Below are 72,089 nucleotides of genomic sequence, written 5' to 3' on the forward strand. Positions count from 1 at the left end.
ATGCACCTTTGCATTCACGTCAGCATTTACCAGACTAAGCAAAGTAATATCCTTAAAAATGTTTATATCAACAAACACATTAAGAAAGACACCGGATGGATTTGAGTGTGCTCCACACCAAGTTCTGTTTTCACGACCTGAAAAAATATTGCAAAATCATATATGACGAAATATTGTCAACGAATTTTGTTATCGTTAATGACCATAACACCACACATTATAATATACCATTCCAATATATTGGACTTAATACTTCAAACATACGTTTACCTCCCAAGGATCCATATAAGTCCACAAGTGTATTGGTGCGTAACAAATGTACGCGCACATTTTTTCCGAACATTTCGAACTCAAAGTGCAGTGCACCAGTTGCAGTACTGTGTGCCCCAAAGTGCCATTCCTCTACGAATACACTCTTAAGAAGCTTTAATACAGAGATAATTAAGATTGACGGAGCATAAATTATGTAAAAACAAATCATGGTTGGAAAAACATATAATCTTTATTAATTGTATAACACAAAACAGTGAGCGTCGATGGAAGAACACATAACACATACAATTTTATTATAAGATAAAGAATCACAAAGAACGTTACATTATTGGTATACTTTATGTTGTATGTAACTGTAACAGGTCTTACATTTTTGATGGATGAAATTGAAATAAATGCGGCAGCTTGCCCTTCTATTCGTAATGGGCCATATTCCATACTTGCAGCACCCTTTATCCAAAAATTTGCTGATGCATTCACCCTGTAAACAATCATTTGTTTCATATTCTCTCATTTACAAATTGCCTTTATTATGAGCATATCGTTTATATTTTGCCAAATTAGGTCCATAATGAACAAAAACGCATATATTGTACTTACAGATATTTGAAAAATGTGTCTTCTCCCCGCCATACTGTAAAATCTGATGTGTCCACATTATTGCGTTTAGTGAGCGAGAAACCTAAACCAATTGGGCGAATTTTTATCCCGTACTGGGCTAAATATTGAAACATCGTAACGTCATCCAAAATGTCCCTTGATTCTTCAGGTAAAATCAAGAAAACAGTATTGCCAAAGTCTTGGCAAATGTCAAGTATAATGCAGTATTTTCGACCTTGCAAGTGCTCGGGCACCGATGTGATTTGGCCGTACAAAGAAATTTGGAATCCTTTACCAATTTTAAACACCGTGTATAACTTTGCGTCATCCAAAGGTGCTCCTTTGCACTCCCCTTTATTTATTTCGCTTCCGTCTTCGATATCTACGTGAAGATCATTTAGTCCCAGCAAAAAACGACCAGATTGACTGAAGGATAACCATTTGGGCAAAATATCTTCAATATTGTTCAGGTTTTGGTAAACGAATTTTCTTGCAGAATGTCATGAATATCGCGTGGAGTAATATCAAATGACCAGCATTCGTGTCTTCGTGTTTCCTCTTCTTTAATTCCGTCATGTTCCGAAAACTGAAGAGAGCCGGAGATAAGTTTGTATGTGCTGATATCAACTTGTAAACCCGATACTGACAACGGCATTGCTAGTGCGTTGATCTCCACAAAAGCAATGCCAAACGTACTTAATTTTGTTGTTAGTTTTCAGTTTATACCACGGAGATGTTGACGAAAGAATTATGTTCAGAGTATTCCCATGGCCGCATTGAGACATTAAAATGGTCGAGCATCCTCTTGGTAATAAGTGTCGAACCAATCCATATCGAGAACATGCTTGATGAGAGGTTGTCTGAACCTATTCAAAATACAAAAAAAACTTTACACTATTAACCAACCAAAACAATGTTTCGTAACAAAAACAAAAAACTATTGTTTCGCGCTGTCTTGTTTTTGTGTAAATTTTTGAAAGAATATTACCAGAGCATATATATCCATTGCTTTGCAGAGTGGGATTTCCGCTACATGCACAATGGAATGAGCCTTCAGTGTTTACACAAATGTCTTCGCACCCACCATTTAAATATCCTTCGCATTCGTTTATATCTAGAACAAGAGAAATATATGTATCATGACCAGACTGAAAATAAGGCCAAATGTTTTAGTATTTGCAAAATTTATTATGGTCACTTAATGCTAATTCACATAATGTAGATTGTTTACGTCCGGTTTAGGGTGAGAAAACCCTGCGTCTTATCATTGAAAGCATTATATGATCATGCAGATATGTGTAAAACGAGATTTCTTCCAATCGTGAACTATTATACAAAAACAACGCTTCTTGACAATGTAATTTTCATTTTGTAAACTTGTCAAAGACTATTTTATGCACAAAATCTTTTCTGAACGAGCAATGTATATAACACAGTCGGCTATAAATTAATATTGATATGTTGTTTTCCTTTACATAAGTAAAATACTGCTAGGCAACTTCTCGGATCCGTTACGTTCCCGCTAAAGGTAACATACTCTCTATGTTTCAAACAACTAATCTACCTTCAGTTCTAGATAAACTAAATCAGTATTAATGGTAAGTGGATAACCGACCAAATACCACATCATTATTTCTCAGCTGGTGACTTAAATAATAATAATAATAATAATAATAATAATAATAATAATAATAATAATAATAATAATAATAATAATAATACCACATTTATATAGCGCCAATTCATACAGTATTGTGCGTTCAAAGGCGCTTTACAAAAGAATCAATTGGCAATGGCTTGAGTAAAAGAACATTAATTAAAGCCAATACTTAAAACAAATATACAAATGTGTGTGATCCACTTAGATTCATGTTTTGCCCGAAAACGAAATTAGCAAACCGTAGATTCTAAGAAATTCACAAAAACTTTCATTGACTATGCAATGACTCAAATAAAGGAAGAATAATTATAGTCAATATTTAAAACAAATATGCAAATATATGTGATCCACTTAGATTCCTGCTTTGCTCGAAACCGAAATAAGCAAAATACGAACAATGGATTTTAAGAAGTAAATAAAACTGACATTGACTATCCTATATGCAATAAGCGTTTCTTTGTACAAAAGTGGTAAAACAAGTTGATGTTAAAAATAATATGTTTAAGACAACAATGTTAACCGTGTCCAGTATCCGTACCTGAAAATGAATCATGACTGCAGTCGGTACAGTGATTGGTTTAATTCTTACCTATCTGCTCCCAGAGCCCGGCACTATCCGCTTAAGGCCGATAGCCCATGCCGACGTTTCACACATAAAACTGTCAGTTTCACTTCATTAGGATTATTGTTAAGTCGGCTTAAGGCAGACAGTCCATGCCGACGGTTTAACAACCTGAAACCCGAAACCCTAATGTGGACCCATGGACATTATCGTAACCTTCCCGTAATAGCACTCTACATTTTAAAATCGATATCAACCCGTTTATGGCAGATAATCAAATAGTATAGCAAGTGAATCGATTAACATTTATTGCGCAATTGGTAGTCTTTTTTTTCTGTTTTATTGTCACAAGAAATATTCGTAAACAGTGATCGTAGTCAGCTACGCTGAACACGTCTTCGCGGTGTTAATAGGAATTGCAATTACTTTATTTATATGTAATTTAAATCCCGTTTGTTTTCGCATAATTGAATGCTATTGGAATAATAAAACAGGCCATACATTCTTGTAAATAGCAGCTCATTTTTTTAAGACAAGTGATAAATCAATATACAATACAATACATAAAACACAACATTTAACATGAAAAAAAGATTAAACCAGAATCTTTGCCTTCAACAGTCGATTTCAAACATCGGTGTTATTACCTTTTTCGCAATGTCGACCGTTATATCCTGTTGCACAAGAACACAAATACGAATTCACATTATCATCGCATCGCCCGCCATGTTGACAAACCACACCAACGCAGTCATCGACATCTGTGGTGCACACAAGCATGTATAATAATGTATAAGTGTTCATATTGAGTAAGTGCACGGAAAAATACTAGTTGTAGCTTCATTGAATTGTCGTTTTTGTTATACAAACATAAGGTGATCTTACCTGTGCAAGAAACATTATCTTTGTATAGGGCTAAGCCATCACCACAATTACACTTGTAACTTCCGGCAGTATTAATGCACTTTTGTGAACAACGGGAATTCCCTGTCTGACATTCATCCATATCTACAAACACATTTCATTGTACCTTGATTTTTTTCAGTTAATATTATGTTTTTAATATTTCAAGCTTGGGGAATGTTAGTTAACAATGCGATTATACAGTCCCATATCATTTATTATGATAAAAAAATTAATCTGTGTGTGAACTTATTTATATTAATAAAACAACCGTTAACAAAACTATTTTATTACTCATACCTCTACAAGAGTACTCATTCGTATCAAGCATATAACCACTGCGACACGAGCACTTGGGAACACCTCTCTCTGTAAGACAGGTATGATCACACATCCCGTTCCTAGCATTGCAAGGTAAACGAACTGAAATATATCAAAAGGGCTTTAATCACCAATTCATTCTTGAATATTAAAATAACCGTTCTATTCAATGTATAAATGTTGTTTGTGTAAAAATATATACAATGTCTTACTCTAAATCAGCGAAGAAAATGAATGCTTTTGTGTTACACTAAATTTAAGAAACAGGTCTTAGCATACAACATTTTCAAGAAGATACTAATTTTGATGGTGAAGAAGAGTTTTTCTGTTATAAATAACGATATGTCAGTAGATAATGAAGCGCATTATTGTATGTTTGCAAATGTTTATTAATGAAACACAATTTTAGTTTTAGTATTCTGGTCAAGTTCCCCACGGATACTACTTCCGCGTACCCTGGGTACTTTGAAGTATACTTTACCGTACACCAATTTTCAAATGATACTTTTGGGAACCCCGGTATACTAACAGGTATTCCATCTTTCCTAATGAAAAAATGTGTACCCAAAATTGTTGGTTCCCAATTGTGTGTGCCCAAATTGTGTTCGTTCCCATCTTTTTTCGAGGAAATTTACTTTCAATAAAAGATTTTATGGCGTAAACAACTTTACAGATTTTCTTAGCGCCAATAGTTTTGATGAGTATTTTGGAAAGATAGTTCAAAGAAAATGGTTTCATGCTTTTTTATAGGCAAATTAATATAAATTATATTTTTGAAACAACATTCAATTGTAATTGTGTTTTTACAAATAATTGATAGACATCTGTAGGTTCCAAGCATTAATGTAAAAAAAATGTATTACAAGTAAAGCAGTGATTTGCCTATTCTCTAAATCAACCAATAATTGAAAGCTACACGACCCGGCATATACTGGTATATAGGATTCATTGATCACGATTGCGACCGTATGCTACACTAACCGAGGCCCCCGGTGTACTTGCCTTATCAGAAATAAAAATGTTACCAGTCAAGGACTATACATGTACATATTTTCCGCTTAACACTGAGGCCGCGTCGGTGGCCTCTGCTGGTACTAACCTATTTAACATTATTATTATATGAATAATTCACCATTTAACGTACATATTGATTAAAAACGATCGAACCTTCGGTATAACTTGCAAATCATGACTTACCACAACCCTTGTTGTAACCTGCTTTGCGGTAATTGAGATTACACTGTGTACACTGTCCCGTCTGGACTGCCACCACATTCTTGTTGTCCTTGCACACAGTGCTGGATTGAAATATGCTGGCAAGCTAAAAATGAAAAAATAATAGGCCAGTCCGACATCCTGCGCATATAAACCTTGATACATTTACATTTTGGTTTTGAAAAAACATTCCATATCACAGTATCAGATGTATGCACATTTCCTTTAGTGTCTTTCCATTTTGCGTGTTTGCCTGTCATATACAAATTGAATTATAATCAAACGTAATTAGGTATATTAACATTTACCACTTACATGCAAAACAGACTTGATAGGAACTTGACTTTTAATTAGCTTGAGTCACCTTGTTTTCGAAACTTAATTTAGAACATGAAAACATCAATTTGCAGTTATGTCCTTTTTACATAAATATATTTTTAATGGAAAAATGATGAAACACGTTCATTTATGCATTGATTGGCGAAACATTGTGTTGTTAATAAGGTTCGCATAAATGTACATTTATACATTTATATGAAAACTTCCCATAATTGAGAAAAACTAGCATTCGCCTATGACAGATTTGTCAACGGTTGCAACATATAATAAATCGATACAAGAGAAATTTACCAATATATGTTTGCTTTACTGCGCATTAACGATTACGATCGCGTTATGAAATAAGCATGAACACCATGCGAGGCACCAACACGAGTTGTAAGATATTACATATTGAGTAGATACAACTGGAGCGTTCACTGACAGTTATGAATATCCCCACATACCGCTTTGATATAGATGTAAAGTTGCTACAGTGAGAAAAAAAATGGAACAGGTGATTCTTAAATAATCCAATGCCTTACTGCTTGTTATTGGGTATAACAAAACAAAAAAAAAATAAAATAAATAAACAACCGAATCACTGTTGACATGGCGCTGCCAAATGCAAAAATAACTCATAATTTATACATATATAATGTACACAATGCGTCGAATGCATAGGAAATAATCATCTTAAATATTATTACAAATGTGCATATTTACTGCTGACTGTACTAAGTATTAAGAAAAGTTTTGATAATATAAAAAACAATAAGTTTATTTCTGTGCTTATAAAACTTTAAAGTGTGTGCACATAGAGAAATTTAACTTCATATGTCATCATAAATTTATCCCTGTGTAATCGTAGGACTGTCTGTCGAAAGAATATACTAACCTGTTGATTGGCAACTTGTTTTTGGCTTAATTCTAACTGATAGGAAAAATCACTGGGATTGAAATTGATTTTTTTTTCAAATTAATACTTTATTGATCGACGATAGTCGTTTAATCGCTAAACAGTCGTTCAGAAAACCATCGCGGCAGCCATTTTTGTTATTTCGAATGAATGCGTAATTCTACTAATCACGCCATCATGTCAATTGGGCTGCAAAACATCTACGGACAATCTTTCATAGATCGATGCGGCAATTAAAATTTGCTGAGAACTACAAACGTGCTTAAATAAAAAAGCTAAAATGAAATATTTCGAATCTCTAAGAGAAAGTCATACAAAAAACAAATAAAAATAGTAAGTATGTTCTATCGTTTTTTTATTCAAAATATCGATTGTAATTTTGAAAAAAAAAAAGAAAAATAAGAACAACATTTAATTCTGCTTCCGTTAGCGTTTTTGATTAATAATTTTGTTTTAAGTGTTCTCAGGTTTAGAGCTTCTTTACACGGTAAAACACTTATAGTATTAGCTTTCTTTTTACTAATAACATCATCTTTATTTATTGGTATACAGTATAATATTGTTTCATCAAAAGCGCTCTTCTGCGGGTGTTATGGTTTGCATAATTATGTGATGATTATATCATTTTATGCATGCACGACATCAAAACGTTCCCATTCATTAGTTTATTCTGACCACTACATTTTGTTCAAAACAAAACGTAGGGGTACATTTGTTTCAGTGAACATGCATCGTGAAAAAATAAACAAAAATGATTACAATTTGCATAGATTTATACATGTGTGGATATTTAATTTAAAATTATATAATAAGATTACCTTCACAGCACTTTCCAGTCCTCCAGATGGGACAAGAACAACTCGATTTGTAAATCCCGCCATTGTAGCAAAACTCGTTGCAAAAAGCATAGTGTATCTCAGCTCATAAAGTACCAAACGAGCACGTCATTCCTTTCACACCACCACCGCAGCTGTGCGAACTACTGCTCCAGCTTACACAGGCACATTCTAAGAATTATACACCAGCATGAGTTAACGAACACGAGTATAACGATGCTAATGCTTGTTGTTTTTATCCTTTTAGGCCTTATCATGCATGTTTAATGTGTTTTAGATGGGATCACGCAGGTTATGTAAGTGTAAACATACATTGGTATATATACATATTAGGCAATTAGGATCCTTCCCTCTGACCATTACCTTTTAAGACAGGAACAAAGTTAGAATGTGGTGTGGGGAATCGTTTAATAAACACGTATTACATTACCCCATTTTAAAAGCCAAATGGTCCTTTCTAACAATATTTTTTCTTTAATTTATACTACATTCAAAGACGTAATTATGTCCAACAACACAGCTATTGTACTCACAGAATGTCAGTAAAAGTATTTATTTAAAATCCAACAGTTCGGGCCACTAAGGTATGGAAAACCAAAAGTACATGTTTATGAAATCATGTAGAAACGCAACAAGTGCTTCCTTAAAAGGAAATATTGTATATAGTACGCTCATCCTTTCATTTTAAATCCGTTTTTTTTCCGGTATAAAAACAAAATATTTGTTAATTGTTTAACATGAATGGGATATGATTGCAACTATGTTAATACCATTAATGTGAATCTTTACTATATTGTGAATCTTTAATCTTCTAAGTATATTCAGGTTTTGTTCTTTTCATTTTTTTTCTTATTTGAAACATGTGTTGTATATGAATCTTGGATTTCTACTTCTATGTCTATACACACCCTATATGTATGTGTTTATGATTTGCTATTTATGTGGCACGAATTTTACACGATTGTTATATGAATGTATGCCTTACTATATGGAAAAAATAAAATGTATGCACACTTATAAAAATGGCTAATATGCAATTTGAATTTATATTATTTTGACTTGAATAAGACTGGACTGAGGCATATTTAACATGTTTATATGAGTCGCGTTCTAATAAAACTGAGCTTAATACATGTGCGTAAAGTGTCGTCCCAGATTAGCCTGTGCAGTCTACACAGGCTAATCAGGGACAACACTTTCCGCTTATATGGTATTTTTAGTTTCAAGGAAGTCCCTCCTTACAGACAATTCCAGTTTAGACGGAAAGAGTTGTCCCTGATTAGCATGTGCGGACTGCAAAGGCTAAGCTGGGATGACACTTTGCGCACATGTATTAAGCCCAGTTTTCTCAGAACAAGGCTCATATATGTTTAAGTTATAATTGAGATACACCAACTTTTCATGCAAAATGGAATACGCGTTCTAATAATATTGAATGGAAAAAAAAGCATACACTTGTTTTAATTATAATATGAGATACATACAATCAGTGTATATTAATATACGTATCATAGAACTGTTAAAGTATATATATTTATAATTATATAAGTATTGTTGTAAGAGAAAGAATGTATTGCGTTAAATAAGAAGGCTGATGAATAAATGTTGTCTAGCATAGACCATTTAAGCTCATACACAATTTCAAGGAAAGAAAATACTCAAGCGATGAATTGTTAAACTATTTTAAGACCAATAGCAAAATCGTTATATTGTAAATTGTTAGATTCCTGGCATTGAGCCCGTTGCAGAGATGTATGTTAAAGCACGAACGACAACTCTGCTAAGAGAATGGATGTATATGGAAAGCCTTGACTGTCTTATACTTACAAAATTAACATTGTTGTGTCCAAATAGAAATATATTTAGTCACTTTGTCAATATATTAAGTCAATATTAAATTATACTGGGTGCTTGTGTCAATAAATTATGTCAAGCCACCCTTATATTGAGTCAACGAATCCATATATCATGTCGTTGTATGTCGTTACCCTATAATTGGAGCCTGTATGCGCATTTATCAGACCGAGTATGCGTCCGAGAGCGACGAAACTTGGCAGACTTGTGTGGCCCGTTGGGGGCCACGCATGCGCCAAGTTCGAGCGCCCGTCTGGGTGCGGTAGTTTCTGGTGAAAGCGTCGCCGATGGTACGCTAACGGGCCCGTATTGGCTCCGTTACCCTATAATTGGAGCCTGTATGCGCAATTATCAGACCGTGTATGTGTCCGAGAGCGACGAAACTTGACAGACTTCTTTTGCCCGCTGGGTCACGCATGCGCCAAGTTCGAGCGCCCGTTTGGGCGCGGTAGTTTCCGGTAAGAGTCGCCAAAGGTACGCTAGAGGGCCCGTATTGGCTCCGTTACCCTATAATTGGAGACTGTATGCGCACTTATCAGACCGAGACTGTTTCATGTAAAAGTATAATTGGTAAGAGATCATGATGAAAAAAAACCACCAGGTATTGAATAAAATCTATGTTTTTCTTAAGACTTAGATGCACATTTATTTGCCTTGTAACTCAGGGCTTTTTTCAGCTGATTTTAAAGCCATTATTCAGTCATATTCCAAATGGCAAAACATATCTTTTTTCCCAATTCCAGTTAAAAAATTCAATAAGGATATCATAGTTTTAATTTTTAAAATTTAGAAAACTCATAGTATTTCCTCAATTTTGGTTGAATTGACGCTTGAATTCCCTATTTCAAGAGTAAAAACAGCAGTTAATTTAGTTTTCTTATGGTATATTTTGTGGATATTTTCACAAACGGACGTTGTCTTTAATGGTGTATATACTGGTAATAGGAAGTTGATACTGATATTGATATCATAAAATAATATATACGGGATAATTGCTTTATTGATGTAATTACAATAAAATATTTGATTTCATGCATATTTGATATTTATAAACTAGTCAATGAAATTTAAAACCATTGCAATAATTGTATTGAAATGAAAGTACCGATTGAATATTATCAATAAACAATGTGTTGCCATTACATCATCTTCAGGTGCCCCTGCTGGGAATTGAACCCAGACCTCTTTCCAATTGGGTTGACTGGAAAGTATTCTCTCAGACTCTTGAAATACAAACATTTGTCCTAAATCATGAAAACACTTTCAGACAGCTTTGTTATCGTACAGTTAATAATAATAAAAACAAGTCAAAACTAAATCCAATAACATTTTACTGCAAACAACACTTAACTATAGACTTAGGAAATTTCAGTTATTCATGGTCAAGTCCCAGCTATTGACCTTCAGGATGAGCTGTACGTGTGTACTCATAAAAGCTCAAAGCATTCGAGGACAACTAAATGTAAAGAGAGAATTTCAAGGATACAATTAATAGTGAGGTCACTCTTTTGATGTGTAAGAGTTTTCTATTTAAAACTCCAACCGAAATTAACTTATACTTATACATAGATACATATAACCCTATCGTACGTATTGATCGATGGATGCATACATGTTCCAACTCTATCCATTTCCCATAATCCAGTCGCGTCTACATTAAACATCGAACCTTAAAATTCGGAAGATTTTTAAAATTACTAATTTTAGTATGCCCATTTGCGAATTAAACAAAACGTTTACAGTTATGTAAAATCAATTCAAAGATAACTTGTTAAAACGCTTTACGCGTCGAATAAATGTTTCGACAATATTACGCATGAAATGCACAATTTCCACGAGGATGGCACCCGGTTGCCATCAACAGTTTTCTAAGTAACTCGCCACGATTTCATCGTGGAGGTGTACAATGTAACGTCAGATTAGAATGGTAGGTCTAACAAAGCAAACAAACTGCCACAAAACCAAACGCTTATGTCAATTACGTCACGCGTCGTCTGCATAATTTTAATGCAGGTATTGACTGACTGCCTACGAGTGTTGTCGCTCACTAAAAGCGTGCGCTCTCATTGGTCAATATCGATTTCCAACACAACAACGCTTCGCCTGAAGTTGGGTAACTAGATACATGTTATTGAAAGACGATGGTAAATCGGCACTTTAAAACTTCGGCGAAGTCAATATCGCTTTGATCTTTAAAAATACTCATGGATATCGAGCGCGCGAATTTTATCGCACACATGCTGCAAATGTGCGCGATCTTTGAAAAAAATAGTGCGATTCGCGTAATCGCGCGGTCTACAATGCACACTGATATTTGATCGTCCAAAAGACTTGACTTATTCCTACAGAAATGTACCGGTCACATTGTCTGACGAACGGTTTATTTGTCGCAACGATTGTCGCACTGAATTAAATTTCTTCGGTCATTTGAAATTTTTATCGGCCAAAAGCCGAAGGGCCGACCCAATCTGAAACACTGTTCAATGAATGAAGAATTCAGCAATGTTAAGCATTTCATTTATCATATTTTATTTTATCTAAAGCCTAGAATTGCAGTTAATATATTTATAGTTTTAAGCATTGTGGACAGAAACAAACATCTACTATCCTACATATAAGTTAGTCAATATGATCAGAACTTGATTATGACCAATAGCATGATCCCACAATGGCGGCAGTTCCAATATACCAGGTTACCGGTAACCGTCAATAGTGATCAAGTAATTAAATACATGTTTTATTGTGCACATGTATCTCACAGCATGATCATAGGCACTGGTCCTGATAGCAAGGGGTCAAAGATTTGAGTCCCGGATTGGCTGTACAATTTTCCCATCCTGCAACATTTGGTCTCAATGTGGGACCATGATACAAGCAATTCTCAACAAAATCTGTCCATGATTTAAATGGATCAGGTTTACACCGATCCATGTGACTTGAATTCTCGAACAAATTCCAGCTTGACAGAGGAGAATGTCAGTGCACGAACTAAGTGATTGTCACTAAAGGGGAGATATTTTGTGGCGCCCTGACTAGCTCAATCAGAAGAGCAAGAGGTCCCAGGTTTTAATCCCGGACTGGCTGCACAATTTTCTCATCCTGTGTCATACAAACAGAAATATATTATAGTCTATTTAAAATGCAAACTATTAATTATGTGTATATATTAACTGTAAAGTATTAAAAGCAATATATTGAACAATCTCAGAAGTAGCATTACTAAAGTAATTACCACATTAAATAAAGTTGACTTGCAATATTTTAGCAATACACATGCCCATGTGTAAATGTAATAATTATCTACATACAATTATACCTTGTGATGATTGGGATTGATTAGTCCCTAGATGGACTATAATTCCCCTCGATCTGTCATCGTTGTGGTCGTCCGGACAAGGTCCGGTTTGGTCGTCTATTCATAAATTAATGGTAGTAAATGTGCTCTGTATTAAAACGTTTCAATTGCCAGAGAATGTCCAGTATTCTTTGGAATTCATCAAAACTTTTCGAAGTAACAATTTCATCTGGAAGCGAATTCCATGCGTTTACTATGCGGTTTGTGAAGGAATTTAAACGTATGCACTTATTGGCTCTCCCTTTTTTCAGTTTGTATTTATGTCCTCTAATATCATGGTCGCCATTGGAGAGTGTAAACATATGTGAATACTCGAAGTCATCAATATGCTGAATTATTTCAAAAACTTGAACCATGACACCTCTATCACGTCTTTAATCTAGCGTTGACAAATTGAGCTCCCGAAGACGTTGTTCATAAGGCAAGACCTTCAACTCCGGGATTAATCTTGTGACCCTTTGCTGTGTATTTTTACTATTCTTTTGTTCTTTTTAGTCACAGGGAAATATATAATGTGCCCATGGTCCTTAATGGGGCGTATAAGCCCTTTATACAGTAAAAGGAATTGACGTTTGTCCATAAACACAAAGTTTCTTTAAATCAGACCAATGTAAGAGTTAACCTTATTATTGTTAGACTAATGTGATGATCAAAATTCAGATGAAATGTAAAATTTATTCCCAGGTCTTTCTTTGACTCAATAATGTCAATATCAACATTATTCCCATTTGTATCAATCATATGGCATTTCGTGTCAAAGTTTTTATTCCCTATATGCATTACCTTACACTTCTTGTAATTAAAACGTAGTAATAACCAGTTCTGGCTCCAATCACAAAAAGCATCAATGTCAGCTTGTAAAATGTGTTGGTCTAGTCTTGAGTTTATAACGGGAGGCGGAAAACGACAACGGGCGAGGCATGGTATGGTATTGCGCAAGGGGGGGGGGTTAGAGGGTAAGGGTTAGGGTTAGGGTTAGTGTTAGGGGTCGGGTTAGGGTTAGCCTAAACCCCACCCTTACCCTAACCCGACCCCTAACCCTTACCCTAACCCTTTTTTGGGGTTATCACCCCTCACCATGCCTCGCCCGTTGTAGGTTTCCGCCTCCCGTTTATAACACAATAAATTTTAGCATCGTCAGCAAATAGTCTGCAAGCACTTTTCACAGCTTCAGGGAGGTCGTTAACAAAAATGACAAACAATAGCGCGCCTAATGCTGATCCTTGAGGGACTCCAGAAATCACATCACTCCACCTAGGCTTGTTACCGTTGACAACCACATGCTGTTTTCTGCATAACAGGAAACTTTCTATCCAAGGGAGAGGAGTCCCTGAAATACAATACTCTGATAGCTTGTGTAGGAGACGTTTATGAGGTACTGTATCGAATGCCTAAGCAAAATCGAAGTATACTGTGTCAACTTTCATTTTCATCAAGTGTTTCAGTCCAGTTGTCTAATACAGTTAATAATTGAAGAATTGTTTTTCTATGATCTCTGAATCCATATTGACTATCAGAAAGTAGGTCATGCTTCTTCAGATGGTTCATTATACTCTGTTTCACAAATCTTTCTAGCATTTTACACATGACCGATGTTAAAGACACTGATCTATAGTTTCCAGGATTACTTTTTGAACTTTTTTTTATAGATACAAGTTACATCAGCTAATCTCCAGTCACCCGGTATGCTTCCTTTTTGTAGCGATTTTGAAAAAAAAACTATATATAAGGGCATGAATAATTGTTCTGCACATTCTTTTGGTAACATGAGATGACACTCATCTGGTCCTGTGGCCTTCGTTATATTTAACGATTTTAACTGCTTTAATATGCTGTCCGGTGTTAATGGTACGTCTTCAATATATTCATTTGAGTGTAATTTGTTTTTAAAATCAGGTGTCCTAGAGTCCCCTTCAATAGTGAACACAGAAGGAAAGAAATTGTTCAGGACTTCGACCTTTTCCGTATCTTTAGTTATGGTCCCCCCATTCACATCAGTCAAATCACCTATTCCAGATTTAGATTTTGTCTGTTCTTTCACATAGCCCCAGAATTTTTTGGCATTTGTCTTTACAAACTTACTATTCCTTTTTCATGTTTTTTCTTGGCGTAATGCGCTGCCTTTGATGCCTTATTTCTTAACTTGCAATATTCTACATAAGCACGGTAGCTACGACTAAATGTAAATTTCTTCCATGCATGATACTTAATTTCGACTTTTATGGGGCTGATGCAATATTTGTTGTTTCATCTACTTTTACACTTTCATGTATATGTACATAGGGACCGGTTTAACCGGATGTTTCTTTTGCAGATTTTGGCTTCGCTCTTGCAAGAAGGAAGATCTTGAGGCGGCAAGTTTTTTTGGTGAGACCCTGGCAGTCTTTGACTTTCTAGACTGTGTCCGAATTGTGGCAGACTGGCACTGTTTACTACTCGCCACAGACTGGCTGGTTTTGGGGTGACATGTGGTTTTTTACTGGACTTAAATTGTGCCTTGACATGTAACTTCGTCTTTTCTGGGGTTGATATTGCCTTCTTTCTGGTATAGGCATCGGTTTAACCGGATGCTTCTTTTGCAGATTTTGGCTTCGCTCTTGCAAGAAGGAAGATCTTGAGGCGGCAAGTTTTTTTGGTGAGACCCTGGCAGTCGTTGACACCCTAGACTGTGCCCGAGTGGTGGCTGACTGGGACTGGCCACAGACTGGCTGGTTTTGGGGCAAGTGACAGGTGGTTTTTTACTGGACTTAAATTCTTTCACTGTAAGCATATCAAAGATAATTATTATCTTATTATTTTTTGCAAAAGATTATGCTTTTTCAACATGCAGACTTACGATATATTCCCATACTCAGCTATTTCATTTGATTAAACATTTAACATTAACCTTTACGATATGAAACTTTCAATGTGTTTGTAGATAAACAAGCTTTTCATCACCATTTCGGCCTTTGTTTACATTTTAGCGGAGTGATGCTATCTGCGTAAATGGACATGAACATAGTTCTCATAATTGTTTTTAAATCTGTCGATTAATTAACAATACATGAAGTTTTTAAAGGTAATTACTTTAAAATATTATGCCTGGGTCCTAGATATTTCCATGAACGAGTGTACAACTACTTTGATGACTTTTGACAAGATTCTTTGCATTGACCCCTTGCAGAGATGTATGTTAAAGCACGAACGACATCTCTGCCAAGAGAATGGATGTTTATGGAAAACCTTGACTGTCTTATACTTACAAAATTAACATTGTTGTGTCCGTATAGAAATATATTTAGTCACTTTGTCAATATATTAAGTCAATATTAAATTAAACTGGGTGCTTGTGTCAATAAATTATGTCAAGTCACCCTTATACTGAGTCAACAAAACCATATATCATGTCGTTGTATGTCGTTACCTAATTGGAGCCTGTATGCGCATTTATCAGACGGAGTATGAGTCCGAGAGCGACGAAACTTGGCAGACTTGTGTGACCCGGTGGGCCACGCATGCGCCAAGTTCGAGCGCCCGTCTGGGTGCGGTAGTTTCTGGTGAAAGCGTCGCCGATGGTACGCTAACGGTCACGTATTTGCTCCGTTACCCTATAATTGGAGCCTGTATGCGCAATTATCAGACCGAGTATGTGTCCGAGAGTGACGAAACTTGGCAGACTTCTGTGGCCCGCTGGGTCACGCATGCGCCAAGTTCGAGCGCGGTAGTTTCCGGTGAAAGAGTCGCCGAAGGTACGCTAACGGGCCCGTATTGGCTCCATACCCTATAATTGGAGCCTGTATGCACACTTATAAGACCGAGTATGTGTCTGAGAGCGACGAAAGAGGTTGCCACACTAGCTCCTCCAGATGGATTCCTACATGCGAGTTTGTATGGTGGTCAGAACACCCGACAGGTGTGGTTTTCCCCGAGTACTCCAGTCTTTACCCACAGCACACGACCGGATCAAAATAAAATAAAATGTCTATAAATAGCTGGAACTGCAGCTATTATTCAAAATTTATCGCGTCTTTCATTAGTCTTATGCTTATTAACAGTGCTGCGAAACACTCACACAATGCAGCCTCATGCGCGGAGAGACCTCATAAACTTTGAAATTGACATATAAACGGTATGAAAAGGCACTGTCACCAGTATACACATGCTACGAAGTCAATTAATTTGCAAGTGCATTTTTATATCAATCACATGTTTGTTCGCATTGATGTTTGAGAGCACGTGTTCATGAAAGTATCCTTCGGTACGTCTACCTACAAATAATAAGCTTACGACATTGACGGCAAACAACCATGCTTATCTATGTTTTCGTTAAAAATCGAGCGGTCTATAAAACGAATCATAACAAACCTTTAATTAATGTCACTATTTATCCGCTTGTCAACACGAGGCAAGTATCTCCATGCTACAACTGACAAACTTGAAGGGCGACAATTTACGTCGATACCGTTTCAGTTACTTGTAGCTAGCTATGACAAGTATTAGTTTAGTTTCGTATTCGAATTGCAGTCAAGCGTATTGCGGTTTATCGTTTATCATTAAGCATAAGCGGTTTACAACATTGCCCAAAAACTATACGGACAGTATTATAATATTAAGAAACAAGTTTTAATATTTAGTTTAGTTTCGTATTCGAATTGCAGTCAAGCGTTAGACGTATTGAGGTTTGTCGTTTATTAGTTGTTCGCGCAGCGAACAGCTAATGTTGTTGTCGAAAATTTCTAGTCAGTTCGCTGCTATCTACGAAAAGCCTACTACCCGCTTACTACCCGTATCCGCGCGAGAAAGAGTTGTATAATTTATGCAACAGGTTTGAATTCTTCAACTATATTCATTCTCAAATGGAAACAGTATGTGAATATCGTGTTAAATGGAATATTTTTAACAGAACTTATATAGAAACGAATCAATAAACAATGTTTGTATTATACGTGTCGCGGAAGAGATTTTTTATGAATGATTAAAATAGTCCACTATCTGCTGCGTCTTGATGACGTGGTACAGGTAATTCATAATCTGAGGCTATAAATAGATTCTCGAAAACAACGCAATAGTATAAGGTTACTCTTGTTTATATTTTCAATTTATAAAAGGTTGAACACGAGTTCAACAATAACTTCAGTGATACGATAGACAACAACAAAAATGCTTCATAATCGCTCAAACCGAATATAAAAACAATGAAATATAACGAGGATTATCTGTTTCGTAACCTTGTTCATGCTTCTACAGCGGTGTTAAATTTGATATTTCTGGGAAACGTTCTTTTGTTCTCAACAGATAGCGGCGATCTTTGTATTTGTATTTACGGGTGCTAACAACGCAATAGTAGAAGGTTAAGCTTGTTTATATCCACAGTTCTTAATTTATAAAACGTTGAACATGAGTTCACCAATTACTACGGGTATACTTTAGACAACCTCAAAATTGCTTTATACTCACTTAAACCGAATATAAAAAACACTAAATATAACAATAAATATCTTTTAAAAATGTAGTCGGCGTAAATGCTGACTTTGAAATACAATTTGAAAATTTACCTTTCTAAATAAATAAATTGAAAACAAAAGTTTAACTATTGTGGGGGGTTTTCACTTGTAAGTCGAGTATTCCCCGCATGAAATGTATGTTATCATTGTCAAACCACACATTAATGTAAGAAGATAAAAATTATACTACTGGAGTGCACATCATATGTGTTCTCACATGCCTTTTTATGAGTATATTTCTTCACTATAGAAAAAAATATAATGTTAATATTTGATTTAAACGCAGTTTTGTTTCGACACATTTAAATCAAACTTTCGTATCCGCTTCATGCGAAAATGGGTCTTGTGCGTTTCGGCCAGCGTATTTTAAACCCAACATGTGCATTTGCGTAGTCTGGTCAGAGGCGATGCTGTTGGCTATAAAATCACTCAATGTGCTATGGTCTCATTATGTATGTCCTGACCAGACTGAGAGATGCGCAGGCTGAGTGGGCTTTATATATGATGGGCGCATATGGAATAAGACCCATTTTCGCATGACGAGGGTCATTAAAAATCTCATTGCGAATTGTAAATGGCACATTTTAGCACAATGCTTTTCGATAAAAATTGAATTCAAAATAGCAAACTTGTATATAAGAGCAACCTACCCAGGCGTTTAGGAACGATTTCCAGACGTGCTGACTGAGAACGGTAAACATTGTGGTTGGATAATTAAACGATTTTCCTCTATTTTGACACTATAATATTTCGGTAATTATTGTTTTCTCATATTGAAAGCTAAACTGTGTTTATCGATGGTCAATTATATTCCCCGGACGATTTAGTGAACGAGTACTGACTCAGAAATTCTGCGAGATGGATTTTAACGCGTAATTGTAACTGGGACAAAATTTGTGTCGTTTGAACATACAGAGAGTATTCCGGAATTCCTTACACTGAACAGTGCTACATCCTTTGCGCTGACCACAGACACAGTGAGGAAGCCGAGGTTCCGAGGTTTTATCTCGAGTAAGCCTATGAAATATTCGAAATTATTCATGCGTGTCTGCTGGCGTTATGTAAGTCATTTAAGGTGAAAAGCTGGGTAAAACAGCTGTGCCGAAAAAGCGCATTAGTGCTCCATACCTATGTTTAGGTCAGAGTTGTAGACACCGTGTGAGCTGCTAGGGTAACAAGTAATGCATAAACAACTAAGTACGGGTCAACAGTGCTGTCTTTATGACTACCTTATTCGTGAGTAATAAGTATCGCTCGCAGATTGTTTTTTTTATATATATTTTCATCAATTATCTTATTGTATATTTTAAATGTGTATATGGTGTCAAAAATCAAAAGTTTTGTACAGGGAATTTTCATCATGAAGTTATATTCTTAGTAACATAGGTATTTGGTATTCCAGCAATATTCATTTAATACGATGGTGATTGCAAATTGTCTTTATATTCAGTTCATTTTCATTATACTTTCTATGCTTTCAGAACGTCCAAAAAGGGTCATGTTGTTGTTATTGTTTCTAATTAAGTTATCTCTATGAAATAAATAGGATGATAAAAAGTGCACTCAAATCTCGACCCGTGCGTTGTGACACACTCTTTATAAATTTGAATGGCGTGTGTTCATTTAAAACTTGCAGTTACTTTTTTAAAATGAGTTGCGTCTTAAATTATGCAGTAGCGAACAACTTCAGTGCCTCAGCGCTTTGATCATGAAGCAGTAGGCACTTAGCGGTTTGCAACATTGCGCATTACAATTTTGACATGAATACCGCTCCATAAAAACAAAAATATGTAATTTTTAGCTAAATATCGTTTCTTAAAAATACAGAAATGTATTGTGACGGACACAAACGAAACTTGGAGTTTTAACAGTCACAGAAATATGACCATTCTTGAATATAATGTTCGAGCAGTCACCAAAACCCTTATCTTGCCAATGAAATATTAATATCGATCCAATGTCAGGCCAAAATAAAAACAATTCCTGAGTACAATCCAAACAGTGTGTGCTCTTACTCATAGCCATGAGTAAATTTATTATTCTCTATTCTTAAAATAAGAACTAATCTCCATCAACATCATCCTCATCAGTAAAAGCTTGTGTTCGTAATGAGTTGATGCTAAATATGCCATGCACAATGCCAAGTTCGGACGTAAGTCAGACATCAAATTGACTTGCAATAAGAGGTGCAACCGTATCACTGGCGAGAAGACGAAATTTACATGAACGGCAAAGAGATAAACGATAAACACACACTTCTTTAAAAGCTTTTTTAACAGAGTAAAATAACACTTTTATTCGTCTTGTAAATTAACATCAAAGCAAACATAACGATAAATGTATCACATATTTTACATACTTATTTTATATTATAAAAAAATGTATTCAAGTCAACTTTCACTTTAAACCCTGGCATACTGTCTGTTAGACCCTTTTGAAAATTGAGCAGACCCACTGTGTTGCAGAAGAAGATAATTAATTTACCAGTATGATACACTTCCGATGTATATGGAACTAGCAATTTCAGTCATTGAAATTGTCGTTTTGTGCGAGCGAACTCAAACCTTAGACTAAAAGCTTATACATTCAATACACTACACAGTGTAGGATGCTCAAATGGTAAAATTGATTTATTCTAATTACAAACAATTCATGCAATTCTTAATATGTTATCACTCATGACCATTATTACGTGAATGGTCACCAAACAAGTAAAGAGATGTTTTTGGCCATTATTATTTACAGTTTTTACTTACAATTATTTATTTTATTTATAAATAAGTATGAACACAGTGTTTGATATTTTCTCACAAACAATACCACTAGTCATGTTTACTGAAAATGTAAAGGCATGTTTTGGCCATCTTCTAGTTTCCTGTGCTGTTGAATGCCCTTCTCATATTTCAATCTCAAATGACTCAACTTTTCCTGAAGATCCCAAATTGCTTTTTGATTTCTTCCTGACCTTGTAATATCTGGTATCCTAGAGCAAAACCTTGCATTTGTAGACATATTATACATCTTCTCGTCACTCCGTCTTTGTGGAGCATGTATCAGGGAGCCTCTTATGGACCCAGAAGCAATAACCTGTGGTTTCAGTTCTGATTCCCCGGACTCGCTGCCCTCTCCATCATCCCCATCATCTTCACCATCTTCTAATTGCTGCATGTGTACCTGACTGAGCCTGCTTGGAACCAACGGTTCCAATGGAGCATCAGTGAATGCAGGGATACGGCTGCGGGACCCTATTGACCTTGAACTGTGTCTCCTTATTACGTCATCAATAGCTTCTGGCAAAACATTCCTATGACTATAAGTTTTCGACGGGTTTCTTAAAATACTGGTAGACCTTTGTAAAGGCCCGTTGAAATGACTGCTTGGTAACGTGTGGGCCGATAACCGGACATTACCCCTGCTCTGGACCTCGTTCAGGAGACTTCTGGTGGACTGTCTGACAGCCTCTAAAGAGAAATAGTTTACTCAATACATAACATATATTTTAAACAGAAAGTAATTGAAAACACAAGAGCATAGTCACCGACACTATTTTACGTTTTATTGATTCAGTATCAAATATACCACACACAAAAACTTACAGCGTTACATTAAATCCTCTATAATACTAATAAGACTTTTATTGCAACAAAAAACTCTTGTTTTTGATGACATCTGAAGTTACCCAGGTCAGAGAACTGAAAGCGAACGTCACTTGTGCAACGTCTTCTTTCAGTTAGATATTTTATATAAATTTACCCATACATATTTCGTTCCAAAATTCTCTTGATCTTTCAAACGTTTTAAGGTGTACATCCGATTTTCTTGCAATTATGACATCTCTTAATTTTTGATTTCAGAAACAACCTTTGTTATGTTAGTACCTTCTACCCATATTTAAAAAAAATGAGAAAATGCAATCATACCAACAATGACCATCTCTTGCGCATGGTCTGACGTTGATCTTGTTGGGACATCCGGAATGTAAGACTCTGGGAATGATGACTTGGCACCACAGAAAGTTGCCTTGAAAAGATCTTCACTGACTGCCATAAGAGAGGGCGGGCTGGTAAGAGGCTGGTACCCACTTTCCACCGCCTCACGGTAGTTGACTTCAAGCTGTATCCTAAAAAAAAAACACACCATTCATTTGCATGAACAGTATCAAAATGCCAACAGTTCACTTGCCTTGACCTGCAAGGTAGCCAAACGGTTCATGCGCTTAACACACAGTCATGTAGATCAATATATCTGTCAAGTTATTTCAGACTACTTCAAAGAAAGGGAAATGGCGAGAGCAGACGAGCTCTATAATGCCTATAAAGAGCTGTTTTTGATTGGTCAATCCTATTGTGACCTCAACCTTGAAGCCACGTGGATATTGCGTGCATTACACTGTCTGTAAAGGGAATCACTTTGCCTAATTGAGTATAAAACGTTCAATTTATGATGAAATCACAGTCTACACGAAGTTAAGGACAGACGGACAGACCGACCAACAGATTTACTGGACCAAGTGATACCTACATAGTCCATTCAAAACGACTGGAAGTTTGGTACAATTATTAAATTTACGTCTTCATGCCTCACTTGCACCTTTCTTTGGTCAAATATTCAAACTTGTAGCCAGTGACTGGAAGTTTGAACCTGGCGTAGCATAAAGCCAAAGACATCCATGACAAGTCTTACTTTCGAGATCTTGCCCTGCAGCAATGCATACACAGACACAAGGAGAAAAGCAGTATGAACGAGCCCGTCACAGCCATGATGATCTTGCGCTTCGATTTAGACGACTTCTTGAACGACCGCTCTGGAAGGAAATAAAAGAAGAATATATATAAGAACAAGTTGAAGGTTTTTATTTTTATATGATAACCTTTAAACCCTTAGCATTGATATCTCGAGAACGTATGGTGACTAAACCACAAACTAAAATCTCATAGTACAGGGAAATTTTTATAAGCAATAACAACCTCGATAAATGATAACGCACATTTGCCAGTCTCTTATTTTCTGTGATATCAAAAATAAGTCAATAACTTATTTATTACCGAGCTATGTTGGGACTATCTTACAAGGGCAAATAGTTTACAGCTTTTGATAGCCAGGAACGGATTGAGGGATGTGTTTGCGGCGTTAAATAGCGAGAACAATCAAATTAATATTCATTTATTTATGTTTTTATGTCTCCTTCACATAATTAGTACGATGGTCGAACATTTTAGTCTGTCGAATAGCCCACAGTAAAAATATACATGGGCCGTGCTCTGTGAAACGGGTGTTTATTGCATATGCGTAAAGTGTGGCACAGGCTATTCACGGACAACAATTTCCTCTTTTATGATATGTTTCGTTGCAAGAAAGTCTCTTCTTAGCAAAAATCTTGTTTAGGTGGAAAGTGTCATCTCTTATAAGCCTGTACGGACTGCACAGGATTATCTGGGATGGCACTTAACGCACATGCATTAAACCCCTTTTTCACAGAGCACGGCCCATATATGTCTTCCTGAGTGTAGCTCGGGTTAAAGAAGTTTTACTAATAACTAAGTGTGTGTTGAATAATCCACAGTTAATGCATATATTGGATTACAATTATAAGTGCAGAACATGTGTAACAAAGCATCTGCATGTTGGTGATGAACGATAATGTTGTAAATATAAAGCTAAGCTAACTGTGCTGAACATAATAAATATATAATAAAAGGCAAACATGTAGTAGAAAGTAAAGTATCCTGGGCCTCTTTCAGGTTGTATATTGTGCAGTTTAAGTTTAACTAGAGAGTGGTCAGTCATAAATCCTGGTTTTATGTTACATGTGTCAATAATGTTGCAAAGAGACTCAGATATTAAAAAATAGTCTAATCTACAAAATATTGTTGATTTGTGTTTGAGTGCCAGGTGAATTTGCTTTCGTTTGGATATATTGTACGCCAGATGTCTATCAAATTGTAGTTTTCAATTATGTTATTTAAAATGTGTATTTTTAGGATGAGTATAAAGGTTCCCCTTCTTTTTATCTAATAATGGGTTAAGAACAGTATTGAAATCACCACCGACTATAATGTTTTTATCTTGGTTATTATTTATAAAGGATTGTATTGTTTCGTAAAAAGTGGAATCATCTATGTTAAGGCCGTAAACGTTGATTAATGTTAATTGTGTTTCGTGAATTTTGATATCTATACTCGCTTGTCTGCCAATTATTATTTCGTTAAAAATATCGACTGTGATCCCAATATTATTTTTAATCAGAAAGGCAACGCCTTAATATTGTTTATTAGTATGTTGACCACTAAGATAGATATCTCCGTCCCATTCATCTTTTAAGGTTTGTGTTAAAGTATGTGTCAAGTGACTTTCTTGTAATAGGATTATACTACTTTTTTTTCGTCTAACCATTTGAAGATTTTTATACGTTTGTCTTTATTGTTTAGCCCTTTTACATTTAAAGTACATATCTTAATCATTAAAAGAAGTGGAGGGTGATGTAAATGATAATTTGTGTATGCTTGTCCAGTTGGTCCCTATTTTAAAAAATGCCCAGTTGGTTTCTATTATAAGACATAAGATATCATTACATACAGACGAAAAAAGAAAACAAAAATTATGGATACAAACAGCTGAATAGTCCATAGAAAGAAGAAGCAAACAGAAATAATCACAAAAGTGAAAAAAACAAACAATAAACGATTTGTCTGCAATAGAGACATACAAAAGCGCACTTCCGTACACTGGAAATGCACAAAATAATTGAAATAGTGATCTGAGTATAAAAGTATATATATAACACCGTAGATGGTATGGTAACTTATAATAATAATAATATACCAAAACAAAAACTACTAAATTGTGTGTGGAGGGTGGTTCGGTGCTTGTGTGTGTGTGTTTGTGAGTGCGTGTGTGTGTGCGCGTGTTGCGCGCGTGTGTTGTGCATGTTCGTGTAAAGGAGTGTGCGCGCCGGTTCAGGTATGTGTGTGAATGCGCGCGTGTGTGTGTGTGCGCGCGTGTGTGCGTGTTTTTGTATGGTTTGTGTGTGCGCGGCTGCGTGTATGTGCGTGCACGTATTCGTGTGTGCGTGCTTGTGTGTGTGTGTGTGCGCGCGCACGAGCGCGCGCGTATGTGCATGTGTGCTGGTTGTGTAAAACGCGTGTCTGCGGGTGCGCCTGTGTATGTGTGTGTGTCTGCGGTTGAGTGCGTTCGTATGTTCATGTGTGTTTTTAAGCGTGTATGTGAGTGCATGTGTGTATACATGCACGTGTTCTGTTTTATTTTTTTGCACTGTGTGTACATGTATCTCGTAACAAAACGTTGTAATAATTAAAACGCTTAGGTTACAATAATGACTATAACATGACTATTACAATAACAAAATATGTATCCTTATACAAACATTGTTGTGCTATTATTTGTCAAGAGGTTCACGACAGTAAAAAAGAACCTATGCACCTACTGTATTTGTAAATCATCTATTGAGTATATATGTATATCTTCATTTATTGTTAAACACAATTAATGCAATCAGTTCACGTTTTAATTAACTGTTGTCTACGAAACGTTTATCAAATATCAACATTACACGATATGTGCTAAGATCAAAAGACATATACACGAGTACATTCGTATGTCCGTCGCATTGTCGATCTGAAATATACGAAAAACGAAACCTACTTAGATCGACTGACGGATATTCCCACGTTTTTGTTTGATAAGCAAAATATTTTTAAGCATTTTGTACCTATAAAATGTAACTCTAGTATTTTCATTTTTACTGTATCTTGCCTGCAGTTAATCTAGTTCCGAAAACAAAATGAACTAGAAATACCACCAGATGTGTTTTATTCATATAACAAAATCATGAGCGTCTTACTCTCAATAAATATTTTATTTTTTATTAACAAAAATGATTACAAAAATGTGTTGCCCTGTTTGGAAAGAAGTTAATTGACAACATAAGTGAAGTGGAGTTGTAGAGCAAATACAATATACTGACAATTACACAAATTATATAATACACATATTTTCTGTATTTTCTATAACACGTATAGTCTTCGCACCGCATGCTATATACATAAATATAGATATAGATAAATATCCTTAACCCTATCACAGCTCATGAGCGACATAAAAAAGCGCACTTCCATACACTGGAAATACACAAAATAATTGAAATAGTGATCTGAGAAACAAAACGTGTATATAAAACTCCGTAGATTGTATGTAACTTATAATAGTAGTAATATAACAGTAAGAACTACAAAATTGTGTGGGGGTGGTTCGGCGCGCGTGTGTTTGTGCGTGTGTGTGTGAGCGCGCGCATGTTGCGCGCGAATGTAATGTGCGTGTGTTGTGCATGTACGTGTAAGGGGGTGTGTGCGCGGGTTTATGCATGTGTATGTATGCGCGTGTGTGTGAATGTATGTGCGTGTGTGTGTGCGCGTGTGTGTGTATGTGTGCGTGTGTACGGGTGCGCGAGCGTGCATGCGTGTGTGTGCGTGTTCGTGTGTGTGCGTGCGCGTGTGTTTGTGTGTCTGTGGTTGAGTGCGATCTTCTGTAACACATATATTCTAAGCAACGCCCGCTAGATATATAAATATAGATATAGATTAATATCCTTAAATATGTCACAGTTCATGAAAACATAAATACAAGTAAACCATACAGACAATAATTATGTACATAATAAGAAAAAGTGATTTTTTTTATAAATATAGATAAATACCCTTAAATCTATTTATAATAGGAAAAAGTTATTTTTTTATAGATATAGATAAATATCCTTAAATCTTTCACAGTTCATGAGGACATAAATACAAGTAAAACCGTACAGACAATAATTATGTACATAATTAGAAAATGTTACTTTTTAGCACTTTAATAGTAGTGAATGTTCAGTTTCATTTTAAATGCTGATTTTTCCGAAAGACTACCAAAAAACATTACACAACGTTTATTCATAGATTGTGCCTAGGCTTATTACATCATATAAAAGACAAATATTTATAAATCATAATATTTATCTTGAGTCCGTGTATGAATGTGTGTGTGTTGCGAATAACATTTAAAAAAAAGTAATACAAACATAGTTACATGCACATTACATTTAGGTAACAAAAACATAGTTACATGCAGTATCAAAAACATGATTTCGGAGGGGAACTACACGGACGGTGGTATTTTCAAAGGTGATGGTTGCCATTTCCGGGACCAGAGTTTTGTCACTGTTCTATTGTTAATTTATGTTTGACGATTTGAGGCGCTGCCATTTGATACTTATCGGGCGTACGTTGTTTTGTTTGTTGAATAGGTTTTGGTTGGCCGTGACTTTGCCATCCAGAGTTTGTACTTATCGAATGTCACTTGTTCTTTGCGCTCTTGTCCCCGATAACGAACGAATAGTTTCCCGTTGCGGGACCAGGCCTTCTCCACCAACTCCGGCTCTTTAAGACGCAATGAAGCAAGAACTTCTGCATTGATTTTAGTCAGGCCTTCATTGATAAAAATGCCAGTACCTTTCAGAAGCTTGGCGCGTTTCATGATTTCCATTTTCGTTTGGCGCCTGACGATCACATCAAATTAATATGGGAATAACTTGTGTCAATTGTTTTAAATAAAAGATGTAGAATAAAGAAATGGGCAGGACACAAACATTCCCTTTGACTATATATATATATATATACGGAATATGCACTTATTTTTGTGTACACGGCATGCAAAGATATGGGCATGCTCTATATCCCTATCATATATTGGTTTACACATGTCTATGTTTGATACAGTTTACAGGTTGGCACACACCATGTGAAACAGAGGGACAGTGCAGAAAAACCTACCTTGATTGCCATGGTGATGTTTTGGGCTGCCATGTCCAGCTGCTGTTTGGGAGGCTGAAAATGGAACTAACATTAAGACATTTTCTGTACAAACTTTATTCAGCATATGCATGAGAACCTGGGCTAAAAAAATAATAATTTATAATATACTTATTATTTGTTTTCACATTCCGCTTTTATGATATTTTTCGTTTAAAGAAAGCAAAAATCAAGTTTATGCCGAAAGTGTCGTCCCTGATTAATCTGTGTGGACTGCACAGGCTAATCTGGGACAACATTTTACACACATGCAATAATCCCCTTTTCACAGAAAACGGCTCATTAACAGTATAGAATGAACTAAAATGAACAATTACATTTCTTTATCATTTTTTCTGTTCAATAAATTTAATTTTGTCAATATAAGTTCATTGTCAAAGAATCCTTCTTTACAAACCGTGTACATGATGAACAAGAATATCGTTTAAAAGCTGATGAATAATCCCTAACATGCCTTGTATAACAATATAAATGGGCCGTGCTCTGTGGAAAGGGAGTTAAATGCATATGCGTAAAGTGTCGTCCCAGATTAGTCTGCAAAGGCTAAACAGGGACGACACTTTCAGCTTTTATGGCATTTTTGGTTTAACACTTTCCCGTGTAAGAAGCAAAGTGAAAATGGCTTTTTTAAACAGCATAAAACCAGAACAGCCTGCGAGTAAGAAAGGTATTAAATTAAATATAACTTTCTAAGGGACTACAAATGCGTGAACATACGCATGTAAGTGGTAATGTGTTAAAAAAGTCTCTTCTTAGCAAAAAATCCAGTTAAGGCTGAAAGTGTTTTCCCTGATTGGCGTGTGCAGACTGTACCGGCTAATCTGGAACAACACTTTACGCACATGCATTAAACCATATTTTCACGGAGCAAAGCTCAAAGGCAGTGAGAAGGAAAATAAAATGGCTTAAAACTACTGGAACTAAAGGCTCTTATCTGACACCAAAATTGGTTGTGAACATGCCATAAAATAAATTAACATGTGAATGCAGCCAAAAATATGTCCTATCAAATTGATCATCACTTTACTTGTTTTTCATTCTTGTTTAAGCGCATTTTCATAATTGAATTTCGTAAAGCAGTGTAAATGAAATGGACATGTCATAAACTTATTATTAAATATACTGGTATTTTTAGTTGCATGTAACTGTCATAAAATAACCTTTTAAATTCTTATTTATATTGAAATGGTTGGTTAGTATTCAATCAGAGTTGTATACAATCAATTTAACTATTTATGAATATTCCTAATTCCGTAAAAGTGAACAGGAGCGACTAGATTGTTATTTCTTGAACAAGATCTTTACATTATATATTGGCCGAGCTCTGTGAAAAGGGGGTTTAATGCAAGTTTGTAAAGTGAAGTACCAGATTAGCCTGTGAAGTCAGCACAGACTTATCAGAGACAACACTTTGCGCTTTATGAATTTTTTAATTTATAAATAGCCTCTTTTTATAAACAGGCAGAAAGTGTCGTCCCTGATAAGCCTGTGCGGATTGCATTTGACCTGTACATTTTGCTGGAAGTGCTTAGCATTTTCTTGCTTATACACACATTAACAAGATGAAAAGTCCGCACAGGTTAATCAGGGAAGACAATTTCCGCCTGATCTTAATTTTTGCTAAGAAGAGACTATCTTGAAATGAAAAATATCATACAAGCAGAAAGTGTCGTCCCTGATTTGCCTGTGTCGACTGCATTTGACCTGTAAATTTTGCCCGAAGCGCTTAGCATTTTCTTGCTGATATTCCTATCACAAGTCAAGAATTATTGTTTGCCAAAAAAAATGTTATTGCAATCAAAATAATAAGTTTTTATAAATTTAGTATTCTAAAGTTCTGAAACTTTAAAAATGATTTTATTTATCATGCAAAGTAATTTTGTACATAATCATTTATGTATTCATCAAATATTTTTTTCCCCAAGGTATTCCGCATTATTTTGTAACATTGTGAAATTTATAATGAAAAGTTTCTGCTTAGGTTAATCAAAACACATTACCATTAACATTCTTGTTACCATTTAATTTGTGACCAAGGTCTCCATCTATACAAATAATGTGATATTGTTGATGATAATTAACCCATTAATGCCTAGCGTCCTGAAAAAAGGACATTGCAAACAGCGTAGACCCAGATGAGACGCCGCATAATGCGGCGTCTCATCTGGGTCTGCGCTGTTTGCTTAAATGAATTTCTTTATGGAATATTCTAAATATAGAAATAAATATACTTGACACCCCTAATTTTAGAAATAAATTGATCCAATTTAGGACGATGGGAGAGTCCACTGGGAATAAATGGGTTAAATTCTAAAGTTAACCATAACATGTTCATATTCAGCTTACTTAACATAAAGTACGTTTTATTCACTGAAACCTTGGTTTATGAGTTTGGGTCACTATATTGTTATTTTGTTAAGCAGATGAATATATTACATGGAAAAACATCAAGATATGGTAAAAATAACATTATTTTTTATTTTTTAAAGATTTGTTTCCCACAAAACTGTACGGTTATTGTAAAGCAGATCTTAGTAAACATATATATCACAAACACTAAGATAACAGTTTAAAATACATGGATGAATCTTTTGCTGCTGCTGAATGAGTTGTTGTCTCCACCGTCGTCGTTCTACTAACTGCTGAGCGAGTTGATGTCTCCGCCCTTGTTGTTGAGCGAGTTGTTGTCTCCGCCGTCGTTGTTCTTGAAAATGTGTAATCTTGCTAACATAAATCTGAACAGATATTATTCCAGTTACTTGTCAACGTATGAGCTTTTTCATTAAAAAAATCCTTTTGCCCTTTTCCTCGAAACTGCTGAGCGAGTTCCCGTACGAAATAATGGGGCGGATTCCGGGCGTAATCGGGGCGGAATACGCCCGTACAACTGGCGGAATGAGTTTTACGCCCGGAACTAAAATTATTTCAGGGCGTAATTCAACTGTTTTTTTCCGGGCGTAAAACAAATCCGGGCGTATTTTTATACTTATAATTTGTATGATGGAGATTTGTGGACGGAATTTTGCAATTTGTTTCTTTCGTGGGGCAGAATTTCATTCTTATAAAATATTTGTGAAGCCACATGACGGAATTTTGAACTTAGTAGTTTTTACAGAGAGTAATATTGGACTAAGCAAATTTCTATGAAGCTGAATAATAACTTAATAAATTTAATTTAAACCAAAGTACTGAACAAAATATTTCCAGTAACTTATAACTTAATAAACGTTTTTAAATAAAAATATTTAATTTTATTTATACATTTGTACCATCAATTAACATTCATTATAGACACAACTATTTCAGTCACAGTATAATTAATTCAGCATAAAGCTTTGATCTAATTTATAATTTTCATGTTCAGATTCTAAAACATATTTTGTAGTATTTTTATACTTAATTTGTGAGAAGCTGAAAAGGAGACAGACTTGTGAACTTGTGATCATGAATTATACTCTTAGGTTTTGCATTATTATTGGCAATTATTTCTGGTAAAAAAAAATATTAGGAGATAACAATAACACATTTTAATTAAATATGTTTTATCTATTGCTGACTTTTACAGTTTCCACTTATAATTTTAAGTCTGAGGGATGACCATGCATTAAAAATCTATTTGCACTTATTTTTTTAATTCACTCCTTTAATTCTTCTTCTTTTTTGAAAATTTTGCTCCTTTTTAATTATTATTTCATAATTACATTAATGACTGTAGAGTTTAATAAATAACCTTTTGTTTTTTCAAATGGCCTGTCCTTATATGGGTATATGGATATATTTACAATATGCATGTAATCCGATTTCCGTCCGGTTTCTAAATTACGCCCGTGATCTAAGTTACGCCCGTAATTTTAACATTCCGCCTGTAATCTGAATTCCGCCCATAAACTGCTTTCCGCCCGTAATTTAAGATTCCGTCCCACCTCATTTACATATTTCGCCCCTGTTTTCCGCCCGGATTACGCCCGGAATCCGCCCGGAATCCGCCCCTCTTCTTAAAATCATATATAGAAAAATACGCCCGGAAATATTTTTTACGCCCGGAATTTAGTTTGCGATTCCGTGCCGATTTCGGGCGGAACATTTCGTACGGGTTGTTGTCTCCGTCGTTGTTGTTCTTGAAATTGCTGCTGATGATTCCGATTTCCTCCAGAATGAGCTGGTAATGAACAATACATCATCTGCTTATTTGTATTGAATAATTAAATGTTTGTATTGAATAATATGATTCTCTAAACGCTATTAAGATACAGCATAAATAACATGATACGCAAACCTTATTTGGTAATGTGGTAAATGTATGGCAGATCTATACTTGCATGCATATCACTAAAATTAAAAAGAACAAATTTCAATTACATGGATGAATCTGATGATGTAATTGCTGTTGCCGTTGCTGCTGTTGCTGCTGTTGCTGCTGCGATTGCTGTTGCAGCAGTTGCTGATTATGGAGTTTTTGCTGTGGATTTCCTCCTATATGGATCATATCATATCAATATATTTATACTAAGTTTTTTGTTTGTTAATATATGATTTTTTACTTGAAAACTTGAATAAGACGTAATATTATCATCAAATATAACAAAATGTCAAAAGAAAAGGACTTTTTTTCTGAATATGACTGCCCAAAGCTCTATATTACTGGTCTCTCAAAACATTTAGCAAATATGCTAAATAGATATCTTACCATTGTTTCGTAACCTCTTCAAGGATCTGCCATATAAGTGTGTACTTGTGCCAAAAATGGTGAACATGTGTGCTTAATAGACCTCTTTTCTCTAAGTGCACAAAGAAGTTCTATCCCAAACACAAGTTGACCCTTAAAAAGATGGTCATTTTTGCAAATCTATGTTAAAGCTCCATCATGCACAATAACATTTTGGGTCAGACATGTATTGTCAGTTTATCCAATTGAAAATAAAGTGCACACACTTTAATTGGTAACTTTAGCCTTCACCTTTGAGCAACTGTGACATGGTTTGGCACATGATACAACACATGGTCTTAAAATGATGATCATTTTAGCCAATTTATTCTTTAAATCAGTCATGCACAACAAAGCTACAGATTTTACATTAATATGTACAATCTTTTTTTTATGGCCCCCTTCGAAGAAGAGGGGATAAATTGTTTGGCACATGTCGGTCCGTCCGTCCGTATGTCCGTCCGTCCACCAGATGGTTTCCGGATGATAACTCCAGAACGCTTAGGCCTAGGATCATGAAACTTAATAGGTACATTGATCATGACTCGCAGATGAACCCTATTGATTTTGAGGTCACTTGGTCAAAGGTCAAGGTCACGGTGACCCAAAATAGTAAAATGGTTTCCGGATGATAACTCAAGAACGCTTATGCCTAGGATCATGAAACTTCATAGGTACATTGATCATGACTCGCAGATGACCCCTATTGATTTTCAGGTCACTAGGTCAAAGGTCAAGGTGACCCGAAATAGTAAAATGGTTTCTGGATGATAACTCAAGAACGCTTATGCCTAGGATCATGAAACTTTATAGGTACATTGATCATGACTCGCAGATGACCCCTAGTGATTTTCAGGTCACTAGGTCAAGGTCAAGGTTACAGTGACTCAACTTAGAAAAATGGTTTCCGGATGATAACTCAAGAACGCTTACGCCTAGGATCATGAAACTTCATAGGTACAATTATCATGACTCGCAGATAACCCCTATTGACTTTCAGGTCACTAGGTCAAAGGTAAAGGTCATGGTGACTTGACACAGTAAAATGGTTTCCGGATGATAACTCAAGATAGCTTACGCCTAGGATCATGAAACTTCATATGTACATTGATCATGACTCGCAGATGACCCCTATTGATTTTCAGGTCACTAGGTCAAAGGTCAAGGTCACAGTGCCAAAAACGTTTTCACACAATGGCTGCCACTACAACTGACAGCCCATATGGGGGGCATGCATCTTTTACAAACAGCCCTTGTTATATAAGCAATATTCACAAGCTTAGTGTCACTGTGACCTTAAGCTTTTAGTGAGCAAGATAGAGTTTACACACGCCCTGTTGTCTCGACTTAGTGATCATTTAAGCCAATTTATTTTGAAAACCAATCTGCTAAAGCTCTTCAAAGTTATGGCTCTGACACAAACATATTTTTTCACTATAATATCCATTTGAGGATTATGCAATTATTCAAAAGTCGACTGTGACCTTGACCTTCAAGTGCAATGTTTTTGCACACAAAACATTGACATGATATGGTGATCATTTGTGCAAATTAATTTCATACTCTAATAATACACAATAGAGATATGGGCCTTACACAAACTGCACTACATAGAATATAAAGAGTATACATAAAATTAATTACAAAAAAACAACAACAAAACAAGAGATATGTTTGTCAGAAACACAATGCCCCATACTGCGCTGCTTTGATTTATTATTTTTTTATCATTTGGCAGGTACAGATAATTATATCCCTTTGAAGCTTATTACTTCCCTTTGATTTGTTTTTTTTTAACTTTGACCTTGAAGGATGACCTTGAATTTTCACCACTCAAAATGTACAGCTCCATGAGATACACATGCATGCCAAATATCAAGTTGCTATCTGATGGGACATAGAAGTTATGAGCATTTTTGGAAACCTAAACGCAGAAACCTAAATGCAAAGTGTGACGTAAAGACAGATGGACGGTCCGATCATTATATACCCTCCTTCAGGGGCATAAAAACCTAGCCAAGTGCTTGTGGCAAAGCCTTTAAACAGACCAGAAGCATTTTATGGGCCTAGATATCATTTATAGAAACATCTTTCTAGCAAGTTTCATAATAATTGGACTAAAAATATATCTTTTAGACTGTCTACAAGATTTCACCAGTGCCTTATCGGTATTGGGAAAAATGTCAAACGACATGGTAGCAATGTGTTTAAGTAGGACTATTTTTAACTTAGCTGATATACTAAAGTAAATAAGAACACATTATCTGACCAAGTTGCATGAGGATTGGAGTACAAATGTGACTTCCAGTATGCTTTTTACCATAACCATTTAAGGAAAACTGCTTCACCCCTTGGCACAATGTTTTTGAAGAGGCCATACCCCTTTTAAAAAGTTGTGCATATGCATGATAACATTCCAAAACTAGTGACCTGAAAATCAATAGGGGTCATCTGCCAGTCATGATCAATATACCGTTGAAGTTTCATGATTCTAGGCCTAATAATTTTTTAGTTATCATCAGGAAACCATTTTACTGTTTCGAGTCAATGTGACCTTGACCTTTGACCTAGTGACCTAAAAATCAATAGGGGTCATTTGCCAGTCATTATCAATGTACCTATGAAGTTTCATGATCCTAGACGTAAGCATTCTTGAGTTATCATCCTTAAACCATTTTACTGTTTCGAGTCACTGTGACCTTGACCTTTAGCCTAGTGACCTGAAAATCAATAGGAGTCATCTGCCAGTCATGATCAATGTTCCTATGAAGTTTCACGATCCTAGGCATAAGCATTCTTGAGTTATCATCCCGAAATCATTTTACTGTTTCAGTCACTGTGACCTTGACTTTTGACCCAGTGACCTGAAAATCGATAGGGGTCATCTGCCAGCCTTGATCAATGTACCTATCAAGTTTCATGATCCTAGGCGTAAGCATTTTTGAGTTATCATCCCTCTGTGGAAAGGGGGTTAAATGCATATGCATAAAGTGTCGTCCCAGATTAGCCTGTGCAGTCTGCACAGGCTAAATAGGGACGACACTTTCAGCTTTTATGGCATGTTTGGTTTAACACTTTCCCGTGTAAGAAGCAAAGTGAAAATGACTTTTTTAACAGCATAAAACCAGAACAGCCTGCGAGTAACTTGTAGTCTGTTCAGGTTTTATGCTGTTTGCTGCTCATCAGTATCTAAGGTTTGGACATGAAGCCTTAACAACTTGAATCTAGTAAGAAAGGTATTACATTAAATATAACTTTCTAAGAGACTACAAATACGTGAAAATACGCATGTAAGTGGTAATGTGTTAAAAAAGTCTCTTCTTAGCAAAAATCCAGTTAAAGCTGAAAGTGTCTTCCCCGATTGGCGTGTGCGGACTGTACAGGCTAATCTGGGACAACACTTTACGCACATGCATTTAACCCCATTTTCATTGAGCACAGCTCAAAGGCAGCGAGAAGGGAAATAAAATGGCTTAAAACTACTGGAACTAAAGGCTCTAATCTGACACCAACATTGGTTGTGAACATGCCATAAAATAAATTAACATGTGAATGCAGCCAAAAATATGTCCTATCAAATTGATCATCACTTTACTTGTTTTTCATTCTTGTTTTTCGCATTTTCATAATTGAATTTCGTAAAGCAGTGTAAATGAAATGGACATGTCATAAACTTATTAAATATACTGGTATTTTTAGTTGCATAGAACTGTCATAAAATAACCTTATAAATTCTAATTATTATTGAAATGGTTGGTTAATATTCAATCAGAGTTGTATACAATCAATTTAACTATTTATGAATATTCCTAATTCCGTAAAAGTGAACAGGAGCGACTAGATTGTTATTTCTTGAACAAGATCTTTGAATTATATATTGGCTGAGCTCTGTGGAAAGGGGGTTTAATGCAAGTTTGTAAAGTGAAGTACCAGATTAGCCTGTGAAGTCAGCACAGGCAAATCAGAGACAACACTTTGCGCTTTATGAAATGTTTTATTTATAAACAGCCTCTTTTTATAAACAAGCAGAAAGTGTCGTCCCTGATAAGCCTGTGCGGATTGCATTTGACCTGTACATTTTGCTGGAAGTGCTTAGCATTTTCTTGCTGATACACATATTAACAAGATGATATTCCTATCACAAGTCAATAATTATTGTTTGCAAAAAAAATGTTATTGCAATCAAAATATTAAGTTTTTATAAATTTAGTATTCTAAAGTTCTCAAACTTAAAAAATGATTTTATTTATCATGCAAAGTAATTTTGTACATAATTTATGTATTCATCAAATATTTTTTTTCCAAACTTATTCCGCATTATTTTGTAACAATGTGAAATTTATAATGAAAAGTTTCTGCTTAGGTTAATCAAAACACATTACCATTAATATTCTTGTAACCATTTAATTTGTGACCAAGGTCTCCATCTATACAAATAATGTGATATTGTTGATGATAATTAAATTATAAAGTTAACCAATAACTTAAGTTATTTCACTAAAAATATTTAGCAAATGTGCTGAATAGACACCTAGCTTCACATAGTTGTCCACCAGTTTTAAGACCAGCTGTACAAGAGTGTACAGAATGTGGAATATTTTTGCCAAATTAACTTCAATTGTCTCTATGCATAAACAATCATATACCTAACACAATTTGACCTTTAAAAGAAAAGTGTGCCATAGGCCATGAGCATACTAGGCGGGTTCTTGCGCTCGACGCAACGTCAACATATGATGATTATTGTTGTAAATTTATGTTATATTCCCATCTTGTACAATGAAGTAAGGGACCTGGAGACATGTTCTGTCTCTTTATACGAATAAAGAAAAGATGCAAACTTCAAGTGTCCATGTAACCATGACCTTTTAGCAAGTTACATTTAATTGGAGTGACAAGTCATCTTGTAATGTTTATCATTTGTGCCAATATATTTTTGAAATCAAATCATGCACAATAACATTATATTAACATGGTCTTTATCTATCTAAATGTAAAAATATGCACAAGCTTCAAGTGTCCACTTTGACCTTAAGCTTAAAGTGAGTAGGATGATTTTACATAAAACTGTTGTCTTTGTATTGTGATCAACTGTGCCAGTTTATTTTGAATTCCAGTTATGCACTATAAAGTTATGGACAACAACTTGTGCGTTCACTATTTCCATACATTTTACCAATATGGTTAGCAAACACATCAATATCTAATACAACCTTGACATTAAAGTGCCATGGTTTTGTATGTATCACATGGACTTGATATGGTGATAATGTGTGCCAGTTTATTTAAAATCCAATCATGAACAATAAAATTACAGGCCTTGCATGTAAATTATATATCTCTATTTCCATTAAAGAAATATGCACAAGCTTCTAGTGACCTCTGTGACCTTGATCTTTGACCTTGATCTTTAACCTTGATCTGTGACCTTTAGCCTTACGAGAGCAGGATGACTTTAAATGAAAACTGTTGTCTTTGTATGATGATCATTTATGCCAATTTATTTTGAAATCCAACAATTAATGCACTTTAATGTTATGTACTACAAGTTTCTACAACATGTACTTTTACTATATCCATTAATAATATGAATATGGCTTGAAATCATATCGTGGTTAAATTAGCCCTTAAACCAAAATGGTTTCGCATGTATCACATCAAATTAATATGGGAATAACTTGTGTCAATTGTTCTAAAATAAAAGAGGTAGAATAAAGAAATGGGCAGGACACAAACATACCCTTTGACTATATCCATATACGGAATATGCACTTATTTTTGTGTACACGGCATGCAAAGATATGGGCATGCTCTATATCCCTATCATATATTGGTTTACACATGTCTATGTTTGATACAGTTTACAGGTTGGCACACACCATGTTTCACAGGGACAGTGCAGAAACACCTACCTTGATTGCCATGGTGATGTTTTGGGCTGTCATGTCCAGCTGCTGTTTGGGAGGCTGAAAATGGAACTAACATTAGGACATTTTCTGTACAAACACTATTCAGCATATGCATGAGAACCATGGCTTAACAAATAATAATATATGGTATACTAATTATTTGTTTTCACATACCGCTTTTATGATATTTTTCGTTTAAAGAAAGTCTCTTCTTAGCAAAAATCAAGTTTATGCCGAAAGTGTCGTCCCTGATTAATCTGTGTGGACTGCACAGGCTAATCTGGGACGACATTTTACACACATGCAATAATCCCATTTTCACAGAGAACGGCTCATTAACAGTATAAAATGAACTAAAATGAACAATTACATTTCTTTATCATTTTTTATGTTCAATAAATTTAATTTTGTCAATATAAGTTCAGTGTCAAAGAATCCTTCTTTACAAACCGTGTACATGATGAACAAGAATATCGTTTAAAAGCTGATGGATACTCCCTAACATGCCTTGTATAACAATATAAATGGGCCGTGCTCTGTGGAAAGGGGGTTAAATGCAAAGGCTAAACAGGGACGACACTTTCAGCTTTTATGGCATGTTTGGTTTAACACTTTCCCGTGTAAGAAGCAAAGTGAAAATGACTTTTTTAACAGCATAAAACCAGAAAAGCCTGCGAGTAACTTGTAGTCTGTTCAGGTTTTATGCTGTTTGCTGCTCATCAGTATCTAAGGTTTGGACATGAAGCCTTAACAACTTGAATCTAGTAAGAAAGGTATTAAATTACATATAACTTTCTAAGGGACTACAGATACGTGAAAATACGCATGTAAGTGGTAATGTGTTAAAAAAGTCTCTTCTTAGCAAAAATCCAGTTAAAGCTGAAAGTGTCTTCCCTGATTGGCGTGTGCGGACTGTACAGGCTAATCTGGGACAACACTTTACGCACATGCATTTAACCCCATTTTCATTGAGCACAGCTCAAAGGAAGCGAGAAGGGAAATAAAATGGCTTATAACTACTGGAACTAAAGGCTCTAATCTGACACCAACATTGGTTGTGAACATGCCATAAAATAAATTAACATGTGAATGCAGCCAAAAATATGTCCTATCAAATTGATCATCACTTTACTTGTTTTTCATTCTTGTTTTTCGCATTTTCATAATTGAATTTCGTAAAGCAGTGTAAATGAAATGGACATGTCAAAAACTTATTGTTAAATATACTGGTATTTTTAGTTGCATAGAACTGTCATAAAATAACCTTATAAATTCTTATTATTATTGAAATGGTTGGTTAATATTCAATCAGAGTTGTATACAATCAATTTAACTATTTATGAATATTCCTTATTCCGTTAAAGTGAACAGGAGCGACTAGATTGTTATTTCTTGAACAAGATCTTTGACTTATATATTGGCTGAGCTCTGTGGAAAGGGGATTTAATGCAAGTTTGTAAAGTGAAGTACCAGATTAGCCTGTGAAGTCAGCACAGGCAAATCAGAGACAACACTGCGCTTTATGAAATGTTTTATTTATAAACAGCCTCTTTTTATAAACAGGCAGAAAGTGTCGTCCCTGATTAGCCTGTGCGGATTGCATTTGACCTGTACATTTTGCTGGAAGTGCTTAGCATTTTTTGCTGATACACATATTAACAAGATGATATTCCTATCACAAGTCAATAATTATTGTTTGCAAAAAAAATGTTATTGCAATCAAAATATTCAGTTTTTATAAATTTAGTATTCTAAAGTTCTCAAACTTAAAAAAAAGGATTTTATTTATCATGCAAATAAATTTTGTACATAATCATTTATGTATTCATCAAATATTTTTTTCCCCAACTTATTCCGCATTATTTTGTAACAATGTGAAATTTATAATGAAAAGTTTCTGCTTAGGTTAATCAAAACACATTACCATTAATATGCTTGTAACCATTTAATTTGTGACCAAGGTCTCCATCTATACAAATAATGTGATATTGTTGATGATAATTAAATTATAAAGTTAACCAATAACTTAAGTTATTTCACTAAAAATATTTAGCAAATGTGCTGAATAGACACCTAGCTTCACATAGTGGTACATTAGTTTGAAGACCAGCTGTACAAGAGTGTACAGAATGTGGAATATTTTTGCCAAATTAACTTCAATTTTTTCTATGCATAAACTATCATATACCTGACACAATTTGACCTTTAAAAGAAAAGTGTGCCATAGGCCATGAGCATACTAGGCAAGTTCTTGCGCTCGACGCAACGTCAACATATGATGATTATTGTTGTAAATTAATGTTATATTCCCATCTTGTACAATGAAGTAAGGGACCTGGAGACATGTTCTGTCTCTTTATACGAATAAAGAAAAGATGCAAACTTCAATTGTCCATGTAACCATGACCATTTAGCAAGTTACATTTAATTGGAGTGACAAGTCATCTTGTAATGTTTATCATTTGTGCCAATATATTTTTGAAATCAAATCATGCACAATAACATTATATTAACATGGTCTTTATCTATCTAAATGTAATAATATGCACAAGCTTCAAGTGTCCACTTTGACCTTAAGCTTTAAGTGAGTAGGATGATTTTACATAAAACTGTTGCCTTTGTATTGTGATCAACTGTGCCAGTTTATTTTGAATTCCAGTTATGCACTATAAAGTTATGGACAACAACTTGTACGTTCATTAATTTCATACATTTTACCAATATGGTTTGCAAACACATCAATATCCAATACAACCTTGACATTAAAGTGCCATGGTATTGTATGTATCACATGGACTTGATATGGTGATAATGTGTGCCAGTTTATTTAAAATCCAATCATGAACAATAAAGTTACAGGCCTTGCATGTAAATTATATATCTCTATTTCCATTAAAGAAATATGCACAAGCTTCTAGTGACCTCTGTGACCTTGATCTTTGACCTTGATCTTTAACCTTGATCTGTGACCTTGAGCCTTACGAGAGCAGGATGACTTTAAATGAAAACTGTTTTCTTTGTATGATGATCATTTATGCCATTTTATTTTGAAATCCAACAATTAATGCACTTTAATGTTATGCACTACAAGTTTCTACAACATGTACTTTTACTATATCCATTATTAATATAAATATGGCTTGAAATCATATCATGGTTAAATTAGCCCTTAAACCAAAATGGTTTCGCATGTATCACATCAAATTAATATGGGAATAACTTGTGTCAATTGTTCTAAAATAAAAGATGTAGAATAAAGAAATGGGCAGGACACTAACATACCCTTTGACTATATCCATATACGGAATATGCACTTATTTTTGTGTACACGGCATGCAAAGATATGGGCATGCTCTATATACCTATCATATATTGGTTTACACATGTCTATGTTTGATACAGTTTACAGGTTGGCACACACCCTGTTTCACAGGGACAGTGCAGAAACACCTACCTTGATTGCCATGGTGATGTTTTGGGCTGCCATGTCCAGCTGCTGTTTGGGAGGCTGAAAATGGAACTAACATTAGGACATTTTCTTTACAAACACTATTTAGCATATGCATGAGAACCAGGGCTAAACAAATAATAATCTATGATATACTTATTATTTGTTTTCACATTCCGCTTTTATGATATTTTTCGTTTAAAGAAAGTCTCTTCTTAGCAAAAATCAAGTTTATACCGAAAGTGTCGTCCCTGATTAATCTGTGTGGACTGCACAGGCTAATCTGGGACGACATTTTACACACATGCAATAATCCCCTTTTCACAGAGAACGGCTCATTAACAGAGTAGAATGAACTAAAATGAACAATTACATTTCTTTATCATTTTTTATGTTCAATAAATTTAATTTTGTCAATAGTTTAAACCTATTTATTTTAGCTCGATTGCATCGAAAGCCTAAGGCTTATATAAATGCTTTCGAGTCCGTTTCCTGGGCCTAGAACCAGTACTTGGTGTCTTTGGGGGAGATCTAAAGAACGCTCCCACGGTGGGGATCGAACCCGCGACCTCCCGGTTGCTAGGCGGACACCATATCCATTACACCACGGCGACCTTAATTTTTGTCAATATAATGTCAGTGTCAAAGAATCCTTCTTTACAAACCGTGTACATGATGAACAAGAATATCGTTTAAAAGCTGATGAATACTCCCTAACATGCCTTGTATAACAATATAAATGGGCCGTGCTCTGTGGAAAGGGGGTTAAATGCATATGCATAAAGTGTCGTCCCAGATTAGCCTGTGCAGTCTGCAAAGGCTAAACAGGGACGACACTTTCAGCTTTTATGGCATGTTTGGTTTAACACTTTCCCGTGTAAGAAGCAAAGTGAAAATGACTTTTTTAACAGCATAAAACCAGAACAGCCTGCGAGTAACTTGTAGTCTGTTCAGGTTTTATGCTGTTTGCTGCTCATCAGTATCTAAGGTTTGGACATGAAGCCTTAACAACTGGAATCTAGTAAGAAAGGTATTAAATTAAATATAACTTTCTAAGGGACTACAAATACGTGAAAATACGCATGTAAGTGGTAATGTGTTAAAAAAGTCTCTTCTTAGCAAAAATCCAGTTAAAGCTGAAAGTGTCTTCCCTGATTGGTGTGTGCGGACTGTACAGGCTAATCTGGGACAACACTTTACGCACATGCATTTAACCCCATTTTAATTGATCACAGCTCAAAGGCAGCGAGAAGGGAAATAAAATGGCTTATAACTACTGGAACTAAAGGCTCTAATCTGACACCAACATTGGTTGTGAACATGCCATAAAATAAATTAACATGTGAATGCAGCCAAAAATATGTCCTATCAAATTGATCATCACTTTACTTGTTTTTCATTCTTGTTTTTCGCATTTTCATAATTGAATTTCGTAAAGCAGTGTAAATAAAATGGACATGTCATAAACTTATTATTAAATATACTGGTATTTTTAGTTGCATAGAACTGTCATAAAATAACCTTATAAATTCTTATTGTTATTGAAATGGTTGGTTAATATTCAATCAGAGTTGTATACAATCAATTTAACTATTTATGAATATTCCTTAGTCCGTTAAAGTGAACAGAAGCGACTAGATTGTTATTTCTTGAACAAGATCTTTAAATTATATATTGGCTGAGCTCTGTGAAAAGGGGGTTTAATGCAAGTTTGAAGTCAGCACAGGCTTATCAGAGACAACACTTTGCGCTTTATGAAATTTTTAATTTATAAACAGCCTCTTTAAAAAACAGGCAGAAAGTGTCGTCCCTGATAAGCCTGTGCGGATTGCATTTGACCTGTACATTTTGCTGGAAGTGCTTAGCATTTTCTTGCTTATACACACATTAACAAGATGAAAAGTCCGCACAGGCTAATCAGGGACGACAATTTCTGCCTGATCTTAATTTTTGCTAAGCAGAGATTATCTTGAAATGAAATATATCATGAAGCAGAAAGTGTCGTCGCTGATTTGCCTGCGCTGACTGCATTTGACCTGTAAGTTTTGTCCGAAGTGCTTAGCATTTTCTTGCTGATACACATATTAACAAGATGATATTCCTATCACAAGTCAAGAATTATTGTTTGCAAAAAAATGTTATATCAATCAAAATATTAAGATTTGATAAATTAAGTATTCTCAAGTTCTCAAACTTAAAAAATGATTTTATTTATCATGCAAAGTAATTTTAAACATAATCATTTATGTATTCATCAAATATTTTTTTCCCCAAGGTATTCCGCATTATTTTGTAACAATGTGAAATTTATAATGAAACGTTTCTGCTTAGATTAATCAAAACACATTACCATTAATATTCTTGTTACCATTTAATTTGTGACAAAGGTCTCCATCTATACAAATAATGTGATATTGTTGATGATAATTAACCCATTTATGCCTAGCGTCCAGAAAAAAGGACATTGCAAACAGCGTAGACCCAGATGAGACGCCGCATAATGCGGCGTCTCATCTGGGTCTGCGCTGTTTGCTTAAATGAATTTCTTTATGGAATATTCTAAATATAGAAATAAATATACTTGACACCCCTAATTTTGGAAATAAATTGATCCAATTTAGGACGATGGGAGAGTCCACTGGGCATAAATGGGTTAAATTCTAAAGTTAACCATAACATGTTCATATTCAGCTTACTTAACATTAAGTACGTTTTATTCACTGAAACCTTGGTTTATGAGTTTGGGTCACTAGCAGGCCAGTATTTTGTTAAGCAGATGAATATATTACATGGAAAAGCATCAAGATATGGTAAAAATAACATTATTTTTTATTTTTTAAAGATTTGTTTCCCACAAAACTTTACGGTTATTGTATAGCAGATCTAAGTAACCATATATATCATAAAACACTAAAATAACGGTTTAAAATACATGATTGAATCTTTTGCTGCTGCTGAGCGAGTTGTTGTTCTTGAAACTGCTGAGCGAGTTGTTGCCTCCGCCGTTGTTCTTCTAGAAACATCTGATGATTATTCTGATTTCCTCCAGAATGAGCTGGTAATGAACAATAATACATAATCTGCTTATGTGTATTGAATGATTAAATGATTTGTATTGAATAATATGATTGCTTTCTGAGATAATTTGTATCGGACAACACACTCAGCAATTTCTGCAAAAAGTCAAAACAGAGGTAGACTTGTATTTTTCTTAGTATTACTGCCCAAGCTTTATTTACTGTTCACTCAATACATTCAGCAAATATGATAAAATTGATACCTTAACATCAGTTTTAAGACTAGCTATATAATTGTTTACTTATGAAAAAAGATATCATATGTGCCGAATAAACATCAATACTCTATATGCTCAAAGAAATTTCATTTCTGACACAATTAGACTTTTGGATGCTAAGTGTGACCTTGACCTTAAGCATAATAGGCATGTACTTGCACGATACACATACCTTGAAATCTTATTAACACCATGCACTGAAATAAGATGGATAAATTGAAATATATGATCAAAGTAGATTTATATGTAATTAATTTATTAGATTAGTATGTATATTACTATGTTTTATGTGTTTATGATTGCACATGTTTAGATTCAACACCCGTTAGCTGTGAGGACATGCATAAAAACATATCAAGCATGAAAGGGACAGAAGGGGTAAATCTCTGTTTGAAATTATTTTTCTGTTATGCACATTTTGCATAATCCTGCACTCCCCCCCCCCCATAGTTTTCATGTGTGTTTATATAAAGCAATTAAGTAAAACTAAACGTAATGCAGCCTCCGCATTAATTAAATACAAGCCCTTCAAAGTGCTTGAACTTGTAATGTTTAAGTAATCTGAACATTTGTTGACAAAATTTTCAAGTTCCAAAGCAGTGGATTGTGTTCTTGTTTGCATTTCAGATTTGACTCAATAATGTATTTAACAGTCGAAAAAAGTTTCAAGTGACTAATTAGTAAGTACAGTGCCTGTCTATTTCATATTTTAATGAAGACGGGTTTGTTGTGTGCTTGTTTTTAATAGGGACAAGTTGAGTTTGCAGCTTCACTACCCGTAAACAATTAGAAATATTTTTTTTCCCACAACCCTTATGTATGAAAATAAGTCACTTAGATATTTACTATTATACTTTATGTCTTGAAAATGCACAGAAGTGACAGACATGATTTGCATTTCTAGGTTGCGCTAGATCTTTGCATTATATAGCACTGCAAATTGTGTCTTGAAAATTATCTTGTAAGGTAATTTTTTAAACAAAAATTGTCCTGGTACCTCTTAAAATTGCCCCAACTCTTCAACTAGTGAAAACTTTTCTACCCATGATTCCTTTTCCCTTTATTTTTTTCAAATGTGTTATCTTGCTAACATAATCTGAACAGATATTATTCCAGTTACTTGTCAACGTATGAGCTTTTCCATTAAAAAATCCTTTTGCCCTTTTCCTTGAAACTGCTGAGCGAGTTCCCGTACGAAATAATGGGGCGGATTCCGGGCGTAATCGGGGCGGAATTGGCACGTTATGTTGGAATTACGCCAGTACAACTGGCGGAATGAGTTTTACGCCCGGAACTAAAATTATTTCTGGGCGTAATTCAACTGTTTTTCCGGGCGTACAACAACTCCGGACGTATTTTTATACTTATAATTTGTATGATGGAGATTTGTGGACGGAATTTTGCCAATTTGTTTCTTTCGTGGGGCAGGAATTTCATTCTTATAAAATATTTGAGAAGCCCACATGACGGAATTTGAACTTAGTAGTTTTTACAGAGAGTAATATTGGACTAAGCACATTTCTATGAGCTGAATAATAACTTAATAAATTATATTTAAACCAAAGTACTGAACAAAATATTACCAGTAACTTATAACTTAATAAACGTTTTTAAATAAAAATATTTAATTTTATTTATACATTTGTACAATCAATGAACATTCATTATAGACACAACTATTTTAGTCACAGTATAATTAATTCAGCATAAAGCTTTGATCTAATTTATAATTTTCATGTTCAGATTCTAAAACATATTTTGTAGTATTTTTATACTTAATTTGTGAGAAGCTGAAAAGGAGACAGACTTGTGAACTTGTGATCATGAATTATACTCTTAGGTTTTGCATTATTATTGGCAATTATTTCTGGTAAAAAAAAAATATTAGGAGATAACAAATAACACATTTTAATTCAATATGTTTTATCTATTGCTGACTTTTACAGTTTCCACTTATAATTTTAAGTCTGAGGGATGATCATGCATAAAAATCTATTTGCACTTATTTTTTTAATTCACTCCTTTAATTCTTCTTCTTTTTTGAAAATGTTGCTCCTTTTTAATTATTATTTCATAATTACATTAATGACTGTAGAGTTTAATAAAGAACAAGACTTGGTAATGTTTTCATCATTTTAAGGTTTCCTTTAACATTAAACACACAACAGTCTAGTTTAATTAGTATTTGTTTATATCTCAATATGAATGCAGTTTCTCTGCATGTTACTCTATAATTTTTTTTTTAGTAGTTAAGATTTCTTCCGTCTGAAAAGACCATAAACATGTACATAAATATACCAATGTTAATTTAATCTCAGATAAATACTGACAACCAGCTGAGTTGATCTCAGGTATTGTGCTGCCCATTCAATACTCACAAAGGCTGAGTCACATCTGTACATGTTTATAAACCATCTGGGCTTATCAGGCTTAAGTGGATTGGTTCAGTGGTACAGGAAGTGAGTGGTAGAAGTTGCTGTTTGAAAACATTTTAGCGGTTAAGCAAATTACTGACTCTGAACTAAATTGTCAGTATAATGCGTAAGCAAAATGAGGACTCAAACTTTAGTGAAAAAATGTTGTGCAGGGAGTACTGTGTCAATAACAATTTGTATTTAATACACATAATGGAAATGATTATTAACTGATATAATTGTAATTGTATTAATGTACTGTCCCAGTGGGAAATGTAAAAGGATGATGAAAAGATGACGGGCATCTGAAGGAAAAACAGCACAGTTTGAAACTAAAATGAAATACACAAATTTCTTTAAAATATATAGTAAGTACTTAAATTAACATTTCATTTTCAGATTATGTCATAGGATTAGGGAGAAAGGTTGCTGGTGGCATAACAAATTTTCCCTTCTCGGACCTGACAAAAGCCACATCACAAATTGAAAAATTTGTTTGCAAGAAAGCACAGTGTTGAAAAAAACATGTTGTGAAAAAATGAACTTTTTAATATTTGCTCTGTGTGCGCGCCCGGATGATGAGCACAAAGCGGTCCTTGACAAAGAAAAGCTGGATTTTTTGATAGGTAAATCACAATTTTACTATACAAGTTATTGTATTATTAGTTTGAAATAGTTAAGTTCAAAATAAAGATTAATTCGAACTATACGATTAGTGATCCTCAGGGCTAGGCCTGTCAATAACAGGGTGTCTCAGTACCTTGCCGCACTAAGCTCCAAACCTGCCCCCTTTGACCCCCAACATGTTTTTAATTGGTTCTGATCACATTATTTTACGAAATAGTCAATGAATTTTCAATAAACTTATTTATTTTAACAGTGAAACTGGTTTTATCAATTAAAAAAAATATTTTTTAAATGAAAATGCGTGTAATATTAAATAATATGCGCATATATAGTAACATGTTATTTGAAAATATTCCACAGGGATAAATATCCAAGCACGTTCAAAAGTGTACTTAGTTGCCAAATTTGGACCCTGTCTTTTTTAAATCCTTGCTGGGGCCCTGGATAAGATAAAAAGTTTGAAAAAGCAATTAATTCTACATAAGTTGTTAACAGTATTTGCAATAGGTGAACTGTAATTGGACTAAATATCAAATTGCATTTCAGATTATGACATAGAATGGGGGAGAATCGTGGACCTGAACAATACTGTGATAGAAAGGAATTCCTACTCAAGAAAGCAGTTTAAAAAACGCATTCAATGTAAAAGAGTGAACTTTTTTTATTTTGGCCGTGTATTATAAGAACAGTTTGTTTTTTAAAAAGTGCATGTCTATCAAATTATTTTTTATGTAAATATATTGAATATTTTTGTTGTTTGTCTTTCAAAGCTACATTGTATCTTAAAAGTATCATGAAAATGCGGAACGAAAATGCTTACATTTTCCGCATAAGTTCCACATTTTTTGTGACTGCGGAAAAATGCGGGGATTTTCAGCATTTGTTCCGCATTTGTTGAAGTATAAAATGGTGATCCATGTTTTTAAAATGTATTGTCTTAAAATAAATATAAAGATACTATGTTAAATGTATCTTGTCATAATTTTGACTAGTTTTTAGCTTACCTGAGCACAAAGTGCTCATGGTGAGCTTTTGCGATCGCCTTTTGTTTTTTCAAATGGCCTGTCCTTATATGGGTATATGGATATATTTACAATATGCATGTAATCCGATTTTCGTCCGGTTTCTAAATTACGCCCGTGATCTAAGTTACGCCCGTAATTTTAACATTCCGCCTGTAATCTGAATTCCGCCCATAAACTGCTTTCCGCCCGTAATTTAAGATTCCGTCCCACCTCATTTACATATTTCGCCCCTGTTTTCCGCCCGGATTACCCCGGAATCTGCCCGGAATACGCCCCTCTTCTTAAAATCATATATAGAAAAATACGTCCGGAAATATTTTTTACGCCCGGAATTTAGTTTGCGATTCCGTGCCGATTTCGGGCGGAACATTTCGTACGGGTAATGTTGTCTCCGCCGTTGTTGTTCTTGAAACTGCTGCTGATGATTCCGATTTCCTCCAGAATGAGCTGGTAATGAACAATACATCATCTGCTTATTTGTATTGAATGATTAAATGATTTGTATTGAATAATATGATTCTCTAAACGCTATTAAGATACAGCATAAATAACATGATACGCAAACCTTATTTGGTAATGTGGTAAATGTATGGCAGATCTATACTTGCATGCATATCACTTAAACTGAAAAGAACAAATTTCAATTACATGGATGAATCTGATGATGTAATTGCTGTTGCCGTGGCTGCTGTTGCTGCTGCTGCTGTTGCGGCTGCGATTGCTGTTGCAGCAGTTGCTGATTATGGAGTTTTTGCTGTGGATTTCCTCCTATATGGATCATATCATATCAATATATTTATACTAAGTTTTTTGTTTGTTAATATATGATTTTTTTCTAGAAAACTTGAATAAGACGTAATATTATCATCAAATATAACAAAATGTCAAAAGAAAAGGACTTTTTTTCTGAATATGACTGCCCAAAGCTCTATATTACTGGTCTCTCAAAACATTTAGCAAATATGCTAAATAGATATCTTATCATTGTTTCGTAACCTCTTCAAGGATCTGCCATATAAGTGTGCACTTGTGCCAAAAATGGTGAACATTTGTGCTTAATAGACCTCTTTTCTCTAAGTGCACAAAAAAGTTCTATCCCAAACACAAGTTGACCCTTAAAAAGATGGTCATTTGTGCAAATCTATGTTAAAGCTCCATCATGCACATTAACATTTTGGGTCAGACATGTATTGTCAGTTTATCCAATTGAAAATAAAGTTCACACACTTTAATTGGTAACTTTAGCCTTCACCTTTGAGCAACTGTGACATGGTTTGGCACATGATACAACACATGGTCTTAAAATGATTGATCATTTTAGCCAATTTATTCTTTAAATCAGTCATGCACAACAAAGCTACAGATTTTACATTAATATGTACAATCTCTTTTTTATGCCCCCCTTCGAAGAAGAGGGGATAAATTGTTTGGCACATGTCGGTCCGTCCGTCCACCAGATGGTTTCCGGATGATAACTCCAGAACGCTAAGGCCTAGGATAATGAAACTTAATAGGTATATTGATCATGACTCGCAGATGACCCCTATTGATTTTGAGGTCACTTGGTCAAAGGTCAAGGTCACGGTGACCCAAAATAGAAAAATGGTTTCCGGATGATAACTCAAGAACGCTTATGCCTAGGATCATGAAACTGCATAGGTACATTGATCATGACTCGCAGATGACCCCTATTGATGTTCAGGTCACTAGGTCAAAGGTCAAGGTGACCCGAAATAGTAAAATGGTTTCTGGATGATAACTCAAGAACGCTTATGCCTGGGATCATGAAACTTTATAGGTACATTGATCATGACTCGCAGATGACCCCTAGTGATTTTCAGGTCACTAGGTCAAGGTCACAGTGACTCAACTTAGAAAAATGGTTTCCGGATGATAACTCAAGAACGCTTACGCCTAGGATCATGAAACTTCATAGGTACAATTATCATGACTCGCAGATAACCCCTATTGACTTTCAGGTCACTAGGTCAAAGGTCAAGGTCATGGTGACTTGACACAGTAAAATGGTTTCCGGATGATAACTCAAGATAGCTTACGCCTAGGATCATGAAACTTCATATGTACATTGATCATGACTCGCAGATGACCCCTATTGATTTTCAGGTCACTAGGTCAAAGGTCAAGGTCACAGTGCCAAAAAACGTATTCACACAATGGCTGCCACTACAACTGACAGCCCATATGGGGGGCATGCATCTTTTACAAACAGCCCTTGTTATATAAGCAATATTCACAAGCTTAGTGTCACTGTGACCTTAAGCTTTTAGTGAGCAAGATAGAGTTTACACACGCCCTGTTGTCTCGACTTAGTGATTATTTAAGCCAATTTTTTTTGAAAACCAATCTGCTAAAGCTCTTCAAAGTTATGGCTCTGACACAAACATATTCTTTCACTATAATATCCATTTGAGGATTATGCAATTATTCAAAAGTCGACTGTGACCTTGACCTTCAAGTGCAATGTTGTTGCACACAAAACATTGACATGATATGGTGATCATTTGTGCAAATTAATTTCATACTCTAATAATACACAATAGAGATATGGTCCTTACACAAACTGCACTACATAGAATATAAAGAGTATACATAAAATTAATTACAAAAAAACAACAACAAAACAAGAGATATGTTTGTCAGAAACACAATGCCCCATACTGCGCTGCTTTGATTTATTTTATTTTTTTATCATTTGGCAGGTACAGATAATTATATCCCTTTGAAGCTTATTACTTCCCTTTGATTTGTTTTTTTTTACCTTTGACCTTGAAGGATGACCTTGAATTTTCACCACTCAAATTGTACAGCTCCATAAGATACACATGCATGCCAAATATCAAGTTGCTATCTGATGGGACATAGAAGTTATGAGCATTTTTGGAAACCTAAACGCAGAAACCTAAATGCAAAGTGTGACGTAAAGACAGATGGACGGTCCGATCATTATATACCCTCCTTCAGGGGCATAAAAACCTAGCCAAGTGCTTGTGGCAAAGCCTTTAAACAGACCAGAAGCATTTTATGGGCCTAGATATCATTTATAGAAACATCTTTCTAGCAAGTTTCATAATGATTGGACTAAAAATATATCTGATAGACTGTCTACAAGATTTCACCAGTGCCTTATCGGTATTGGGAAAAATGGCAAGCGACATGGTAGCAATGTGTTTAAGTAGGACTATTTTTAACTTAGCTGATATACTGTAAAACCATTAAATTTCGTGTGGTACGAATTTTCGTGGATTTCGTTGGTGAGCTAAACCACGAATTCAAGTACCAACGATTATTTATACATTTTTAATCCGAAATCGGTCATTTCCGAATGTCATTTCCGACATTTTCTTTTGGAGGCAGTCTACAGTTTTTTAGCCTTATCTGCGCATTGGCCCCGGTCAATTTCCTGAATTTAAGGTGTATGGCCTAAAAGAAATTGTTTTTTGACTCCAGGAGCTGAAATGTAAGTATAAATGGTCAATATTCTAGTAATTTCACATGTTTTGAGTAATTCGAAACTAAATGACCTGAATTTTAGTCAACAACAACAACATGCTGAGTGAGAAGTAAACACATGTACTTTCTGCTTGAAACAGCCGGCATTTGACAGATTTCAACGGTGGGTTTAAATAAGTAAGCAGTGCAAAAAAGTTCAGTGGTAATGACCCATTTTGTTTGGGTTAGTTTGAAAGCATTTGCTTTGATAGTGCGAAGCATGTTGTCGACTGTGTGCGTATTCTTACCCGGAAAGTTAAATGTGATTGCCGGGTTTATGTAAAAATGGGGTTTTTATGGGCAATTTCCGAGACCCCCGAAAAGGTCTATTTTACCCCAGATATAAATTTAAAGAGCATTTTCTGCATTGTTTTGTGCTTTATTTTCAAGCTGTTGACGGGCCGCAATGAATATGGTCTGAATATATTTTCAGGTTGTGACTGAAGGCCTTGTTTTGAGGGTGTTTTGCAGACAAGTGCTTGTCGGCCTGGGGATTTTCCAGAAAAACTGTAGACTGCCCCCTTTGTTGTCGGTTATCCGAGATATTTGCTTTTTGTAATAAGTACTTCACTTCAGTAGATCACATTACACTATATCTTGACTAATTAAAATATTTCTGAATTGAAAATGGTAATAATACTTTTTAAATCAAGCACGGTATTTAAACTGTACATCAACGATTGTTCTCTTTTACGTGACGTCATCAAATTAAGTTTGCAGATTGATCACATATGTCAATTCGTGCCAACTAAAGTTAAAAGAGACATAACGGTGATCACACGTGTATTTTGGGGACCTTATTACTCAATTGTTACTACAAGGGGACCTATTACGCTGAGAATTGCAAATATTGTCAAAACAACATCGACATATTTCTATACGTTTACAGTATGCAGAGTAGTATCCGTTATTCTTTGCCATGTGTTTGGTCAAATTCAGATAATTTTAAAATTGACCCCATGTGTGGCCCTTTTACACGAAAAAGTCACTTTAAATGTCTATGTAAAACCCCGAAACGGACCGCACACATTCTTACCTGAACATAGCCCGCAAGTCTTTGCACAACGCGTTTTCAAGGCCGGGTGTGAGCATAAGTTCTTATATATTTGACAATTGCGGAAGCTGTCCTTGCATCCTCCTGAAACAGGAGATAACAACAAGTGTACGTGAATGGCATGCGTTTGCAAATGGAGACGGCTAAGTATGACTTTAGAGAATCGTGCAAACGATATTCATGTACATGTAACATATCAATGCAGACTTGTTATAAGTGAGATAGCACGCCATTTCCATATAAAAGCTTTTTGGACAGGTAGTATCATAAAAAGACAGTATAAGTGATCCGACATAGTGAACAAATAAGGCTTGTGCAAAGGAATACAAAAATATTTGTCTTCAAGTAATCATGTAACGGGAGATGAACCATGTACTAGTATTACTCAAATGTTACTATTATGGGACCGATTGCGCTAAGAATTGCAAATATTGTCAAAACAACATTGATGGCAATTAGCGAGCAGGGACCCACAAGTGCGCCGCTTTATCGCTCTTATCGACAATTATCGGCAACACGTTTATGCTTCAGTGCACATTAACCTCAAGTATTGCTGTCAACACAGATTAGCATATTATGCTTCGTTATTACTCTGCTTGTTAAAAGTTTTATTATTATGATCGTCAGTCTTCCCCGAAAATTTGAAATCCACAAAATTACGTATCAACAAATTAGTTGTTTTTTATTTGAAATCAACGAAATTACGTGTCATTAAACTACGAAATTTCATACCGACGAATTTCTATACGTTTACAGTAAATAAGAACACATTATCTGACCAAGTTGCATGAGGATTGGAGTACAAATGTGACTTCCAGTATGCTTTTTACCATAACCATTTAAGGAAAACTGCTTCACCCCTTGGCACAATGTTTTTGAAGAGGCCATACCCCTTTTAAAAAGTTGTGCATATGCATGATAACATTCCAAAACTAGTGACCTGAAAATCAATAGGGGTCATCTGCCAGTCATGATCAATATACCGTTGAAGTTTCATGATTCTAGGCCTAATAATTTTTTAGTTATCATCAGGAAACCATTTGACTGTTTCGAGTCACTGCGACCTTGACCTTTGACCTAGTGACCTAAAAATCAATAGGGGTCATCTGCCAGTCATTATCAATGTACCTATGAAGTTTCATGATCCTAGACATAAGAATTCTTGAGTTATCATCCTGAAACCATTTTACTGTTTCAAGTCAGTGACCTTGACCTTTGACCTAGTGACCTGAAAATCTATAGGAATCATCTGCCAGTCATGATCTATGTACCTATTAAGCTTCATGGTCCTAGGCCTAAGCATTTTTGAGTTATCATCCGGAAACCATTTTACTATTTCCAGTCACTGTGACCTTGACCTTTGACCTAGTGATCTGAAAATCAATAGGGGTCATCTGCCAGTCATGATCAATGTACCTGTGAAGTTTCATGATCCTAGGCCTAAGCGTTCTTGAGTTATCATCCGGAAACCATCTGGTGAAAGGACTGACCGACGGACCAACCAACCGACCGACATGTGCAAAACAATATACCCCCTCTTCTTCAAAGGGGGGCATAATAATAAACTTTGTTTTCTGAGCCAAGGTACATATTATCATGACAACCTTTGGCCTATTGGAACAGAAAACAACATTATAAGGCCTTGTAGATTAAAAAATATATTTTATTCTCTTGAAATCTTTATTTAAACATGGACTGAAAATCTATGCATCAAAATTGATATATGTGAATAGGTATAAAAACATTCATAAATTTAATGACGCCTCAGCATCATTTAAAATAAAGCTATTAATGGGCTGCAATTATCCCATTCAATTAAACTTTTCCCCCATAAGAAGCAAAGTGAAAATTGCTATGTGCAAACAGCATAAAACCAGAACAGCCAGTCGCTAGCAGTCTGTTCAGGTTTTATGCTGTATGCTGCTCTTCAGTATCTAAGGGTTGGAAATGAAGCCTTGAAAACTTGAAATTAAGTTCACTTCAGTAGATCACATTACACTATATCTTGACTAATTAAAATATTTCTGAATTGAAAATGGTAATAATACTTTTTAAATCAAGCACGGTATTTAAACTGTACATCAACGATTGTTCTCTTTTACGTGACGTCATCAAATTAAGTTTGCAGATTGATCACATATGTCAATTCGTGCCAACTAAAGTTAAAAGAGACATAACGGTGATCACACGTGTATTTTGGGGACCTTATTACTCAATTGTTACTACAAGGGGACCTATTACGCTGAGAATTGCAAATATTGTCAAAACAACATCGACATATTTCTATACGTTTACAGTATGCAGAGTAGTATCCGTTATTCTTTGCCATGTGTTTGGTCAAATTCAGATAATTTTAAAATTGACCCCATGTGTGGCCCTTTTACACGAAAAAGTCACTTTAAATGTCTATGTAAAACCCCGAAACGGACCGCACACATTCTTACCTGAACATAGCCCGCAAGTCTTTGCACAACGCGTTTTCAAGGCCGGGTGTGAGCATAAGTTCTTATATATTTGACAATTGCGGAAGCTGTCCTTGCATCCTCCTGAAACAGGAGATAACAACAAGTGTACGTGAATGGCATGCGTTTGCAAATGGAGACGGCTAAGTATGACTTTAGAGAATCGTGCAAACGATATTCATGTACATGTAACATATCAATGCAGACTTGTTATAAGTGAGATAGCACGCCATTTCCATATAAAAGCTTTTTGGACAGGTAGTATCATAAAAAGACAGTATAAGTGATCCGACATAGTGAACAAATAAGGCTTGTGCAAAGGAATACAAAAATATTTGTCTTCAAGTAATCATGTAACGGGAGATGAACCATGTACTAGTATTACTCAAATGTTACTATTATGGGACCGATTGCGCTAAGAATTGCAAATATTGTCAAAACAACATTGATGGCAATTAGCGAGCAGGGACCCACAAGTGCGCCGCTTTATCGCTCTTATCGACAATTATCGGCAACACGTTTATGCTTCAGTGCACATTAACCTCAAGTATTGCTGTCAACACAGATTAGCATATTATGCTTCGTTATTACTCTGCTTGTTAAAAGTTTTATTATTATGATCGTCAGTCTTCCCCGAAAATTTGAAATCCACAAAATTACGTATCAACAAATTAGTTGTTTTTTATTTGAAATCAACGAAATTACGTGTCATTAAACTACGAAATTTCATACCGACGAATTTCTATACGTTTACAGTAAATAAGAACACATTATCTGACCAAGTTGCATGAGGATTGGAGTACAAATGTGACTTCCAGTATGCTTTTTACCATAACCATTTAAGGAAAACTGCTTCACCCCTTGGCACAATGTTTTTGAAGAGGCCATACCCCTTTTAAAAAGTTGTGCATATGCATGATAACATTCCAAAACTAGTGACCTGAAAATCAATAGGGGTCATCTGCCAGTCATGATCAATATACCGTTGAAGTTTCATGATTCTAGGCCTAATAATTTTTTAGTTATCATCAGGAAACCATTTGACTGTTTCGAGTCACTGCGACCTTGACCTTTGACCTAGTGACCTAAAAATCAATAGGGGTCATCTGCCAGTCATTATCAATGTACCTATGAAGTTTCATGATCCTAGACATAAGAATTCTTGAGTTATCATCCTGAAACCATTTTACTGTTTCAAGTCAGTGACCTTGACCTTTGACCTAGTGACCTGAAAATCTATAGGAATCATCTGCCAGTCATGATCTATGTACCTATTAAGCTTCATGGTCCTAGGCCTAAGCATTTTTGAGTTATCATCCGGAAACCATTTTACTATTTCCAGTCACTGTGACCTTGACCTTTGACCTAGTGATCTGAAAATCAATAGGGGTCATCTGCCAGTCATGATCAATGTACCTGTGAAGTTTCATGATCCTAGGCCTAAGCGTTCTTGAGTTATCATCCGGAAACCATCTGGTGAAAGGACTGACCGACGGACCAACCAACCGACCGACATGTGCAAAACAATATACCCCCTCTTCTTCAAAGGGGGGCATAATAATAAACTTTGTTTTCTGAGCCAAGGTACATATTATCATGACAACCTTTGGCCTATTGGAACAGAAAACAACATTATAAGGCCTTGTAGATTAAAAAATATATTTTATTCTCTTGAAATCTTTATTTAAACATGGACTGAAAATCTATGCATCAAAATTGATATATGTGAATAGGTATAAAAACATTCATAAATTTAATGACGCCTCAGCATCATTTAAAATAAAGCTATTAATGGGCTGCAATTATCCCATTCAATTAAACTTTTCCCCCATAAGAAGCAAAGTGAAAATTGCTATGTGCAAACAGCATAAAACCAGAACAGCCAGTCGCTAGCAGTCTGTTCAGGTTTTATGCTGTATGCTGCTCTTCAGTATCTAAGGGTTGGAAATGAAGCCTTGAAAACTTGAAATTAAGTTCACTTCAGTAGATCACATTACACTATATCTTGACTAATTAAAATATTTCTGAATTGAAAATGGTAATAATACTTTTTAAATCAAGCACGGTATTTAAACTGTACATCAACGATTGTTCTCTTTTACGTGACGTCATCAAATTAAGTTTGCAGATTGATCACATATGTCAATTCGTGCCAACTAAAGTTAAAAGAGACATAACGGTGATCACACGTGTATTTTGGGGACCTTATTACTCAATTGTTACTACAAGGGGACCTATTACGCTGAGAATTGCAAATATTGTCAAAACAACATCGACATATTTCTATACGTTTACAGTATGCAGAGTAGTATCCGTTATTCTTTGCCATGTGTTTGGTCAAATTCAGATAATTTTAAAATTGACCCCATGTGTGGCCCTTTTACACGAAAAAGTCACTTTAAATGTCTATGTAAAACCCCGAAACGGACCGCACACATTCTTACCTGAACATAGCCCGCAAGTCTTTGCACAACGCGTTTTCAAGGCCGGGTGTGAGCATAAGTTCTTATATATTTGACAATTGCGGAAGCTGTCCTTGCATCCTCCTGAAACAGGAGATAACAACAAGTGTACGTGAATGGCATGCGTTTGCAAATGGAGACGGCTAAGTATGACTTTAGAGAATCGTGCAAACGATATTCATGTACATGTAACATATCAATGCAGACTTGTTATAAGTGAGATAGCACGCCATTTCCATATAAAAGCTTTTTGGACAGGTAGTATCATAAAAAGACAGTATAAGTGATCCGACATAGTGAACAAATAAGGCTTGTGCAAAGGAATACAAAAATATTTGTCTTCAAGTAATCATGTAACGGGAGATGAACCATGTACTAGTATTACTCAAATGTTACTATTATGGGACCGATTGCGCTAAGAATTGCAAATATTGTCAAAACAACATTGATGGCAATTAGCGAGCAGGGACCCACAAGTGCGCCGCTTTATCGCTCTTATCGACAATTATCGGCAACACGTTTATGCTTCAGTGCACATTAACCTCAAGTATTGCTGTCAACACAGATTAGCATATTATGCTTCGTTATTACTCTGCTTGTTAAAAGTTTTATTATTATGATCGTCAGTCTTCCCCGAAAATTTGAAATCCACAAAATTACGTATCAACAAATTAGTTGTTTTTTATTTGAAATCAACGAAATTACGTGTCATTAAACTACGAAATTTCATACCGACGAATTTCTATACGTTTACAGTAAATAAGAACACATTATCTGACCAAGTTGCATGAGGATTGGAGTACAAATGTGACTTCCAGTATGCTTTTTACCATAACCATTTAAGGAAAACTGCTTCACCCCTTGGCACAATGTTTTTGAAGAGGCCATACCCCTTTTAAAAAGTTGTGCATATGCATGATAACATTCCAAAACTAGTGACCTGAAAATCAATAGGGGTCATCTGCCAGTCATGATCAATATACCGTTGAAGTTTCATGATTCTAGGCCTAATAATTTTTTAGTTATCATCAGGAAACCATTTGACTGTTTCGAGTCACTGCGACCTTGACCTTTGACCTAGTGACCTAAAAATCAATAGGGGTCATCTGCCAGTCATTATCAATGTACCTATGAAGTTTCATGATCCTAGACATAAGAATTCTTGAGTTATCATCCTGAAACCATTTTACTGTTTCAAGTCAGTGACCTTGACCTTTGACCTAGTGACCTGAAAATCTATAGGAATCATCTGCCAGTCATGATCTATGTACCTATTAAGCTTCATGGTCCTAGGCCTAAGCATTTTTGAGTTATCATCCGGAAACCATTTTACTATTTCCAGTCACTGTGACCTTGACCTTTGACCTAGTGATCTGAAAATCAATAGGGGTCATCTGCCAGTCATGATCAATGTACCTGTGAAGTTTCATGATCCTAGGCCTAAGCGTTCTTGAGTTATCATCCGGAAACCATCTGGTGAAAGGACTGACCGACGGACCAACCAACCGACCGACATGTGCAAAACAATATACCCCCTCTTCTTCAAAGGGGGGCATAATAATAAACTTTGTTTTCTGAGCCAAGGTACATATTATCATGACAACCTTTGGCCTATTGGAACAGAAAACAACATTATAAGGCCTTGTAGATTAAAAAATATATTTTATTCTCTTGAAATCTTTATTTAAACATGGACTGAAAATCTATGCATCAAAATTGATATATGTGAATAGGTATAAAAACATTCATAAATTTAATGACGCCTCAGCATCATTTAAAATAAAGCTATTAATGGGCTGCAATTATCCCATTCAATTAAACTTTTCCCCCATAAGAAGCAAAGTGAAAATTGCTATGTGCAAACAGCATAAAACCAGAACAGCCAGTCGCTAGCAGTCTGTTCAGGTTTTATGCTGTATGCTGCTCTTCAGTATCTAAGGGTTGGAAATGAAGCCTTGAAAACTTGAAATTAAGTTCACTTCAGTAGATCACATTACACTATATCTTGACTAATTAAAATATTTCTGAATTGAAAATGGTAATAATACTTTTTAAATCAAGCACGGTATTTAAACTGTACATCAACGATTGTTCTCTTTTACGTGACGTCATCAAATTAAGTTTGCAGATTGATCACATATGTCAATTCGTGCCAACTAAAGTTAAAAGAGACATAACGGTGATCACACGTGTATTTTGGGGACCTTATTACTCAATTGTTACTACAAGGGGACCTATTACGCTGAGAATTGCAAATATTGTCAAAACAACATCGACATATTTCTATACGTTTACAGTATGCAGAGTAGTATCCGTTATTCTTTGCCATGTGTTTGGTCAAATTCAGATAATTTTAAAATTGACCCCATGTGTGGCCCTTTTACACGAAAAAGTCACTTTAAATGTCTATGTAAAACCCCGAAACGGACCGCACACATTCTTACCTGAACATAGCCCGCAAGTCTTTGCACAACGCGTTTTCAAGGCCGGGTGTGAGCATAAGTTCTTATATATTTGACAATTGCGGAAGCTGTCCTTGCATCCTCCTGAAACAGGAGATAACAACAAGTGTACGTGAATGGCATGCGTTTGCAAATGGAGACGGCTAAGTATGACTTTAGAGAATCGTGCAAACGATATTCATGTACATGTAACATATCAATGCAGACTTGTTATAAGTGAGATAGCACGCCATTTCCATATAAAAGCTTTTTGGACAGGTAGTATCATAAAAAGACAGTATAAGTGATCCGACATAGTGAACAAATAAGGCTTGTGCAAAGGAATACAAAAATATTTGTCTTCAAGTAATCATGTAACGGGAGATGAACCATGTACTAGTATTACTCAAATGTTACTATTATGGGACCGATTGCGCTAAGAATTGCAAATATTGTCAAAACAACATTGATGGCAATTAGCGAGCAGGGACCCACAAGTGCGCCGCTTTATCGCTCTTATCGACAATTATCGGCAACACGTTTATGCTTCAGTGCACATTAACCTCAAGTATTGCTGTCAACACAGATTAGCATATTATGCTTCGTTATTACTCTGCTTGTTAAAAGTTTTATTATTATGATCGTCAGTCTTCCCCGAAAATTTGAAATCCACAAAATTACGTATCAACAAATTAGTTGTTTTTTATTTGAAATCAACGAAATTACGTGTCATTAAACTACGAAATTTCATACCGACGAATTTCTATACGTTTACAGTAAATAAGAACACATTATCTGACCAAGTTGCATGAGGATTGGAGTACAAATGTGACTTCCAGTATGCTTTTTACCATAACCATTTAAGGAAAACTGCTTCACCCCTTGGCACAATGTTTTTGAAGAGGCCATACCCCTTTTAAAAAGTTGTGCATATGCATGATAACATTCCAAAACTAGTGACCTGAAAATCAATAGGGGTCATCTGCCAGTCATGATCAATATACCGTTGAAGTTTCATGATTCTAGGCCTAATAATTTTTTAGTTATCATCAGGAAACCATTTGACTGTTTCGAGTCACTGCGACCTTGACCTTTGACCTAGTGACCTAAAAATCAATAGGGGTCATCTGCCAGTCATTATCAATGTACCTATGAAGTTTCATGATCCTAGACATAAGAATTCTTGAGTTATCATCCTGAAACCATTTTACTGTTTCAAGTCAGTGACCTTGACCTTTGACCTAGTGACCTGAAAATCTATAGGAATCATCTGCCAGTCATGATCTATGTACCTATTAAGCTTCATGGTCCTAGGCCTAAGCATTTTTGAGTTATCATCCGGAAACCATTTTACTATTTCCAGTCACTGTGACCTTGACCTTTGACCTAGTGATCTGAAAATCAATAGGGGTCATCTGCCAGTCATGATCAATGTACCTGTGAAGTTTCATGATCCTAGGCCTAAGCGTTCTTGAGTTATCATCCGGAAACCATCTGGTGAAAGGACTGACCGACGGACCAACCAACCGACCGACATGTGCAAAACAATATACCCCCTCTTCTTCAAAGGGGGGCATAATAATAAACTTTGTTTTCTGAGCCAAGGTACATATTATCATGACAACCTTTGGCCTATTGGAACAGAAAACAACATTATAAGGCCTTGTAGATTAAAAAATATATTTTATTCTCTTGAAATCTTTATTTAAACATGGACTGAAAATCTATGCATCAAAATTGATATATGTGAATAGGTATAAAAACATTCATAAATTTAATGACGCCTCAGCATCATTTAAAATAAAGCTATTAATGGGCTGCAATTATCCCATTCAATTAAACTTTTCCCCCATAAGAAGCAAAGTGAAAATTGCTATGTGCAAACAGCATAAAACCAGAACAGCCAGTCGCTAGCAGTCTGTTCAGGTTTTATGCTGTATGCTGCTCTTCAGTATCTAAGGGTTGGAAATGAAGCCTTGAAAACTTGAAATTAAGTTCACTTCAGTAGATCACATTACACTATATCTTGACTAATTAAAATATTTCTGAATTGAAAATGGTAATAATACTTTTTAAATCAAGCACGGTATTTAAACTGTACATCAACGATTGTTCTCTTTTACGTGACGTCATCAAATTAAGTTTGCAGATTGATCACATATGTCAATTCGTGCCAACTAAAGTTAAAAGAGACATAACGGTGATCACACGTGTATTTTGGGGACCTTATTACTCAATTGTTACTACAAGGGGACCTATTACGCTGAGAATTGCAAATATTGTCAAAACAACATCGACATATTTCTATACGTTTACAGTATGCAGAGTAGTATCCGTTATTCTTTGCCATGTGTTTGGTCAAATTCAGATAATTTTAAAATTGACCCCATGTGTGGCCCTTTTACACGAAAAAGTCACTTTAAATGTCTATGTAAAACCCCGAAACGGACCGCACACATTCTTACCTGAACATAGCCCGCAAGTCTTTGCACAACGCGTTTTCAAGGCCGGGTGTGAGCATAAGTTCTTATATATTTGACAATTGCGGAAGCTGTCCTTGCATCCTCCTGAAACAGGAGATAACAACAAGTGTACGTGAATGGCATGCGTTTGCAAATGGAGACGGCTAAGTATGACTTTAGAGAATCGTGCAAACGATATTCATGTACATGTAACATATCAATGCAGACTTGTTATAAGTGAGATAGCACGCCATTTCCATATAAAAGCTTTTTGGACAGGTAGTATCATAAAAAGACAGTATAAGTGATCCGACATAGTGAACAAATAAGGCTTGTGCAAAGGAATACAAAAATATTTGTCTTCAAGTAATCATGTAACGGGAGATGAACCATGTACTAGTATTACTCAAATGTTACTATTATGGGACCGATTGCGCTAAGAATTGCAAATATTGTCAAAACAACATTGATGGCAATTAGCGAGCAGGGACCCACAAGTGCGCCGCTTTATCGCTCTTATCGACAATTATCGGCAACACGTTTATGCTTCAGTGCACATTAACCTCAAGTATTGCTGTCAACACAGATTAGCATATTATGCTTCGTTATTACTCTGCTTGTTAAAAGTTTTATTATTATGATCGTCAGTCTTCCCCGAAAATTTGAAATCCACAAAATTACGTATCAACAAATTAGTTGTTTTTTATTTGAAATCAACGAAATTACGTGTCATTAAACTACGAAATTTCATACCGACGAATTTCTATACGTTTACAGTAAATAAGAACACATTATCTGACCAAGTTGCATGAGGATTGGAGTACAAATGTGACTTCCAGTATGCTTTTTACCATAACCATTTAAGGAAAACTGCTTCACCCCTTGGCACAATGTTTTGAAGAGGCCATACCCCTTTTAAAAAGTTGTGCATATGCATGATAACATTCCAAAACTAGTGACCTGAAAATCAATAGGGGTCATCTGCCAGTCATGATCAATATACCGTTGAAGTTTCATGATTCTAGGCCTAATAATTTTTTAGTTATCATCAGGAAACCATTTGACTGTTTCGAGTCACTGCGACCTTGACCTTTGACCTAGTGACCTAAAAATCAATAGGGGTCATCTGCCAGTCATTATCAATGTACCTATGAAGTTTCATGATCCTAGACATAAGAATTCTTGAGTTATCATCCTGAAACCATTTTACTGTTTCAAGTCAGTGACCTTGACCTTTGACCTAGTGACCTGAAAATCTATAGGAATCATCTGCCAGTCATGATCTATGTACCTATTAAGCTTCATGGTCCTAGGCCTAAGCATTTTTGAGTTATCATCCGGAAACCATTTTACTATTTCCAGTCACTGTGACCTTGACCTTTGACCTAGTGATCTGAAAATCAATAGGGGTCATCTGCCAGTCATGATCAATGTACCTGTGAAGTTTCATGATCCTAGGCCTAAGCGTTCTTGAGTTATCATCCGGAAACCATCTGGTGAAAGGACTGACCGACGGACCAACCAACCGACCGACATGTGCAAAACAATATACCCCCTCTTCTTCAAAGGGGGGCATAATAATAAACTTTGTTTTCTGAGCCAAGGTACATATTATCATGACAACCTTTGGCCTATTGGAACAGAAAACAACATTATAAGGCCTTGTAGATTAAAAAATATATTTTATTCTCTTGAAATCTTTATTTAAACATGGACTGAAAATCTATGCATCAAAATTGATATATGTGAATAGGTATAAAAACATTCATAAATTTAATGACGCCTCAGCATCATTTAAAATAAAGCTATTAATGGGCTGCAATTATCCCATTCAATTAAACTTTTCCCCCATAAGAAGCAAAGTGAAAATTGCTATGTGCAAACAGCATAAAACCAGAACAGCCAGTCGCTAGCAGTCTGTTCAGGTTTTATGCTGTATGCTGCTCTTCAGTATCTAAGGGTTGGAAATGAAGCCTTGAAAACTTGAAATTAAGTTCACTTCAGTAGATCACATTACACTATATCTTGACTAATTAAAATATTTCTGAATTGAAAATGGTAATAATACTTTTTAAATCAAGCACGGTATTTAAACTGTACATCAACGATTGTTCTCTTTTACGTGACGTCATCAAATTAAGTTTGCAGATTGATCACATATGTCAATTCGTGCCAACTAAAGTTAAAAGAGACATAACGGTGATCACACGTGTATTTTGGGGACCTTATTACTCAATTGTTACTACAAGGGGACCTATTACGCTGAGAATTGCAAATATTGTCAAAACAACATCGACATATTTCTATACGTTTACAGTATGCAGAGTAGTATCCGTTATTCTTTGCCATGTGTTTGGTCAAATTCAGATAATTTTAAAATTGACCCCATGTGTGGCCCTTTTACACGAAAAAGTCACTTTAAATGTCTATGTAAAACCCCGAAACGGACCGCACACATTCTTACCTGAACATAGCCCGCAAGTCTTTGCACAACGCGTTTTCAAGGCCGGGTGTGAGCATAAGTTCTTATATATTTGACAATTGCGGAAGCTGTCCTTGCATCCTCCTGAAACAGGAGATAACAACAAGTGTACGTGAATGGCATGCGTTTGCAAATGGAGACGGCTAAGTATGACTTTAGAGAATCGTGCAAACGATATTCATGTACATGTAACATATCAATGCAGACTTGTTATAAGTGAGATAGCACGCCATTTCCATATAAAAGCTTTTTGGACAGGTAGTATCATAAAAAGACAGTATAAGTGATCCGACATAGTGAACAAATAAGGCTTGTGCAAAGGAATACAAAAATATTTGTCTTCAAGTAATCATGTAACGGGAGATGAACCATGTACTAGTATTACTCAAATGTTACTATTATGGGACCGATTGCGCTAAGAATTGCAAATATTGTCAAAACAACATTGATGGCAATTAGCGAGCAGGGACCCACAAGTGCGCCGCTTTATCGCTCTTATCGACAATTATCGGCAACACGTTTATGCTTCAGTGCACATTAACCTCAAGTATTGCTGTCAACACAGATTAGCATATTATGCTTCGTTATTACTCTGCTTGTTAAAAGTTTTATTATTATGATCGTCAGTCTTCCCCGAAAATTTGAAATCCACAAAATTACGTATCAACAAATTAGTTGTTTTTTATTTGAAATCAACGAAATTACGTGTCATTAAACTACGAAATTTCATACCGACGAATTTCTATACGTTTACAGTAAATAAGAACACATTATCTGACCAAGTTGCATGAGGATTGGAGTACAAATGTGACTTCCAGTATGCTTTTTACCATAACCATTTAAGGAAAACTGCTTCACCCCTTGGCACAATGTTTTTGAAGAGGCCATACCCCTTTTAAAAAGTTGTGCATATGCATGATAACATTCCAAAACTAGTGACCTGAAAATCAATAGGGGTCATCTGCCAGTCATGATCAATATACCGTTGAAGTTTCATGATTCTAGGCCTAATAATTTTTTAGTTATCATCAGGAAACCATTTGACTGTTTCGAGTCACTGCGACCTTGACCTTTGACCTAGTGACCTAAAAATCAATAGGGGTCATCTGCCAGTCATTATCAATGTACCTATGAAGTTTCATGATCCTAGACATAAGAATTCTTGAGTTATCATCCTGAAACCATTTTACTGTTTCAAGTCAGTGACCTTGACCTTTGACCTAGTGACCTGAAAATCTATAGGAATCATCTGCCAGTCATGATCTATGTACCTATTAAGCTTCATGGTCCTAGGCCTAAGCATTTTTGAGTTATCATCCGGAAACCATTTTACTATTTCCAGTCACTGTGACCTTGACCTTTGACCTAGTGATCTGAAAATCAATAGGGGTCATCTGCCAGTCATGATCAATGTACCTGTGAAGTTTCATGATCCTAGGCCTAAGCGTTCTTGAGTTATCATCCGGAAACCATCTGGTGAAAGGACTGACCGACGGACCAACCAACCGACCGACATGTGCAAAACAATATACCCCCTCTTCTTCAAAGGGGGGCATAATAATAAACTTTGTTTTCTGAGCCAAGGTACATATTATCATGACAACCTTTGGCCTATTGGAACAGAAAACAACATTATAAGGCCTTGTAGATTAAAAAATATATTTTATTCTCTTGAAATCTTTATTTAAACATGGACTGAAAATCTATGCATCAAAATTGATATATGTGAATAGGTATAAAAACATTCATAAATTTAATGACGCCTCAGCATCATTTAAAATAAAGCTATTAATGGGCTGCAATTATCCCATTCAATTAAACTTTTCCCCCATAAGAAGCAAAGTGAAAATTGCTATGTGCAAACAGCATAAAACCAGAACAGCCAGTCGCTAGCAGTCTGTTCAGGTTTTATGCTGTATGCTGCTCTTCAGTATCTAAGGGTTGGAAATGAAGCCTTGAAAACTTGAAATTAAGTTCACTTCAGTAGATCACATTACACTATATCTTGACTAATTAAAATATTTCTGAATTGAAAATGGTAATAATACTTTTTAAATCAAGCACGGTATTTAAACTGTACATCAACGATTGTTCTCTTTTACGTGACGTCATCAAATTAAGTTTGCAGATTGATCACATATGTCAATTCGTGCCAACTAAAGTTAAAAGAGACATAACGGTGATCACACGTGTATTTTGGGGACCTTATTACTCAATTGTTACTACAAGGGGACCTATTACGCTGAGAATTGCAAATATTGTCAAAACAACATCGACATATTTCTATACGTTTACAGTATGCAGAGTAGTATCCGTTATTCTTTGCCATGTGTTTGGTCAAATTCAGATAATTTTAAAATTGACCCCATGTGTGGCCCTTTTACACGAAAAAGTCACTTTAAATGTCTATGTAAAACCCCGAAACGGACCGCACACATTCTTACCTGAACATAGCCCGCAAGTCTTTGCACAACGCGTTTTCAAGGCCGGGTGTGAGCATAAGTTCTTATATATTTGACAATTGCGGAAGCTGTCCTTGCATCCTCCTGAAACAGGAGATAACAACAAGTGTACGTGAATGGCATGCGTTTGCAAATGGAGACGGCTAAGTATGACTTTAGAGAATCGTGCAAACGATATTCATGTACATGTAACATATCAATGCAGACTTGTTATAAGTGAGATAGCACGCCATTTCCATATAAAAGCTTTTTGGACAGGTAGTATCATAAAAAGACAGTATAAGTGATCCGACATAGTGAACAAATAAGGCTTGTGCAAAGGAATACAAAAATATTTGTCTTCAAGTAATCATGTAACGGGAGATGAACCATGTACTAGTATTACTCAAATGTTACTATTATGGGACCGATTGCGCTAAGAATTGCAAATATTGTCAAAACAACATTGATGGCAATTAGCGAGCAGGGACCCACAAGTGCGCCGCTTTATCGCTCTTATCGACAATTATCGGCAACACGTTTATGCTTCAGTGCACATTAACCTCAAGTATTGCTGTCAACACAGATTAGCATATTATGCTTCGTTATTACTCTGCTTGTTAAAAGTTTTATTATTATGATCGTCAGTCTTCCCCGAAAATTTGAAATCCACAAAATTACGTATCAACAAATTAGTTGTTTTTTATTTGAAATCAACGAAATTACGTGTCATTAAACTACGAAATTTCATACCGACGAATTTCTATACGTTTACAGTAAATAAGAACACATTATCTGACCAAGTTGCATGAGGATTGGAGTACAAATGTGACTTCCAGTATGCTTTTTACCATAACCATTTAAGGAAAACTGCTTCACCCCTTGGCACAATGTTTTTGAAGAGGCCATACCCCTTTTAAAAAGTTGTGCATATGCATGATAACATTCCAAAACTAGTGACCTGAAAATCAATAGGGGTCATCTGCCAGTCATGATCAATATACCGTTGAAGTTTCATGATTCTAGGCCTAATAATTTTTTAGTTATCATCAGGAAACCATTTGACTGTTTCGAGTCACTGCGACCTTGACCTTTGACCTAGTGACCTAAAAATCAATAGGGGTCATCTGCCAGTCATTATCAATGTACCTATGAAGTTTCATGATCCTAGACATAAGAATTCTTGAGTTATCATCCTGAAACCATTTTACTGTTTCAAGTCAGTGACCTTGACCTTTGACCTAGTGACCTGAAAATCTATAGGAATCATCTGCCAGTCATGATCTATGTACCTATTAAGCTTCATGGTCCTAGGCCTAAGCATTTTTGAGTTATCATCCGGAAACCATTTTACTATTTCCAGTCACTGTGACCTTGACCTTTGACCTAGTGATCTGAAAATCAATAGGGGTCATCTGCCAGTCATGATCAATGTACCTGTGAAGTTTCATGATCCTAGGCCTAAGCGTTCTTGAGTTATCATCCGGAAACCATCTGGTGAAAGGACTGACCGACGGACCAACCAACCGACCGACATGTGCAAAACAATATACCCCCTCTTCTTCAAAGGGGGGCATAATAATAAACTTTGTTTTCTGAGCCAAGGTACATATTATCATGACAACCTTTGGCCTATTGGAACAGAAAACAACATTATAAGGCCTTGTAGATTAAAAAATATATTTTATTCTCTTGAAATCTTTATTTAAACATGGACTGAAAATCTATGCATCAAAATTGATATATGTGAATAGGTATAAAAACATTCATAAATTTAATGACGCCTCAGCATCATTTAAAATAAAGCTATTAATGGGCTGCAATTATCCCATTCAATTAAACTTTTCCCCCATAAGAAGCAAAGTGAAAATTGCTATGTGCAAACAGCATAAAACCAGAACAGCCAGTCGCTAGCAGTCTGTTCAGGTTTTATGCTGTATGCTGCTCTTCAGTATCTAAGGGTTGGAAATGAAGCCTTGAAAACTTGAAATTAAGTTCACTTCAGTAGATCACATTACACTATATCTTGACTAATTAAAATATTTCTGAATTGAAAATGGTAATAATACTTTTTAAATCAAGCACGGTATTTAAACTGTACATCAACGATTGTTCTCTTTTACGTGACGTCATCAAATTAAGTTTGCAGATTGATCACATATGTCAATTCGTGCCAACTAAAGTTAAAAGAGACATAACGGTGATCACACGTGTATTTTGGGGACCTTATTACTCAATTGTTACTACAAGGGGACCTATTACGCTGAGAATTGCAAATATTGTCAAAACAACATCGACATATTTCTATACGTTTACAGTATGCAGAGTAGTATCCGTTATTCTTTGCCATGTGTTTGGTCAAATTCAGATAATTTTAAAATTGACCCCATGTGTGGCCCTTTTACACGAAAAAGTCACTTTAAATGTCTATGTAAAACCCCGAAACGGACCGCACACATTCTTACCTGAACATAGCCCGCAAGTCTTTGCACAACGCGTTTTCAAGGCCGGGTGTGAGCATAAGTTCTTATATATTTGACAATTGCGGAAGCTGTCCTTGCATCCTCCTGAAACAGGAGATAACAACAAGTGTACGTGAATGGCATGCGTTTGCAAATGGAGACGGCTAAGTATGACTTTAGAGAATCGTGCAAACGATATTCATGTACATGTAACATATCAATGCAGACTTGTTATAAGTGAGATAGCACGCCATTTCCATATAAAAGCTTTTTGGACAGGTAGTATCATAAAAAGACAGTATAAGTGATCCGACATAGTGAACAAATAAGGCTTGTGCAAAGGAATACAAAAATATTTGTCTTCAAGTAATCATGTAACGGGAGATGAACCATGTACTAGTATTACTCAAATGTTACTATTATGGGACCGATTGCGCTAAGAATTGCAAATATTGTCAAAACAACATTGATGGCAATTAGCGAGCAGGGACCCACAAGTGCGCCGCTTTATCGCTCTTATCGACAATTATCGGCAACACGTTTATGCTTCAGTGCACATTAACCTCAAGTATTGCTGTCAACACAGATTAGCATATTATGCTTCGTTATTACTCTGCTTGTTAAAAGTTTTATTATTATGATCGTCAGTCTTCCCCGAAAATTTGAAATCCACAAAATTACGTATCAACAAATTAGTTGTTTTTTATTTGAAATCAACGAAATTA

General features: G+C 35.5%; 1 protein-coding gene across 1 annotated transcript; it reads right to left on the reverse strand.

Annotated features, from left to right (window-relative positions):
• Positions 1-3,796: 3,796 nt before the first annotated feature.
• LOC127875353 (uncharacterized) lies at positions 3,797-54,148 on the reverse strand. The gene is made up of 14 exons (XM_052420354.1): positions 54,135-54,148; positions 50,237-50,356; positions 49,966-50,035; positions 45,160-45,282; positions 42,234-42,287; positions 38,783-38,836; positions 30,744-30,869; positions 28,127-28,180; positions 22,986-23,106; positions 22,223-22,422; positions 21,390-21,763; positions 5,517-5,640; positions 4,299-4,399; positions 3,797-3,856 (listed from the first exon to the last, which is right to left on the reverse strand). The coding sequence occupies exons 4-14, from the start codon at positions 45,248-45,250 to the stop codon at positions 3,797-3,799; spliced, it is 1,359 nt and encodes a 452-aa protein (XP_052276314.1). The 5' UTR covers positions 45,251-45,282; positions 49,966-50,035; positions 50,237-50,356; positions 54,135-54,148.
• Positions 54,149-72,089: the final 17,941 nt, after the last annotated feature.

The sequence above is a fragment of the Dreissena polymorpha genome, chromosome 3 (genome assembly GCF_020536995.1).
Source record: "Dreissena polymorpha isolate Duluth1 chromosome 3, UMN_Dpol_1.0, whole genome shotgun sequence".
Classification (NCBI taxonomy): Eukaryota; Metazoa; Mollusca; class Bivalvia; order Myida; family Dreissenidae; genus Dreissena; species Dreissena polymorpha.

What these genes read in the sequence shown, in the direction of transcription:
- LOC127875353 (XM_052420354.1), bottom strand. Translation starts at nt 45,250, where the DNA reads ATGTTTCTAGAAGAACAACGGCGGAGGCAACAACTCGCTCAGCAGTTT. An exon ending in GCAGCAAAAGATTCATCCAT is followed by an intron (nt 28,181 to 30,743) that starts GTATTTTAAACT and finishes TTCCATTTTCAG; the next exon opens with CCTCCCAAACAGCAGCTGGA. An exon ending in AATCAGAACTGAAACCACAG is followed by an intron (nt 5,641 to 21,389) that starts GTTATTGCTTCT and finishes TTTCATTTTTAG; the next exon opens with CTTGCCAGCATATTTCAATC.